The following is a 72,089-nucleotide window of genomic DNA, read 5'->3' as shown; positions in this document are numbered from 1 at the left end:
CTTTTAGTCACAGGTAAGGTTTATTAGAACACTGGTGGGGGTGGGCAAGATTTTAAGAATGCCTGCTATTGGCCAGATTTTAAGAATTTGAGCATTTGTGATTCATGTACTGATGAGAGGGCCAGATTAAATCTCCGTATTGGACAGATTCTTAAGGAATCTGACTATCTCAACAGAGGCAAGAATCTTATATACAGAAGAAGATCTTGAAGTGATCTAGGGGTGGCCAAGCAGTCTGGGATAAGTGGGAAATAATAGAAAAGGACCAGGAAGGGCCAGGTGCCCCAGGTCAGGGGTCCAAGGACACAAGGAATGTGTCTGGATGGAATTAAGGAGTGGTGGTCTAGGGTGGGGCACTGATGAAAGGCCAGTTGAAAGGATTACTGGGATGTGTGGATACCTCAGGAGAACTCAACTCAAGAGACTTGGCCATGTGGACTAAGTTCAAGGAAAGTTCAAAAGGGGGTTTCCAGGGCCTATACCGATCATCCCCAGATAGAATTATAAATTCTTTGAGGTTGGGGATGATGAGATGTCTTACAAGTAATATTATATGAACAAGGAAAAGGGAGAAATTCTTGTGCATCTGATTGTAATTACATGAAGCACACCTGAGAAAATGAAATCTCCAACATCTAGGACTGTGCCTGGTATACAACAAATGCTCAAAAAAACACATGCTGATTGATGGATTATTTGGTTTATATGCTTTGTTGTTGCTTTCAGCTGGTCTCCAACTCTTCTTGACCACATTTGAAGTTCTCTTGAAAAAGATCCTGGAATGGTTTACCATTTCATTCTCCAGCTCATTTTACAGATGAAGAAACTGAGGCAAAGAGGGTTAGGCGATTCACCTTGAATAACACAAATAGTAAGTGCCTGAGACTGGATTTGAATTAAGGAAGATAAATATTCCTGAGACCGGGCTTAGCAGTCTGTCCACTATGCCACTTTATGTCTTATTTATATAAGTGAATTAGTATTTACAAGTGAATTTTGTATTAGGATTGTATTGTAAGTCTACGTAAGTAATGTATGTAAGTCTATGTAAGCAATCTATATGTAAGTCTATTACTATGTTTTACATAGGGAAATAGATATTGAGTCATGTTGCTGAGTTTTCCTAGCAGTTAAGAAGTAGGAAAATACAGTCTATAATTACCTTTTCTTATCCTATCCCTATGGAATTTCTTAATATCAGTTGTTTTGCAATATTGCATGATTAATCAAATAAACATAACTGATGTTGTCACTTCAATTGACTGAAGCTTGATTTAAATGCATGTTAAAAATTATGAGTAGGGGCAGCCAGGTAGCACAACACCGGCTCCAGTGTCGGGATGACCTGGGGATCGAATCCCAGGCTCAGATACTCAGCACCACACCCAGAAATAACTGGCCTTGTAACCTTGAGCAAGTTACTTAACCCCAATTACTTAAAAAAAAATTATAAATTTTCTAAATTTGTATTTATTTTATCCTTTCACTTTGGATTATTATGTATATTCTTTTTTTATTTTTTTAAAGAAATTGGGGTTAAGTAACTTGCCCAAGGTTACAGGGCCAGTTTTGTGTTTGTGTGTGTGTGTGTGTGTGTGTGTGTGTGTGTGTGTTCATTAAGTTTCTGCAGCAGGCACCTATCCCAGGTTATCCCAACTCTGGCTATAGTCTTTCTTTTAAAGAATATATTTTAGGTAATGACAAAGATTAGCTTAATAGTGGTTGTATTTTTTAAGTGAGTTTTTTCTTAGCAAAGTGCTACATTTTTAAATTGAACTTCACTTTTTTATTTTAAATATCCTTTCAAAAATGAATTCATCCCCTTCCCACCTCATGGTAGTCTGACTAATGTATTATATTCCTAAACTCTCTATAACTAAATTTTAAAGAATTTTCTTTAACTCACCATCTTATATTTTATAGTACACTATAGCATCTTGATTTCATTTACATATCACAAGTCTTCACAATCATTGGATATATTCAAGTTTTCAGGTTTCATTATCAACATCTGTTTCTCATTAATCAATGCTATTTCATTTTCTCAGGTGTTCTTCATGTAATTACAATCAGGTGCACAAGAATTTCTCCCTTTTCCTTGTTCGTATAATATTACTAGTAAGACATCTCATTATTATCATTTTAAATTACTTGGCATTTTTCAAGGTCTTGTTGCTATATACAAAATGTTTGAAAGTCTCCTTCTTGAAAGATTGTGATATAAAATAATGTCATCAGAAAATGAAATGAGAAAATGCTTTTTGTTTTTTTTTCTGTGTACATTATCCTAATTTTTCTCTACAGTATATATGTATATATATATTTTTTTCATGAATACATAATTCTAAAATGTGGAGAAATCTTGCAATAAGTGATTTGTTGTAACATTTATGTCCTTGACTTTTGACTTTATTCTTCATGAGGATCTAGGTATGTTTTTCTTCCACGATGATTTAAATTTCTTGTATTTCTTTTGAATTCCTTTTTAAAGGAGCAATGTAAAGTTGAAATGTGACACATTTTTTTCAAATGAGATAACATATGTGTGTGGGATAAGATGACCCTTGCCCAAAATAAAATAAGCAGAGCTATCTCCAAGTAGAGACAGGGAGGATTTATTTAATTATTTCTTCTTGCAAGAAGGGCGGTCTCAATACTAAAGGCAGTCTAGTAGGAGAGGCAAAATACAAAATGCAAAGCTTGGTTATATACCCAAAAGACCACCCCTTCTCCCCCCCACTTTGTCCTTTCCTGTTCCAGTTAATCAGGAACTGAGGTGCACAATCTAACCACAAAAGAATCTGCTGGTGTTTGCAGATGAAATGTCAGTAATATCAAAAAGCAGAAGGTACATATATAATGGACGTAAAAACAGAAACATATAACATCAGTATCAAGTTAGATATGAAAGCAGACAGTATTTTATGAATCATGGAAATTTTAGGACATGGTAACCTGCCTGGATTTCCACAATAGGAGTTCTGATTTTATAGTTGTACAGGTCAGATGGTGGTCAGTGGAAACAAGTCTGGAACATTTGGGCTTGTGGCTAGATTTCCAGAGTCTGTGCTTTCCCCTCCTATGCTTAGTTAAGTTTAGCAAGAACTTCAACTTATGGCCATCGAGGCAATGCGAAGGTCCCAGCCCAAGTTACAAAATCTTTGGTACTTTATTACAATTCTATTCAGATTTCTGTAATTTTACCTGAGAAGTTTTCACTCTTATTCCATTCATATATAAGGCACTACATTATGATACAAAATGGAAAGAATAAATTGGGATATTAAATGTCATTGAGCCCAAATCCCTTATTTTACAGATGAAGAAACTGAATTTAGGGAGCTTAAATGACTTGCGCAATATCACACAACTAGTTATTATCTGAGGTAGAATTTTAATACTGATCCACCACTTTATCCATACTGACTTTAATGCTAAAGGCAGGAGAACTGAGTTAAAAATCTTACCAGTCATAATTAATAAACTTGGGCAAAGTATCATCTTTCCTGAGCCTCAGTTTCCTCATGAGTAATTGTGACTAAACCTAATTCTCCTTCATGACCACAAAACAGTAACAAATGAGCCAAACAAAATTTAAAAAAACAACAGAAAAGGGAAAAGGAAAGAAAAACTCATAAGAAAAAAAAAATTTTTGTATTTTTTTTTTGCTTTTTTGGAGGGGTGAAGGTAGGGCAAATGGGGTTTAAGTGACTTGCCCAAGGTCACATGGCTAGTTTTTTTTCCCCTTTTGTCTGAGGTCATATTTGAACTCAAATCCTCCTGACTCCAGGGCCAGTACTCTATTCACTGAGTCACCTGGATGCCCCATGGAGGGGGGGGTGGATTTTTGAAAGAAGATTAATAGGGAATTTTTTTTAAAAATAAGGAAAAAAGACATTTCAATATAAAGAATTATATGGTAAATTTGAGGAAATATCTGCAGAAGAAAAAAAAATATCACAATAAAACTACAAAATCTCTTCAAAACAAAATAGGCCTCCCTTAAGACTCTATGAAATAGGTTAGAAATTTAATAAATTATATAAAGGATGACATAATATGCTTAAAGACTGAATAAAATTGTTGTAAGAAGAATGTGGGTACAGATATGAATTTTGACAACTGAAAAAAGAGAATAATAATTTTAACAAAGTGAAAAACTTTTTGAAGAGTAGGATGGACAAAATGGAACTCAAACATGCAGGGATAGAGAACTGAAAGGAGAACAAAATATAAATAAATAATAGTAGTCCTGGAACATTCCATATTTTTATAAAAAAAAAAAGTAACATATCAAGAGGAAAGAACTCAGTAAGAAATTCATGAAGAAACAAAGTCTGAAAGCCATATTCCAGGAAATCACATGTGACAAGAGGTATTACCAGACCCATACCCACCCACATCTGAATTATTTCCTTGTTTTCTTCTATTCAGAGTAAAGGAAAGTGTTAATTAATGTTAATTTACATGGATATGTCAATGTATGTTTTATAAGTGTATGTATTATATCTACATATATAATACTATATACATAGTATTAGTGATTAATAATTATATTTCCAGTTCCCAAGGAGCTTGGTTATTTTTTATGGAAGAATAGAATAGGCATACAGAGAAGTAAAAATCAATTCTATGAATTCACAAAAGCCTATGATTCTAAAATTTCGCATGACTGGAAATAAAAATATACATTAGGAAAAAACCTATGATTCAATGGAAACTGAGGGATTACTATGAAAGAGAACATCTTTCCATGACATTAAAGGATACTAAAAGAAAATGCTGTTCATCTCAGCCACACAGTACTTATATTAATAAATCCCAGACTCAAAGTTATAGAATTTTAGATTTGGGAGGGACCTCAATGGCCAATGATCATCCATCCTTGGCTTGCAGACCTCCAATGAGGGAAAACTGAACCTCTCTAAGGACATATCATTCTACTTTTGCATAAATGTAATTGTTAAGGTGTTTTTTTTTTATCTTGACATAAAAGCTAAATTTGCCTCTTTACAACTTTCACCCATAATTCCTACTAGTCCACATTATGGCTCTTTGAGAACTGGAAGACAGATATCATATGTCCTTGTTTTGTCTTCTCTAGGCTGTGCATCCCAAGCTTCTACAACCACCCTTTAGTGTCCCTCTGAGTTTGATTTCTAGCTATCAATATCCTTTTTAAAATGTAGTGTTCAGACCTAAAAACAATACTCCTGACATGGCCCCACCAAATGACTATATACCATAACTATATGTTAGTTTCTGTATTTTTTTTTATTTTAAATATTTACTTATTTATTTATTTTTAGTTTTAAACATTCATTTCCACAAGATTTTGAGTTAAAAATTTCTCCCCATCTTTCCCCTACCCCCACCCCATAACAGTGAGTCTATTGAATATCCCTTCCCCAAGGTGTCTTATATCCTTATGTCTCTTATATTCTCCCCCATTAACCCTCTAACTTTCTAGTAGGGCAAAATGGATTTCTATACCCCAGTGCCTGTATATCTTATTTCCCAGTTGCAAGTAAAAAAATATATTTTTTAAACATTTGTTTTTAAAACTTTGATTTTCAGATTCTTTCACTTCTTCCCTCCTCAATCACCCCCACTGGGAGGATAAACAATCCAGTATAGGCTGTACACACGTAGTTACACAAAAACATTACTGTAGTAGATATATTGTGAAAGACTAACTATATTTCCCTCCATGCTATCCTGCCGCCCACTTATTCTGTTTCCTACTTTTACCCAGTCCCTTTTCAAAAGTGTGTACTTCTAACTACCCTCTCCCCCAATCTGCCCTCCCTTCTATCATCCCCACTCTTATCCCCTTACTCCCTACTTTCCTGTAGGGTAAGATACCCAATTGAGTGTGTAAATTATTCCCTCCTTAAGCCAAATTCAGTGAGAGTAAAGTTGATCCATCTAGGATCGATCTATCCTAATCTATCCTAATCCACTAATCTATACTAATATATACTATCTATACTAATCCACTAGGAATAGTATACTGAGAAACCAAGTGAAGTGTATATCTATGTGGATACAGTTCTTTTTTAATGGGAAAATGATAACACATAGAAGATTCTAGGAAATAGGTACTTTTCTTCCCTTCATCATCTATAACTGGTGTCCACAGAGGGATAATGTTCATTCATATTTTGGAAAAATCATGATCCCATTGATATAGGCATTGTCACAATTATAATTTGCAACCCATCCACAGTTTCTCATGCTGCACAAATCTTGCCTATAGTATCCCATATGGGACTCTTAGAAACCTTCTCTTCTGTCAAGTTTTAGTGAAGGTGTTACCTTCTCTAGGAAATCTTTTCTAATTTTCCCCTCAAATCACCCCATTGTTAGTATTTAAGTTGTCCTATATTTACTTATGTAAGTTGTGGATATCAGGTTCTATGTTTCATTTTTGTTAAATCATCCCCAGGATCTACTACAGTGCTCTGTACAAATTTGGTAGGTGCTTTAAAAATATTTATGTAATTGAATTGGGAATGTTCTCAATGTATTGGAGAAGGCCTTTCTCTGGGTCTTTTACTCTTCTATAGGCACTAGTGAAGCAATCAAGCTGTCCATCTGTTTTTCTTTACTTTTGCAACATGACATTCACACCTCATTTTCCAGTCATATAGATCCTTGATAATGTCTTTTACACCATGTCTCACATGTAAGTCATCATTAGGGACATGGTCCAGACTATTTACACCCTCCATGTGTCTTTCTATCGCTCTCTGGGTCACCAGCATATTGAACAATGTTTGAGACTAGTTTGATCATGCATGGAATACATGGAATTAATATACAGGAATTACTACAACTAATAAACAATTGTCCCTTCCAAAATCCAAAAGTCCCTTTTCACACTATTGTCTGGCAGGGGTTACACCATCTGATGGAAGTCCTCTGGTTGTTTTCCATCTTCAACATCACATTCCAGGCTCTTTCTCTTCTGCCTTCTTTCATTCACTTTCCTACAAAAGGAACCTTAGAACCAATTTAAATTACCCATCCTGAACCCTTGTCATTCTTACAAAATTAAAATTGGAGTCTTGGTCAATTGTCATGATTACACATTAAAACCAGTTTCTTACATTTTTGCATTAATCCATTATTAATTCCTCCACCAGGAGGATGAGATGTCACTAAGGGATTTACATTATACTAATAATTACAACAATTAAAATATTTCCCAAGTGGTCCAGAAACTATTCTCCTTTTAATATAACCTAATTATGAGAAAGCTGAGACAAATATGATACTAACTAAATAATAATAATATTCCCACAAATCTTTGACCTATTTGTCCTTACATTATTACAAAGAACTAAAGGACCCTGACATACAGGAATACCTACACTAAATCCTAAGCCTAATAGCTTTATCTTATAGTAACTTAAGGTGTTCCAGAATCAAGTATTTAATAGATTTGTTGTTGTGTTTTCAAAACTTTTGTTTATTGAAACTTGCCACCAAGAATGGGGACAAAAATGTAATCAGGGGGCCATCTTTCCTAACTTCAGAATGTCAAATCCAGGCAAAATGTATACGAAGCTTCCATCTGCATTGAGCCAAGCTCAGTCTGCCAGGTGTCACTGGGAGGGTCGAGTCAGGAGAATCCTATCCCAGCTCATGCAGAACAGTCGTTCTCCTGACCTTCCATGCCCATACTTCACAGGCCTTCCATACTTGTACCTCATAGGGTCTGGCATCATGGATCAGTGGCTCAGAGAGCTTGGATAGCCTTTCTTAATATCCATACCTGGAGTTAGACTCAGTGGAATAATCAGTTAACAGTCCCATCAAATCTTAAATAGCAAGCTCCAACAATCAGTCTAAAATATGATTGTAATCTCACATTGGTTAAGGAACATCTCTAAAAGTAAGCCTCAAATAATCTGTATTCATTTCTATATTTATTCTTGTTCATAAAAATCAAATCTCCCATCAAGATTATTAATTATTGCTCTAATAGATTTGCATTGACTTCTCAAGCTTCCCTATCTTCCTGGAACTATGCTTAAACTGAACTCACACTAAAATTTCATTTCTCTCAACTAAAAATGTCTCTGATTTAATTCTAACAATAAATTCAGTCAATTGCATTAATACCCAATTACACTTTGAAATACACTGGGACACCATTCCACACATATACACCGATATAACTTTTCTACAGTGACTTTATAATCCCAATCTCAGTCCATGGGATAATGATTCAATATTGCATCCTTTTCTTCTCAAATATGATTTGTATATGATTATAAAATCAAGTTACAAGTATTTTTGCCTTCCTAAATACTTCCTCACACTCTTCTCAATATACTTAAACCATCTGATACAAAGGTATCCAAACATTTTTATTTATTTAGTATTTTGAGACAGGAGAGGCTTAGAAATCCCCATTTGTCCCCAAACCTTCTTATCTGCCTACCATATTTATAATCAAACGTTTATTCATCCTTCCAAATCTTTAAAATCCATTATCCAGATCATTCAGCTTTCCTTTCACAATTTTTTGAACTCATCCTGGTAAAGCCAATTGTTAGAGATCCTTTTTACACTTTTGTACATATACTTTGCTGCTTCTCAGCAAGTCAAATTGATTGTTTAGGAGCTTCACAACTAAAACAAGCTTGCTTTCCCAGGCTTAATGACCTTGCCTAATAGAGATAATTTCTTTGGGGCTTTGGCAGTTTTACAACATCATACAGTAGCAGGAGGACTGTTCTAAATGAGCAGAACTAGTCAAAATTAAGTTTTCATCCAGTCTTCCCCTTTCCACATACAGTAATTAATGAACAATTTTAGTTTTTAGCATTAAAACAAATTCCCATAGTTTCATCAAATCATTCTGATTATAAGGAATTAAATACAGATATCTAATTCAGTAATGGGCAGATTTCTCTATCTGCTGTCCCTCTCTACCTGCTTCCTTTCCCAGGACTAATAAGATTGCTTCCCCATCCTGGATTATAAAATTTTCGTTGTCTCTCTCATCTTTCCCATAAAACTTCTGAAACTACTTCACTATTCTGGAACCCAAAAACACCGTTGTCCAAATCTCAGGGTCTGTTTCTCCTAGCCTTTCTACCAGAAGACACAAACTGCTTTCTTAATACCCTTTTGTTTGTTTACTTCCTTGCATATAAGATACTTCATAGATTTTTTTTAGCAACTATATCTATCTATCTATCTATCTATCTATCTATCTATCTATCTATCATCTATCTATCTATACACACATATATATTTCTTATTTTTTTAAAGCAATCGGCGTTAAGTAACTTGCTCAAGGTTAAAAGGCCAGTTATTTCTGGATGTGGTGCTAAGTGTCTGAGCCCAGGATTCAATCTCCAGGTCATCCCAACACTGGATCCAGTGCTCTTACTCGCTGTGCTACCTGGCCACCCTACACATGTATATTTCTTTAGAGCTAGGACATACATTACTCCTACTCCCTAATAAACTCCTTGACGTAAAAATAGACAAAATTTCCCTCATGATTTGTTAATTAACCATTTCTCTCCCATCAAGCAATAACCAATGGTCTTGATTAGTTTCAATCTTCCCAAACTTAATTAAATTTTCCTTTTCAGCTTCTATGAATACAAGTATGGCTTTTGTCTTAGGGACTTGGGGATTCAACACATACATCTTCATAGATTCTATGGACAGGGCAGTCTCCTTAACTTTCTTGTCTGCTAACCCATTCCCCATCATCTCGTAACAAATATTTCCCTTTTTCAAAAACAGTTTCTCCAGATATCATTAACTACTATACAATTCCTAAATATTCTGGTCATAAAATCTTTCCCAAATAATTAACAAAATTTTATACAAGGAGGTTTAACAGGTCTTTTCTTCACATAATTACCTTTAACAAGCATACTTTTGTAAATATTTGATTTATGCAATAACTCCAAATAGCTTGGTTAACAATCTTACAAGTTTTTAAACAATCTTAATTGAAACTTTCTTTTAATATAGCTGTTTACCTGTGACAATATCATAAATAAGTATCGTATACCTAAATTTAGACTTTGAAACCAAAATCAAGTAATTACCAATATGATGATCTTTATTTAGTCATTTCCAAATTGCTTTGCACAGAAAATCATTCATCCCATTACCATTGGCATAAAATTCATACTTAAGGAAAATCCCATATAAGATTAACAAACATGAAACAATTAATTTTTAGTTTACACTCTTGGCATTGTACCAAGCACCTTTACAATTATATCAGTCCCATAAAAATCCCTAGGATGTGGATTCCACCTCCATCCCCTTATTCAACAATAAACTAAGGTAAATAAAACTTTCAGGAAGGGGGGGGGAGGTGGACATACAGTGAATCACTTTCTTAATGCCATATAACAATATGTACCATTTGATCATGTAACTATATATTTCTAAATTCTGATACACTTGGTCCTCAGAAAGGAAATATATCCACAAATTTATTTCTTTCCTTAGTATTCCAATTACCCATTCACATTCCTATCTTCCAAAAAGTTTTTTATTATTATTATTATTACTATTATTATTACCTGGTTGTATCCCACAAATAACAGTTTTAAATTATCAGAATTTATAACATAAAAAAATCCAATTCACATGAAATAAACATTAAGGTTTAATAGAATTGATAAAGTAACATAGCTGGTTTTACACAACCTATTTTTTCTACCTTTTAGTTTCAACAGAATTCCGATTGAAAACTGCTTTATCTAACACCATTTCTGGCTTACAGTGCTCACTCAATTTTTATAGTATAAGAGGATTTTACAATCTAGAGATACCATAATGACACAATGACATTAATTGCATTAATTGCATTTCCAAATCATCACATACAAAAATTATTGATAGAAAATTAGCCTTACCAGGAGCAGAGGCTTTTCTCCTCTCCCCACAGTTGCAGAGTCTGGTTGTGGACCCAGCGGTTTGAAAGCAGAGGGGGAGGATCATCTGCATACCTAGAGGTGGGGGCTTTCGGGTACCTAGGAATCCAGGGCTGTTACCAGTAGGGCCCCTTTATATAGCTTTCAAATGGGGGAGGGTAACTCAAACTCCCTACTATTTGGCAGCATTCTCTTTCCTTAATCTGATCTGGTGTGAGAGGCTTTAACGAAATCTGCTCAAATGTTTTTAGCTGTTCTAACTTTTATTCTCATAAATTTCACTTATGGGTCCACTCCTTAGAACTTCTTTGAAAGTAAGAGCTTAGAATCTGATCTTTAACATTGAATCAGGAGTGACACTCTTCAAAAATAACCAGAATGTATTCAGATGCCTTTCAGTTGCATTTTGATACACAAAACTTTCCTCTTTTAGATGAGGCAGGAAATAGTTTAATGTTCATCTGCCTGCCTCTTTGATCTGAGGGAAGCAGATTCCCTCCCTTTCTTACCTCCTTTTCCTCTCTCCACTTGGCCAGAGTGGAATGAAGAGGAGGTTTTCAAACTTTTAAAAATCTTAAAACTTCTGTTCACACTTTCCAGCAGCAAATAACTTAAGATACCTCTCTTAACTTGTCACCTACACTCCTTCCTTTGCTACAGGCTTAACATTTCTTACTTTTCCTACTGTCTACTCATCCTTCTGTTGGACTTTGATTAAGACCCCTTTAAAACCACACATACCTTATTCTTTCTGACTCTGACCTGACACTTCTATACTCTTTGACTTGCCTTTACCATCATATAACCTAAACAAGACAATATATGACTCTCTTTCTCTCCCTCTCCAGCCTGCGTTCAGCAGCGGGAGAAAGGAGGAGGAAAAGAGATAAAAGCATTCCAAAGAAATGTCCAGCAGTCTTTCTGCAGTTTAAACCTTACAGGGTGTTAGATTACTCACTCAGAGTCATTCACACAGCAACACAAAAGCAGAACAGATAGAGAAACTGACAGGAAAGTTCCAAAAACTCACAGAGTACTGTGAGAAATCTTTGGAAAAAATCTCATATTTGCTTGGTCTCCAGATAGATGCTAATGGAGGCCATGTAATATGTGCCTTAAGATAACCTAGGCATAGATTCCCAGGTGTAGGGGGAAACTGCCCCTTCCTTTCTTCCTGCCCTTGAACACACAGAGGCTGTTAATTACACAGACAGAGACTTGACACAGAAACACAAAGAAGGAATATACAAGCCAGTTTCACTTGGACATTTTTTTCTTATCCTTCCCTTTATATTTTGGTAGCTCATCCCAATTCTGTAACCTATTTCCCAGTGGACTATAAGCCAGCACTTCCTGATATTGCTCTGATTTCTCTTGGGGTTTGGACTGCTCTTTTCCTATTCTCATGGGAAGGCCCTTCTGCTCCCTTCAGCAGGAGGTCGCCTGCCTGCCTGCACTCACCTGGCAGCACTCTCAATGAGTCCTTTCCCTTGGAGCCTGCAGTCCTTCTCTCTACACAAATTTGAAAGGCTCTTCCTCTCAGGTCTCCCTTGACCCAGCCAATGGGCACCCAGACTCTTGAGGTTGGCTTGGTAATCTTACCCCCTGGCCACACTAGTGTAGTTCTCCAACTGCTGAGTTCGATCAACTCACCATCCATGGAGCTTCGGATCTATCACTTTCACTTTTCTCCTTTCCCCTTCACTGAGGTTCTTGACTTTGCTCGGCAGAGAGGAGAAACACCACACTGCTTTGGAGACCACAGGAACAAAGTGTCCCATGAGCGTCTGCCTCCAAATAGGGGTGGTGGTCGTTCCCCACCGAGTCACGTAATCATGGAGGAGCCCCTACACTGTATGGGGTGCAAAGACTCTAGCACAAATTGACTACTCAGAGACCTCAAAGTGAAGGTAGAACGTTTCATTAGAATCTTGCGAGAAGTGGGTGGTTCAGTCATTGGAATTACGCCCAGGGAGAGGAGGCCAGGGTACAGAAGCATAAACAGGGTTAAATAAGCATAAGACCACTCACCCCTCTCATATGCTATTATCCACACAAAGTTTTACTTAGGATTGGCACTTATGGTTACTTTTCCTAATATAGTACATGGGGTGATGGTGGGCTGACTAGAGGTAAAGTAAAGATGAAAACAGATTATGCAGGAGGATACCTTAAGTTTCATTTCTCTTATATCGTGTGATTTCTAGGAAAACAAAACTTAGGCCTAAGGCTTCTAATACTCTAGTGAACAGTCTTAGAAACCACACACCAAATCCCATACACCTGTAACCTTGCAGGTAATTTTATAGGGCAGTGGAACATTTCATTAGCAGAGCTAGGGAACTCCTGAAAGTTCTCTCTATCTCCCCCATTTATTATTTTAAAAGGCTGTGGGTAGAATCATTCAATTGGATATTATATACCACTTGTTGAATGATTAAAAAAAAACAGGAAATAAGCATGGGTAAACAAGTACATAAAACAAGAAACACCAATCCTATTCTTAGAAAGGTTACTATTTGTTGTACTCATCCAGGTAATATGCCCTAAGCTCTCTTTATCCAATCAGCAATGTTTTTTGCCTCTGAATTTTGTAGTAGTGACTGCTGACTTTCTTAGTCCATGAGGCAAGCCAAATTCTTTAAATCATTTATGTCAAGGTATGATTTACAGTCACCCCATAGCCCATTAAGATGATTTGTAATTTGAGATATGTTACATTCTGATTCATTATATTGTTTGTTTACCATACAGAAATATAATATATCTATAATCACATATTAACTTTCTCCAACTTGCATTAATTCAATCTCCTCAGCTACAGCAATTAAATCATCTTTAAGCTGTTACTGCTTTATAAAAAGTCTTGTTCATTTCTTATTGTAACAAAAATTCTCATGAAACATTAACAGACAATCCATGTAAAAATTGAGCTTGCACTATCTGATTTTGTACAGTTTTAATGGATATAGACATAGTAACACTGCACACTATAGTAGTAATTAAAGAATTATCCCAGCAATAATACAGGAAATACACCTCTTTTTTTAAGTGAAACACAATTGTTGATTAATTTGAGCAACAGAATAACCAGCACGAGAGTAAAACCAATGCTCACTCTCTACAGGTATCATAACCATACTAGGTCTTCTTAGCAATTGTCCCAAAGAAGTATTATCATGATATTCAGAAACCTTACAATTAATACATGTGACATTTCCCCACATGAATGCATACCTCTGTCCTAAACAATCATGTACAAAGCTATGGTCAGTCTTGCTCAAGTATATCACATTAGGAGCAAAAATAGCAAAAAAAAAATTGTTACTGGGGCCCATGGCAAAGGAAATTTCCATATTTCTGGGTTTCCTTTCTGTGAGTGTTCAAACCAATTTTGTTTTTGATACCCATCATGTTTATGATTATTGTATATGTCATTGTGCCAGGAAATGTAGGTTTGATGTTCTACCTGATGGATAACAGGTATGTTAATACTACAATTTAAAAATGGGGGACCCACTTGACCCTAAAATGAGTCCCACACATCTTGGTCTGGACACAGCATCTGATGTTTACTCCACAATCCTGAACCATTTGAAAAAGTCCACAAAATTCCCTTATTATATGTTGTGATGTTCTCAAAGTGTACTAGGTGCCTGAAAATTCCTTTATTATAGGTGTTCTCATTCAGCTCTTCTTTAACTCTATGCTTTCACATAGATATATAAAACAGATTAACAGGAATGTCCAAAAGGGGATCAGCATATTTGAATCTGCCCTAAGGATGATACTCATAATGATATTGATAATTTGTACTAAACTGCATGAGGATGTATAAAAAAGTAGAAAAACACAAAGTTGGTTCATCCACTAACCCAGTAAAATGAAAATAAAGCACAGGATGGGTTATGTTTGCATTATGAATATAAAAATCTTTGCCAATAAGGACTGACCTGTTTCCTTCTAAAGTGATTTCTGGAAGAAACTCCCCCCATCCAAACATCTCCCCTCAAGGTGGATGACTTAGGACCTGCCAGTATCTTTTAGAAGCAACTACTGGAAGCTGAGCAAGGATAGTAGCCAACAGGATCACCATCTGCTTACCCTCATTTAGGCTCTGGCTCCTCCTCCACCGCCAACCTCATCTGGTTGTGGTTGGGGGGGAGGGGCGAATGCCCACTCTCTGCATTTGTTGACACAGTCCTTTTTCTCCTTCTTCTCATCTGTGGAGACACACAAAAAGCCTTGGCCACATACTATTACCCCATGTGGACGATATCATTGTCCCTTATCATTTTTCCACATCACCCATAGAGTAACTGCAGTTGCCTGGGGCTGTGATCTTTTAGAATTACTCATTGGTGGTCAGTAACACCCCATAATTTTTCTATAGGTGTTTTATTTTCTTGATCTAATGTCTAATATCTTATTACATATAGTGACAAGCCCAACATTTGTCTTGTGGTACCCATGTTGCAAATTACCCCTTTTTAGTTTTTGGAGTGCAGTTTTAACTGTACGGTTTCATCTTGCAACAATTGCCTGACCTGTGGGGTTGTAAGGAAGCCCTATAACATGGTAAATACCCCATTGAAGACACAATTCAGCAAAGCTTTTTGAGGTGTAAGTGGTGCCATTGTCAGTCTTTAATTGTTTTGGCATACATGCAGCAGGATTGTGTGTAATAAGATGTTCCTGAACATGAGAGGTTTTTTCCCCACACATAGCATTTGCCCATGTAATCCCTGAATGTGTTCATAGTTACATGTATATATTTCAGTCTCCCAAACACAGAATGAGTAAAATCAGACAGCCAAATTTCATTGGGTAACAGTCTATGGGGATTTACACCCTTGGGTATAGAGGGACTCTAAATAACACATGATGGACAGTTTGAAATATTTGCCTAGCTTGTTTTCTAGTGATAACAAAAGTCCTAGAAAACATTTTGGTGGATTGATGAAATCTATGATCAGATTCCTTTGCTAATTCTAATGATCCCACAAGGATTTGATCAGGTATGTGATAACCTTTAAAAAGTGGTGCAGGAAGACCAGTATGAGATGGGATACACATAATTTAAAAGAAATGTGGTCAATTTTGTACAACATCTTGTAAATCACAGAACAATGTGTACAACTGAGTTTTATTCCTACGTAAAATAACTGTTGGCTGCCCATCACTCAGGGCCCCTACTGAAAATTTGTTGTGCTAGTGACCTTAAGTTGTGGTAACATTTCTCTGCCCCATAATTCCATTGGCAAGGAAATCAAACAACATGGCTGGAATTTTCCTGACATGCCCTCAAATTCCTGAGTAAGTTTCCTCACCCTTTACAAAGGTTGGCTAACTTCTTCTATGCCCCTCATGTTTATGTCTGATTTTTGAACAGTCCACTTTGGGTCCCATTGTTCCTTATTGATAATAGTCAGGTCTACCCCAATACCTAAGAGACCCTGAATTCTCCTGCTCTCCACGTACATATGAATGGTGGGTCTTGAGGTCATAATGATTTGAGACCACATGACCTCTGGATTGTGTATTTGAAATATCCATTGTTTCTTTTTTTTTCATTTTTCAAATGCTTTACTAACTTCTGATTTACATCATTCATTTCTGCCAGATTTTGAGTTACACATTTTCTCCCCGTTTTTCCCCTACCCACCACCCCAATATAGCAGTCCCACAGAATATCCCCTCCTCCAATCTATTCTCTCCCATAATCTTCTCCCATACCCCCTTCGACGTTTCCAGTAGGGCAGGTGGATCTCTATGCCCCAGTGCCTGTATATCTTATTTCTCAATTACATGTAAAATAATATTAATAATAGCATATATATGTATATATTTAAACATTTGATTTTAAAACTTTGAATCCCAGATTCATTCCCTTCCTCCCTTGGCACCCACCATTACTGGGAAGATGAGCAATTCAGTATAGGTTGTACATGTGTAGCTAATGCAAAATATTACCATAGTAGATATATTGTAAAAGACTGACTATATTTCCCTCCCTCCTATCACACCTCCTACTTTTTCTATTGTCTATATTGGTCCTGTCCCTTTTCAAAGGTGGGTGCTTCCAACTTCCCTCCCCCCCAGCCTGCCCTCCCTTCCATCACCCCCCCCATCCCCTTCCCAACTACTCTCTTGTAGGGTGAGATACCCTATTTATTGAGTATGTCATTCCCTCCCCGAACCAAATTCAATGAGAATAAGGTTGACCCATTCCATTTTGCCTTCCTATTCTTCCCCTCCCCATTGTAACCACTTTCTATATGAGATAGTATACCCCATTCTGTCTCTCCCCATCTCCTCTCATTATATTCCTCCCTCACCTCTTGATTTCACCTTTTAAATATCATCCCTTCCTATTAAATTAGTCCTGTGACCTCTATCTATGTATACCTATAAACATACATACACACATTCACATATGCATTCATACACCTGTATGCCCTCTAACATAGACACACACACATATATTTCTATTCCCTTCACCTATTTTATACTGAGAAAAGTTTCATCAGTTACAATTATCATTTTTCCATGTAGGAATGTTAATAATTCAACTTTCATAACTTCCTTATGATATCTTTTCCCTGTTTACCTTCTCATGCTTCTCTTGCTTCTTGTATCTGAATGTGAAAATTTCTATTCAACTCTGGGTTTTTTAATCAAGAATGGTTCTATTTCACTGAATGACCATATTTTCCCCTGAAACATGATACTCAGTTTTGCTGGGTAGATGATTCTTGGTTTTAATCACAGCTCCTTTGATTTCAGGAATATCACATTCCAAGCCCTTCGATCCTTCATGGCAGAAGCTGCCATGTCCTGAGTTATCCTGATTGTGTTTCCACAATATTCAAATTGTTTCTCCATGGCTTCCTGTAATATTCTCTTCTTGATCTGGGAATTCCAGAATCTGGCTATAATATTGCTAGGAGTTTTCTTTTTGGGATATTTTTCAGGTGGATTCTTTCAGCCTCTCTTTTTCCTTCTGATTCTAAAACATGAGGGCATATTTCTTTGAAAATTTCTTTCTTTGGTCATGGCTTTCAGGTAGTCCAATAATTTTTAAATTATATCTCCTGGATCAATTTTCCTGGCCAGTCATTTTTCAAAAACGATATTTCCATTGACTTCTTTTCTTTCATTTGTTTGGATCTGTTTAACAGCATCTTGATTTCTCATAAAGTCATTAGCTTCCATTTGATCCAGTCTAATTGTGAAACAATGATTCTCCTCAGTGAGCATTTGAGATTCTTTTTGCATCTAGCAAATTAGGCTTTTTAAGGTATTTTTCTCCTCATTGGCTTTTTGAGCCTTTATTGTCATTTGAGTTAGTCTGTTTTTTAAGGTGTATTTTTCTCAGTCAGGCTGTTGATTCTCATTTCATAATTTTCTTGCATCATTCTCGTTTCTCTTCCCAATTTTTCCTCCACTTGTATTATCTGCTTCTTATGGTCCTATATGGCCTGTAAGCGGCTCATATTTTTCTTGGAAGTTTTTGGTGCAAGAGTTCTGACTTCACTGTCTTCCTCCTGTTTCATGATTTGATCCTTCTCATCCCCAAAATAGGAGTCTAATGTTGGATTGCTGTGCTTGGTTTGCTTCCTTTGCCTGGTCATGTCACCACTCAGTCACTTGACCCCAGGGCTTTTTGCCACAGTAGGACTATGCCACCAGCCAGGGGAATTTTGTTCCTAATGCTGGGGTTTTTTCAGCTGCCTGCAGTATTAGTTGGGTGCCCTCTCTGAGGCCTCCACATGCTTTGGCAATCTGATCACTCACCCCAGGACCTTCACTCTAGACTGCAATCCAGATTCAACAGGTTAAATCAAGAGAGATTACCTCTCAGACTGGTCACTTGGTCCCCCTACACTCTGCAGGCCAGGAGCTGAAGCTGCCAGGTGGCAGTGGCTTCACTGCAGCCCTTAGTGGCTTCTTGCCCCTGTGGTAAAAGCCCACACACTCCCAGTTACTGGGTCCCAAAGTCCACACTACACTGACCTTCTACTTTATCCTTAGCATCTATGTTTTGATAATTTTTGACCACCACACCTGCTGGTGATCTGGAGTCCCTCCTGCCAGTGGTTGGTCAGGCCTGCCCTGGGGCTAAAACCTCAGTGTGGGGCTTGCCTGGGCTTCCAGAGCTCTGCATTGATTGATTCCTCCTAGCCTGCTGGGTTATCCTTAGTGGGAGTTGATCTTCTCTGTGTCTTTTTGTGGGTCCTGTAGCTCCAAAGTTTTTCAGAGTCCCCATTTATATGAATTGGAGGTGGTGGGAGCCAGAGCCTCACCAGAGGTCCTGTTTCTACTCCCAATATCCATTGTTTCTGTTTTAATTGGATCACGGAACTTCTGGGATTCATAATTTTAGTTTTAACCTTATAATCTTTCCAGTTCTTTTGATCCACATAGTTTGGAGTGAATTGTATATCTATGTATTCCCCTTGTGAGGTTAATGAATTCCCCATTGCTGGAGAAGAGCTCCTATAAAGCACTTCTCTCTCCTGGACTGAGTAAATGTTTATGGATGCAACTTCAAGCTGTAAGATAACAGCAGTTACTTCAGAGGTGGAGGGATCCAAATTGGTTTGCCCTCCTGAACCTCTGGAGTGCCGAATTGAACATAAGTCCCTGCTGTTCTTTGTGGGACTGGAACTTAGTCCTTGAGACTGTTTTCCAAATTTCTAAATTGACATTCTGAAGCCCATTGAAAGCCCTTATGACATTTGAGGCATTTTGATTTTGGTCGTAATTCACTATTACTACCACCCACTTGACATTCCCTTTTGAAATGACACACTTTACCACATTTATAGCAATTCTTGTTTTGTCTATTTGTGGCAGCTTGTGTTTAAAAGACCATAGACTTTACCTCCATATATTTTTTTTATTAATTTGTTTGTTTACTTTTAGTTTACAAGATTCAATTCCACAATTCCTTGAGTTTCACATTCTGTCACCCTCCCTCTTCTCCCCCCTCCTCTCCGGTGGCATACAGTCAAGTACAGGATCTGTAAATACTTTCACATTAGACATTAGTTAGGCTATAAAGATGGATTGTATCAGATGGAATGAAAAATGGTAAAGAAGACATAAAACCAAACAAGAGAAGAAAAAGATCAGGTATTTTGCTTCCATCTGTATATAAACTCAGTTCTTTCTAATTCTTTCTCTGGATGGACATATTTCTCTCCATCATGAGTCTTTTGGGATTGACTTATATCATTGCATTGCTGAGAAGAATCCCGTCTATCAAAGTCGGTCATCAAACATAAGTTGTGTCTGTAATTGTGTACAAATTTCTCCTCGTTCTACTCTTCTTACTCAGCATCAGTTTGTATAAGCCTCTGCAGGTAAATATGAAGACCATCTGCTCCTCGTTTCTTATAGCACAATAGTATTCCATAACATGCATATACCACAATTTGTTCGCCCATTCCCCCATTGATGGACACCTCCTTAATTTCCAATTCTTTGCAGCCACAAAAAGATCTGTTATAAACATTTTTGTACATATGGGTCTTCCTCCCACTTCTATGATCTCTTTTAATATCCTAGGACCCTTGAATTCCATGGTTTTACTACTGGACTGGCTGAAGTACCAGGATTCTTGGATTCCCATCATTCATAGTGCAAATTCCTGTATCAAAGACTCCATTTATGCTACAGAGAATGAAAAACAGAAAAGGAAAGAGCCAAAAAGCCAAACTCATTTCTTGGGGGGAAGGGAGTCCTCAGGCTATCCTCCTTTATTTGGGTGTTATTAAGGAAGAAGTCCTTCATTCTTAGAAGAGAATGAAGGAAAATAAACCACTGTTTGTAGTTACTTCTTTTGAAAGACACCAATACTTCTGGTTATGCAATCAATGGAACCTACCTGACCATGTGCTAGGCCAACTCACTAATTTATCTTTACTGTGATTGCCAGTCAATTTCTTAAAACACAGTTCTGTGTTCCTCTCGTACTCAATAAATTCAATGATTTCCTATTAATTCTTGTATTATTTCATCTTGACCTTTTTTTTTAATTTCAATTTTTCATGACCTTTAGTTTCCATATCTGTCAAATAAGGATGGCAGTTGCACCATCTACCTTATAAAGACATTGTGAAGAAATTTATATACTTTATTTTTTAAACTTATTTATTCCTAGATTTCAAAATTCATTTCCACAAGGTTTTGAGTTACAATTTTTATTTCCCCGTCTTTCCCCTATCCCTATTCCAAAACAGCTGAATACCATAAGTGAATATCCCTTCCCCCAATCTATTCTCTCTTATATTCTCCCCCATAACTCCCCTAACTTGCTACTGTAGCAAACTTTCAGAAGTTTCTTGGCTTCGCTAATAAAATGTTCCCCTTCCCTATATTATTGTCTGAAAGGCTACAGGACAGACAAACAAGAGGATGTATTATGAAGGGAACATTTTGGGGTCCCTTGACCTCACTAGGTATATTCCCCTGTCCTATAAAATTATCTGCAAAGGTTAACAGGCAGATAGCAAGAGGGTGTGTAATCATTTTGTTTATGCCTCCAAATATGGTCCTAGAATAATACCCTTATATGTAACTAACCTTAAGCAAGGGTAAATAGTGAACAGGATTAAGGGAGGCTCCTTCTACATTATTTGCATTCCTTTGATATAGGATCTTTCTGCATTGTTTGCATTCTTTTGGGGTGTCTACATTCTCTTGAGGGACATAAAATCTCTGTGAGCTCATCTTTGGCTCTGTAGGAAATGGTCCTGTAATAAACAGACTATTGATTACATTCCTGTCTCATTATTCTCATTGCTCCCTAGCCCACCAACTGCACTGGCTGCAGTAAGTGGCACCACAATGTGGAGCATCAGAACTGCTGATCGAGTCTCTAGTGAGGGACCCCCAGGATTTGCCAGCAGGAAGCAGGACCATATGAAATCCCAGGGACAACTGATTTCTTTCAAGGTGAGGAGAAGGCTCTAGAAGGGCGTTCATCAGCTCCCTCAATTTTTCACAATCAGAGCTCACAGAGACAAAGTATGGAAGGAAGATTAGTGAAGGGTTTAAAAGATGAAGGAAAAGACCTGGGAATATTACAACTTACAGTGTGTAAGACAGGTATTTAAGTTAAGAAACAGATTCTGAAAAAAAAATTAAAAATATCAGGCAGCCCCATGATTCCCTAGTGGCTCTGAGATCAGAGGACATGATTGGGAAGCAGTAGGAGAGACTTTAGTTAACTATTTTAAGTAGAATGGACAGGAGGGTGATTCTGGTTCCACATTTGCAATTTATAGTGTCATTAAAGTATGCCTAGCAGACAAAACAGGTCTTAAGGAAATATTGGGTGTCATGGGTGAGAGGGAAGGCAGTGATCAGGAAGAGACTCCACCCCCTGAATTTTTTGGGAAAAAAAAGAACCCTAGAAAATACCAAACCTCTTAACCTCAGCCCAAGTCTGTCCTATAATCCCGCATAGGAAACGGAAGAGGCTGGGAAGCCTAATGGCAGTCCCACTGTAGTTTCAGAATTATATACACCTTTTCAAAAACTCATGAAAGAGAAAAGACAGTCATTAAGAGAAATGGGATTTAAAGGCTGCAATTTGTTGGCATACCCTGTTATAGTAGATGCCCAGATCAATAGAACATAGCAAAAATTGAATATAAAAGATCTTAAGGAAGTAAAAAAGGCTGTACAGGAGTACAGGACAACAGCTTTTTATCCAGTGTCATTATTGGAAAATTTAACAGCCACATCTTTGACACCATATGATTGGAGGCAAACAGCGAAAACATGCCTACCCCAGGGGACTACTTACAGTGGGAAGCCAATTATAAGGAAAAATGCCATAGCAAGCTATATGATCTTATGTTGGCAGAAGGACCTAATGCACCCAGTAATTCTGTGCTTTTGGGTGAGGGACTTATTACATTGCCCAACACACAAATGGACTATTCAGTTGTAGTATATAGTACTATTCAAGACTGTGCCATACAAGCATGGAAAGAGATAATCAGTTCTGGTCAAGCAGGAAAAAATTTCACAAATATCATGTAGGGAACTGAGGAATCATTTTCTGATTTTGTTGCAAAAATTCAACAAGCAGCTGAGAGTACCTTAAGAAGTACTGTGGGATTGGAAGAATTTGTAAGACAAATGGCTAGAGGGAATTGCAATTTAGATCATAAGAAATCTTTTTTGGCAGTTCCTGCTGATGCCTCCTTGGATCAATTAATTAGAAAATCTATGGAGTTAAGTCTGTGGTCTTTCAAGCACAAATTATAGCAGAAGCACAAGCAGCCATGAATAGGCAAAAGAAGAATTGTTATAAATATGGCAAAATGGGTAATTTCAAAAGGGAATGTCAGGTGGGCAACAGTAATAGTGAATTGGGACAAATATCAAAATGTCCCAAATGTCATAAGGGTTTTCATTGGGCTTCAGAATGTAGATTTAGAAATTCAGGAAACGCCCTCGAGGGCCAAGTCCTGGCCCACAAAAAACAGCAGGAACGTATGTTCAGTTCAGCACTCCAAAAGTTCAGGAGGGGAAGGCGATTTGGATCCCTCCACCTCTGAAGTAACTACTGTTATCTTATAACCTGAGGTTAAATTTTTAAACATGTACCCAGGCCAGGAGAGAGAAGTGCTTTTTAAGAGTTCTTCTCCTGCTCCTGCCCTGTGGGTACTTTCTTTAACCTCAGAAGGGGAATACATGGATATACAATTCACTCCAACCTATGTGGAACAAAAGGACTGGGAAGGTTATAACAAGATTAAAATTAAAATTATGAATCCCAACAATTCCATGATCCAATTAAAATAGGAAATGTGTATGTTTCAAATACAAAATCCAGAGGTCATGTGGTCTCAAATCATTACCATCTCAAGACCCACCATTCGTATATATGTGGAGGGCAGGGGTATTCAGGGTCTCTTAGAAACAGGAGCAGACTTGACCATTATCAAAAAGGAACAATGGGACCTGAAGTGGACTGTTCAAAAATCAGATATAAATATGAAAGGCATAGGAGAAGTTAGTCAACCTTTACAAAGTGTGAGCAAACTTACTTGGGAATTTGAGGGCATGTCAGGAAAATTCCAGCCATACTGTTTGACTTCCTTTCCAATGGTTTTGTGAGGCAGAGATATTTTATCATAACTTAAGATCACCATCACAACAAATTTTCAGGAGGGGTCCTGCTTGATGGGCAGCCAACAGCTGATCCTATTAAATGGCTTACCACAAAACCAGTATGGGTGGATCAGTGGCCCCTAAGTGCAGAAAAAATTGCTGCCCTATTAGACATTGTGCAAGAACAGCTGAAGTTAGGTTATATTGAAATTACAAATTACACATAGTTGCAATCAGAAGAAAAGAATTTAGGAAAATGGAGGATGCTTATGGATTTGCGAGAAGTAAATAAAACCATGAAGGATATGGGAGCATTACAGCCTGGTTCACCATCTCCTAATATGGTACTATCACAATGGCCTTTATGGGTAATAGACATAAAAGATTGTTTCTATAGCATACCTCTCCAAAGTCAGGACTAAGAAAACTTTGCATTTTTATACCTTCCATAAATCTAAAAGAACCCCTAAAAAGATACTCATGGAAGGTACTACCCCATGGGATGAAAAACGGTCCCACATTATGTCAAAAGTTTGTGGCAAAGGCCTTAGAATCAACTAGAAACAAATACCCCACAGCTTACTTAATTCATTACATGGATGATGTTCTATGTGCACAACAAGATGTGATTACCCTAGATAAAATATTAGAGGAGTTTACAAATAATTTCATTACTGTAGGACTTAAGATAGCCCCTGAAAAGATACAGAAGACAGGTCCATTTATGTATTTAGGTAATAAGGTAGAGAACACTACTGTAGGTCTGCAAAAATTAGAAATCAGAAAAGACAATATCAAAACATTAAATGACTTGCTAAAGTTTATAGGGGATATAAATTGGATCAGATCTAGGTGTGGAATTTCAAATGAATGTTTAACACCATTATACCAATTACTGGAAAGTGATACCAAACTTAATTCTCATAGAATTCTTACACCTGAAGCTAAGAATGCATTGGATTACATTCAGGAAGCTATCAGAACTGCAATTACATATAGGGTAGACCCCTCTGCAGGAATACAACTCACTGTGCTGAACACAAAATACATCCTTACAGGTGCCTTAATGCAAAATGATTTAGTGCTTGAATGGGGTTATATTTCATATCAGCCAAAATATTCTTTACAAACTTACCCTCATGGGGTGGCTCATCTCATAAAGAAAATGATCAGACGATATTTATGCCTAAGTGGTCAATTGCCTGAAATTGTAAAAGTTCCTTATACTTATGATCAAATCCAACAATTGATTTGGAATCAAGAATCTTGGCAATTGTTGAAAGAAAAAAACCTCACACTTTAAACTCACTCTAAAAATTAAAAGGGGGAATTCGGAGTACGGGTACCCCAAGACGAATGTTGGGATTGTCACTATATGTAATAAATTATTTGACATTAGATCATGAAAATAAAACACCAGCAGAAAAATTTTGGGGGTGTTACTGACCACACAATTAGTAATTATAAAAGACCACAGCCCCAGGCAGGTGCAATTATTAAATGGGTGATGTGAAAAAATGATAGGGGACAATGGTGTGGCCTGAACAGAGTAATAGTTCAAAGCTGAGGTTATTTGTGTGTCTCCACAGATGGAAACGAGGAAGTCTGAATACCAGAAAGGAAAACAAGGACTGTGTCAACAAATTCAGAGGCTTGACATTTGGCCCCTCCCCCCCACAACCAGAACCAGAGGAGGTCCCTGGCAGAGGAGGAGGCAGAGCCTAAAAGAGGGCAAGTGGATGGTGATTCTGAACGCTACTGTCTTTGCTCAGCTTCCAATAGCTGCCTCTACAAGATACTGGGCAGTCTTTGATCATCCACCTTGAGTGGAGATGGTTGGGTGGGGAGAGTTTCTTCCAGAAATCACTTTAGAAAAAACAGGTCTGTCCTTATTGCCAAAGATTTTGACATGCATAAGGCAAATGTAACCTGTCCTGTGCTTGATTTTCATTTTAATGGGTTAGTTGATGAACTGCCTTTGTCCTTTTCTACTTTTAATACATCCTCATGTAGCTTAGTACAAATTATCAAGTATCATTATGAGTATCATCCTTGGGGCAGACTCAAACAGGCCCTTGTGGACATTCCTGTTACTCTATCTTCTATATCTATGCAAAAGCTTAGAGTTATAGGTAAGCTGAGTGGGAACACCTATGCTAAAGGAATTTTCAGTGTTAAGGACCTAGTACACTTTGAGAACACCACAACATATACTATGGGGATTTGGGGGACTTTTTTCAAATTGTTCAGGATTGTGGGGTAAACATCAGACGCAGTGTCCAGACTGAGATGAGTGGGACTCATCTTCGGGTAAAGCAGATCCCTCTTTTTTAAACTGTAGGACTGATGTACTTATTTGCCATCAGGTGGAACAGCAAACCTACATTTCCTGGCACAATGACACTAATCAATCATAGGCATGGCAGGTATCCAAAACAAAATTGGTTTGGATACTCACATAGAGGAAACCCGGAAACGTGGAAAATCTCTTTGCCATGGGCCCCAATAACAATGCTTTTTTGCTATTTTTCCTCCTAATGGGACATACTTGAGCAAGACTGACCGTAGCTTTGTACGTGCTTGTTTAGGAGGGAGGTATGCATTCATGTGGGGAAATCATAGTAATGTAAATATCACTAAAACTGATAAGCATTACAATGTCACATGTATAAATTGTAAGGTTTCTGAATGTCATGATAATACTTCTTTAGGGCAATTACTATTTGTTATTAGAAGACCTAGTATGGTAATGATACCTGTAGAGAGTGAGCATTGGTTTCACTCTCCTCCTGATCATTCTATTGATCAAATCAATCAATTATTTGGTTCCAACCCAAAAAAGAGGTGTATATCCTATATTGTTGTTGGGATAATTGCTTTAATTATTCTATAGTGATCAGTGTTGCTATGTCTGTATCCATTAGCACTATACAAAATCAGATAGTGCAAGCTCAGTTTTTACATGAATTGTTTGTCAATGTTTCACTAGGATTTTTGTTACAATCAGAAATCAACAACAGCTTTTATAAAGCAATAAATCAGCTTAGAGATGATTTAATTGCCATAGCTGAGAAGAATGAATTAATGAAAGTTAGACAAAGGTTAATATGTGATTGTAGAGATATATCTTTCTTTATGGTAAACAAACCATATAATAAATCAGAATATAACATAACTCAAATTAGAAATCATCTTAATGGCCTATGGGGTGACCATAACACATCCCTTGACATAAATGATTTAGAGAATTTGGTTCACCTCATGGATCAAGAAAGTCAGCAATCTCTACTACCAAATTCAGAGGCAAAAATTATTGTTGATTGGAAAAGAGAGCTCAGGGAATATTACCTGGACAAATACAGCAAATAATAATCTTCCTAGGAATAGGGGTGGTGTTACTGGTCTTATGTATTTGTTTACCCATCCTTATTTCCTGTTTTTCTTGTATCATTCAACAAGTGGTATATAATGTCCAATTGCATGATTCTGCCTGCAGCCTTTTAAAACAATGTGATGGGGGAGATGTAGCAAACTTTCAGAAGTTTCTCAGCTTTAGCTAATGAAATGTTCCCCTTCCCTATATTATTATCTGAAAGGCTACAGGGCAGACAAGCAAGAGGATGTTTTATGAAGGGAACGTTTTGGGGTTCCTTGACCTCTCTAGATATTCCCCTGTCCTATGTAGTTATCTATCTGCAAAGGTTACCAGGCAGATAACAAGAGGGTGTGTAATCTTGTTTGTTTATGCTCCCAGATATGGCCCTAGAATAATACCCTGATAAGTAACTAACCTTAAGCAAAGGTAAATAGTGAACAGGATTAAGATACTTTATCTGCATTCCTTTGATGTAGGATCTTTCTACATTGTCTGCATTCTTTTGGTGTGTCTACATTCTCTTGGGGGGCATAAAATCTCTGTGAGATCTTGCATCTTTGGCTCTGTATGAAATGTTCCTGTAATAAACAGACTATTGATTACACCCCCATGTCATTATTCTAACCTCTTGCTAGCTCACCAACTGCACTGGCCCCAGTATTCCACTAGGGCAAGATGGATTGATACACTTCAGTGTCTGTATATCTTATTTTCCAGTTGCATGTAAAAAAAAAACAATAACAACAAAATTTTTAAATATTTGTTTTTAAAACTTTGAGTTCCAGATATTTCCCCTTTTTCCCTCCTCACTTGCCCTCATTGGGAAGATAAGCAATTCACTATAGGTTGTATATGTGCAGTTATCAAAATCATTTCCATAGCAGTTATATTATGAAGGACAAACTATATTTCCCTCCATTCTATTCTGTCCTACACTTATTCTATTTTCTCCTTTGACCCTATCCCTTTACAAAAATGCTTGCTTCTAACTACCCTCTCCCCCAATCTTCCCTTCCTTCTATAATCCCCCCTCATATCCCCTACCCACCTATTTTCCTGTAGGGTAAGATACACAATTAATTGTGAATTTTATTCCTTCCTTAAGCCAAATACAATTAGAATAAGGTTGTCCCATTCTGTTTCACCTTCCTGCTTTTCCCCTCCATTGTAACAGTTTTTTCTTGCCTCTTTTATATGAGATAATTTACCCTAACCTATCTCTCCCTTTCTCCTTCTCCCAATAAATTCCTCTCTCACCTCTTAATTTTATTTTTTAGATATCATCCCTTCATATTCATTTCATCCTGTGTCCTCTGTTTATGTATACATGAACACACATATGACCACACTCATATATATTTATATACACATATACGTTCCTATACATACATCTATATGTATGTATACACACACACAGATATTCCCTTCAACTATCCTCATACTGAGAAAAGTCTTATGAGTTAAAGTAATCATTTTTTTCCATGTAAGAGTGTCAATAATTCAGCTTTAATAAATTCCTCATGATTTCTTTTTACTATTTACCTTCTCATGCTTCTCTTGCTTCTTGTATTTGAAAGTCAAGTCTTCTGTTCACCTCTGGTTTTTTCATCAAGAAAGCTGAAGAATGACCATATTTTCCCCTGTAGCATTACACTTGGTTTTGTTGGGCAGGTGATTCTTGATTTTAATCCAAGCTCCTTTGACATCCAAAATATCATATTTCAAGCCCTTTGATCTCTTAATGTAGGAGCTGCTAGGTCTTGTGGTATCCTGATTGTGTTTACACAATACTTAAATTGTTTCTTCCTGACTGCTTGCAGTATTTTCTCCTGGACCTGGGAACTCTGGAATCTGGCTATGATATTCCTAGGAGTTTTCTTTTTGGGATCTTTTTTCAAGAAGTAATTACTGAATTCTTTCAATTTCTATTTTGCCCACTGGTTCTAGAATATCAGGAAAATTTTTCTTGATAATTTCTTGAAAGATGGTGTCTAGACTCTTTTTTTCATCATGGCTTTAGAAAAATATTATGTTATCTCTCCTGGATCTATTTTCTAGGTCAGTGGTTTTTCCAATGAGATATTTCACATTGCCTTCTATTTCTTTTTATTTGTTTGGACCTGTTTTATAGCATTTTGATTTCTAAAGTCATTAGCTTCCTGTTGCTTCAAACTGTTTTTTTTTTTTTTTTGAGACAACAAAACTTGTCTGCCCCAGTTCCTGAAGTTAGTCTGTTGTCTTCAACAATTAAAGCATAGACCACAGTAGAGTGGAGTGTATGAAAGAGTGGGACTTATCCTGGGTCTGGACCTGGGTCAGCAGGTCTGTAGAAGGTTAAATGGCATGTCCTAAACCAAGGTCCCCTGGTCAGGAGGTAGGGATGAGGAGGGAAGACACTTCTTGGGTCCTGGCCCTGGGTCTGAAGGTGGTAGACTAGGAGACCCTAGTCCTCGATCAGCTTATAGATGATGCTGGGCCTCGTGCTCATTGGTAGAGACTTTGAAGACAAAGGCAATGACCAGCAGTGTCTCCTGGGAGTCTTAACATGTCACTGCCTGCAAAATAGTGAACATCTCCAAGACGATGTTCATCATATATTAATCAGGTAGGTGTTTTAGCTTGTGGATAAAGTTGATTATGTATTGACTCTGGGGAGCAATGGATGTGGTACACAAAGTAGTCATTTTCCAGCGTTGCTTATTCTGTCTCCACTTTCTCTATCATCTGCTTGCTGAAGGAGCAGACCTTTATGGAGACCCCGAAGGTCATGCTCTCAGTGGAGCTGTACTGGGAGCTGACCCCGTAGAAAGCCCCAGGTCCATCCTAGATAGTACGTTTCAGGTCAGCCCAGAACTTGACAAGGAAGAAGGCATTAGATGGCCCCTACAGGTCCTTCAGTGCACCATTTTTCTTGGGAACCTTGCCGCTTCCAGGGAGGATCAGAGAAGGCAGGGTTTGTCTGACCAATGTGTATGGACAGATGCTTGATGTATGTGTCTGGATCTCGTTGCACTTCCATTAAAGCTGAATACTCTAAGAGCCAAAGTTGAGTGGAGGTGATGGTTTGTTCAGTCCTGCCACATGGGCATGGCAGAGGCAGCTGGTGGGAGTGGGGCCAAGGGTTTGTAAGTAGTGAGTGTGGGTGGCAAGGGTGGCTGGATGGGGTAGGCTGGCTTGCCAAGGGTTTGATATCCTTAGAGGGTCCCGGTTGCTGTTCTGGGAGAAGGGGTCGGCCTCAGAACCGTGAAGCAGCCACAGAGAAAACTGCCTGGGGGATTGGGGAAAGCAGGCTGAGTTTATTCTGCAAGAGCTGCCTGAGACAATCTGAGCTGAGGACATTGAAGCCATACTTCTGAGGGCCTTGTCCTTGGAGACCTGGTCCAAGTTCATGGCTTTCAGCTTGGACTGAATCTCCCTCAATTTCCACCTGGCTAGAACCTGCAAGTGGCTAGAGACCTGTTTCCTTGTCTGAGTCTTTCCAGTCCTTAGCTTAATATATTGGGCTATCAGCTCATTGCAATGATATATTTTGCCTTCATCTGAGAGGATGATCTTATGCCTACAACAGGGAAGATGGATGGTGAGGTCCTCCTGGAAGCTCTGCTCAATGTAGGGGCTCCACACTCCTTCTGCATCTTTGTCCAGCCCTTTGTCCAGCTCCTCAGGCCCATCATCCTGGCCCTCTCCAGGGCTGCTCCTGGTGTTCCAGCTGTTGGACACTATTGGGCTGGCTGCCCTGGGCTCTGGTTTTGAGCCCCCTGGGCACACAAGGACCTCCATTTTGGGTGCTGGAGTAAATACTCCTTCATCTTCTTTCTTTCCCACTTGCACCAGCACACCCTGCAGGCTTAGGGGCTCAAGGTGGGGGAATGATTTTTAGTTTTCCAATCTAATTTTGAAGGAGTTATTTTCTTCAGTAAGTTTTTGAAATTCCTTTTCCATCTGGCCAATTTGTCTTTTAAGGCATTCTTCTCCTCACTGGATTTTTGGTCCTCTTTTGCCATTTGAGTTATGTATTTTTTGCCCCTTTGTTTTGCTTTTTGGAGGGCAATTGGGGTTAAGAGACTTGATCTCTTAGAGCAGGAAAATATGTACATGGGAAGAGAGTCAAGTTTTCTTTTGGAAAAAAAATCCAATGAAATGAAAACTTTTCAATAATAAGGAATAAAATCCCTCTAATTCTAGCAAAATAAATTTTCTTCAACCTCAATATCTCAACCCCTGTCTTCAGGTTCTCCAATTATCTTTCTAAATTTCCCCAAGTGTCTGAAACAATATCTTGGATCAATCTGAGACTCTTTTTGCTGTGATTATGAAATTATTAAAAAAATATGTTTCTGGAATTAATGTGATCATTTCAACACTGCAAGAAACCTTGCATAAACAAATTGCTACAACAATCTGCTTCACATTTTGTCACTGTGATTGTCACACATCTGTGCTCTAGATGAGATAGTTATCTTTCCTTTGTTGCTTACATCGTAAGTCATTGGAGATTCCTTTGAATAGTGGCAGGCAAACCGATTTTGTGAAAAGTATCCTAGATTGGGAGTCAAAATATTTGGTTTGAGTCCCAAAGTTACTACTTATTGTCTCCTTAAACTTGATCTGAACTTAAGTTTTTTTTAAGCAATAAAATGGAAATAATAATATTATCTCTATCTCATAGAGCTTTTAGAATCAAATGTATTACCATACATAAAGTGTTTTATACCCATAAAGGGTGTTGGAGACATAAATTTTCAATGCCAGACAGCTTTTCAACTTGGGTAAACAGCTGTTCACTGATCTTTAAAAATATTGTTCTTGCAGTTCTACATTGTCTGCTTTTTCAGTCCAGCAATGCCCAAGCATTTAAATTCCTATTAAGTGTTGGGCACTGAGGTTACAAATAAAAACAAAACTAAGCAAAATTGTCCCTGCTCCCAAGAAATTCACATTCTAATGGGCGAAAATACGCAAACATCTATGTATAAATAAACTACAGGATAAATTGACAATAATCTCAGAAAGGAGGCAGCAAGATTGAAAAGGAGTGGGAATGGCTTCTTGAAAAGATAGACTTTGGTAGGGATTTTAAGAAAACCAAGAGGTGGAGAAGAGCAGAACATTTTAGGAGTGGGGACAGCCATTGAAAATATCTGGAGTCTGGAGATGGAGTTCCATGAGTAGCAAGGAGGCTATTTTCATTGGATATCCATTTAGATTTTGAACCTTCCTAAACCAAGCGTGAGTAGCTTTCTCAAGGATTGATGCTGAGAACAGCTTTCATGGTTCTGATTTCACAATACAGTGAACTCTCTATTTATTCAACAACAAATTAAGGCAAAACATTGACAGAAATCAATGTACAGCATTCACGATGTTATGGCATAACAACTTATCAAGAAAATGGCTACATGGTTTTCACCAAAGAGGTCACATAATTTTAAAGAAAACATATCATTCACTTAGTAGCTCAATCATTTAGTAAGTCACAAATTCAAACACAAAGTACAAAAGTCAAAAGTTATCTAGCCCTAGGTCACATTGTCTTAATCTCTTCAAACAAAATCTTCTTTCTTCTTAATTGGAGATTAGTTTCCAATCATCCTTAATTAGTAAGTCCTTAATTAGATCATCTGAAAGTAAAGGTCAAAGTTCTCCACCCCTAGGCCACTGTAAAATATGATCTTCTAGGTTCTCATTAAATACCAAAGGAAAGGTCTTTCCATCTTGACTAGAGGCAGTCTCTCAGGTTCCATGACTCTTCTTCCATGATCCTAGCTCCTGCCAGCTCCTTGTACAGCTCCTTGTCCAGTTCCTGTTCCATATTGAAGCTCCCAGTGTCTAGTCCTGCTCAAGTCCTTCACAGTTTCTGTTCCTGGCAGGACAAAGCTTAACAAAGCCACAATAACATTCAGCCATATTGCCAGCATCCTTGTCAATTCACTTTCTGCCTGTGAACTCAATATAGACCCAACAACAAGGTATAAGGAATCAGCACAAATAATCAGTATAGTATCAGGACCTCTGAAAATGTGAGCAAGACCCTCTTCTGGGATTTCTGTAAACATGCAATGAGAAAATCCTCTTTCAGTGCTTCTGAACCAGCAGTAAGGTCCCAGGGCTTCTGTAACAACAGCACCATCCTGTATCAGCAGACAAATATGACAAAGTAACATCAAAACCGACAGACAAAGTAACGGCACCTTAGTCATGCTTCCTACCAGTTCTCCTCTCTTCTCATTTCTCAATTCTTCTTAATTCTCAGTTCAGTTTTCAGTTCCTCTCTCTCCAGCAGTAGCAGTTCAGCCTCTAGATGCTTGCCCCCAGAAGTTCTGGACTCTCAGCTTGGACTTTTCCTTATGTGTGGTATTAGCTCCTCCATGTTCTGCCTCTTCCTGTTAAATCAACAAGTTCATCCCACTGTAGGATTAACAAGTTTTAGATCTTAATACTTGACACAATAATGAACTTGAAATAAGTGCCTGTTTTTTGCCATTACTTGGGGCATGGAAAATCTTCAGATTCCATTATTATTACAAACCTCCTGTCCCAGTACACAAATTTTACTTTTTAAAGATTTCCTTTCTTCAGTGAGATTTTTTTTTCCATTTTGGCCAATGTAATTTTAAAAGAATTGTTCAATTTATCTTCTACCTCTCTAATTTGGCTTTTAAATTTTTCTTGAGCTCCTCCAAGAATGCTTTTTGGGATTGAGACCAGTTCATATTTTCTTCTGTGGTCTCAGGTGTGGATATAAGGTCAATGGTGTTTCCTGAAAGTGATTCTTCTCATTGACAATAATAGGGTTCAATCTTCTTTGGTGTTCCCTTTCCAGGTTACTTCTGGCCCATTGTGATTGACTATTTCCTGGCTTTTAAGATGTATTTCTGCTATCAGAGTACAAAGGGCTCTGACCCATACTTCTCAATCTGGGAGCTAGGGGTCTTATTGTTGACCTTGTGTTCTGTAGCCTCTGGGTATCTAGACTGAGTCCAAGGCCAAGACTCTCAGTGTTTTCCCTGGGTTACTCTGAGGCTCACAGAGTAAGGTGTGCAGGAGGGGTTGTCTGGCCACTTCAGGTTTGTGGCTCTGTGCCACTGGGCTACAGCTCAGACAGGCTCAGCAGCTGGTGGCTAGCAGTGCTGGTGTCTGCAGATTCTATTGTTTGTGCCAAGACATTCCTGGACTTCTGGTGTTAGCTCTTTCTGGATCCACCTCCCTGGGCTTTGTAATCTCCTGCCGGCAAGCTGAGATGGGGTTTTTTGGGACACCTCCTGCTCTTCAATTCAGACTTGGCACAGCCTCAGTCACACCCTTCCTCTAGGACTTCTAAGCCTGCCATTAGTTTCACTATTTCAGGAGTTTACATTAGGATAACAATCTCTGGGTTTTCAGGGTCATGGAGTGGGAATAGAGGAGCTAGGGTTTACTCCACCATCTTGGCTCCAAGAAGTTCAAGTAGATGATTTTAAAAATCCAGGCTGTGGACTGATAGCCTCAGGAGAAGGTGTTGCTGCTGCCACAGGCCCGGATCTTTCTCTTACCCAGCTCCAACAGATCCCCCCTCTCATGGTGAGAGATCTGCAAATTGCTCCTGCTGTGTGTGAATCCACTGGCTGCATACTGGGGTTTGCCCTTGCTGTGCTGTTGTGTGGTCTCTGGTCTGTGCTCGTGGAGCCCCCATGTGCTCCGTGCTTCCCCTTCCCAGTTCTATGTGCACATTTTTCTGGACTGGGAATTTGCCATGCTCTTTCTCCCAATGGATTCTGTCACTCTAAAATCCATTCAGATTCACTTTTTAGAGGGCATTGATGAAATTCAAGTTCAGGTGAGTTCCTGCTTTAACTCTGCCATCTTGGCTTTGCCTCCTCTATGAAAAATCTTTAATACACTTTGCTTTTCTTTGGTTGAGAGAAGACTTGAGTTGAAATCATTCAATAGGGCCCAACATGTTGGTATTTTGAGGTCCCAAGTACCCCTACACCCCAAATGTCAACAGTTAGAGTCTATTTTCAAGGAACTGCTTTATTTATACTGAGAAATTCCAGGCTTTCTGTTCAACTGGTCCTTAAAAAACAGACAAACAAAAAACACTCCCATGAATTTTAATGCCAACCCAAATCCCTCTTCTGGAGAGAGTCCAGACCTGGGGATGAAGGCTATATCAGCCTCACTCACATGCACTTTCAGATCCCAGTCAAGAAAAATCCAAATATTAGCACATATTTGGGGGGGGGGGGAGGTGTCAACTGGATGGAACTGGCTTCTACCTTTGGTGACCAAAGCCGAATATAACAGGCTAGAGACAGGAGAGTTGGGAATCAAATAGAAATTTAATGTCAAGTAAGGGAAAGGGCTTGCAAGCAAGGACACATGCATTGGAATCCTGCCTCTGTTGCAGGTACCAGCTTTAGTGTAGGCAGATCTCAATACTTTTAAGTATGGCTAAGCAGTGAGTTGTAGCCCTGACAATAAGAGTAACAATGAAACTAGTTTGATTGATAACAAGACTTCATCATCAGAACCTGGCTGATTGTCTGAGCTTATCTAGTGCTTGTCTGAGGTGAGGTAACACCTTGTGCTGGTCAAAGCAATATGACAATTTTGTGTTTTTTCCAGAGGTTGTTGTTATGCCAAACTCAGGTCACAGTATGCCTGCTGGGCTTTAGCTATGGAAAACAGGGTGTCTCCTAATATCTTCACAAGGGGTTAGGAGTAGGGTGGCAGAGGTGCCCTGATACTGCCTGCTTTTGGATTTAGTGGTTGTCTGGTGGGTGATCCTGGCCTTAGGGGGATAGTTTTGGTGGAGAACTGTGTCCAGAAGCATCAGCAGAGTCTACACAGTGTCACCCGATGGACCTAAAAAGATTTCCCTCCTTGCCTTCTCACCATGGGAGGCGATTAGCTTCTGGGTATGATTGAGCCAAGAGAGAAGGAGAGACAGCAGGGTAATTCAAATAGTGTGACTACTGATGAGCCTGGGAAAATGGAGTAATGAATCCCTTATACTAGAAGGTCTGAGTTACAGTTATGGAGGGGTTCCCTCTAAGACTGTAATCAGGGGAAGTTCCTTTCTTAGGGAGGTTGGGGCTTTTTCAGGGAGCAGGGTGCTGTCCACCTTGCTTATAGCCTCATCATCCTCTTCATCCTCATCAACTAGGCCAGGCAGACTTATGTTCTATTCACTCCATTTGCTCATTTGGACCTTCATGACCAGCTGTCTTCTCCACTTAGCATCCTGGGGGTCTATTCCAGGGAGGCTAATTGTGATAGAAGAAAGAGCCCTTCACAGTCTTTCTGCAGACTTTTACCTCAGGAGGAGAATATGTACCAAATTCTGTGAAGAAGGTTGTAAATGCAAAGTGGTCCCACATATTCCTTCTTCCTTGCCTGTGATGCTGATAGAATCAGAAGTGTACCCATCCAGAGAGTGCCCTAAAGCCATAGGAAGCCAAGGCACTGTTTTCTGTTGTAGGAGTGAGTCACAACACCATCTGGGAGATAAACAGTAGCATGTGCACCACCTGCATCTCCACCCTGGGGCACCTTCAATATGATACATCTCCCAATGGTCTATTTGAGGAGTGCAAGGAGCCAGCCAAGGAGCCCAGTATCCTATGGATACACATAAAGAAAAGATATGTGAGGTTGAAAGAAGCTGTGTAGGTAAGGAGGTAAGTGAAGACCCCCAGCAGCCCCATAGACATATTCACCATAGCAAAGATGACCAGCAGCTCCAGGACTCCCCAGAGAAATTCCAACAGGTGGCCTGATGCCACCACCATGGCCAGACCAGGTCACGTCCCACAAGTGCAACTCCACAAACTCATGTGTGGTCAGGGTCTAGACCCAGAAATTGGGTGGGAAGAGGTAGTGACAGCAAGGTACAGACGTATATCCAACTTGAAGGGAAGCAGGAACAGGAACAGCATGTTGGTACTAGATACCCCAGTGAAGTGGCAGGTAATGCCTGAGGGCTAGCCCTACAGCTACTCCTTTTTAAAGAGGCTCTACAGGGCAGTGGGTTTGGAGTGAGAGCTAGAGATGGATTGCTCTATGCTAAGCACTTTACAAATATTGTCACACATGATACTCGCAACAACAGTAAGAGGTAGGTGCTATTATTATCCTCATTTTCCAGACAAGGAAATTTGTAACATTTCTCTTAAATCTTCCTAAGGCTTTCAGGACATTTACCATGATGTGATTGAGGTGTAAATTTTACTGTCCTTTGAACAGATGTGTATGCCTTCACTCCACATCGCCTCGCCCCCGCCCCTATAATCACTGTCAAAGAATCTTTCTAATACTGTGTAGACTTGATCTTACCATTCTCCAATTTAAAAACAAAACACAGCAAAACAAAATTTTATGTCAATTCTCATTACTTACTAAGTAAATCCAAACCTTTTATCCTGACATTAAGTGGTCAAACAATTTATCTACATTTGATTTTTCCAATCTTATTTCAAGTATTTCCAATATGAGACCATTGTTCTCTGATTTTGTACTCTGTTCTCCAACCATGGAAATTAGTATACTTTTATGAAATTCCATCTCTTCCCATTCTCCAAGTATCCCCTTGCCAACAACCCTAAATTCCAAGGGAGAAAAAGAAGAATCCCCAAAGTGAGAGATTTTAGCCTGAAGCTTTACTTTTAGATATCACTGAGAGGGTTAGTTACCAATCAATATTACCCTGTTTCATATCAAGAGACACATCCCTTAGCAAGGAGGAAACACACATCCAGCCTGACAAGTATCAAAGTTCAGGAGAACAGGAATTCCTCTGCTTATCCTATACATATAAAGGGGGAGAGCTTAAATTACATGGAAAATTAAACAATATAAAACAAGTGATTTCACAATTATGCTTAATAAAATGAATGCTATTACATACAAATATTTACCATGAAATAGTTCATTAATTAGGGTTTATTAGAGCCATGTTAAGTAAGTCATTGTGATGAATGAAACATTATCTCTTTCCTAATGCCAGAAAGCTGAGTCAACTAGGACAGAATACAATGGAAAGAAAATTGAGGCTAACTCAACAAAACAGGGACCTGATTTATTCAGTGTGATCTTGTATAAGTCTTTTCTTTAATTTGACCTCTAGTTTCCTTAGCTGAAAAATGAATGATTGAAGTAGGTGATTCTTAAAGTTTCTTCCAATTCTTATTATTCTGCATAAAGATAGCTCACTTTTAGTCCCAGTGGCCCTTAGAGTGAAATTGTAACTGTACTTGGTTCTTTTTACTTTCAGTATTCTAACTTAATCCACATTTGTCCTTCACAAAGTACAGTTAATTCCTATCCCACCAATCCTTTGCCTTCCATCAAGCATGTGATCAGTTGTCTTTTTTTGTATTTATCACAAAATTTTCCTTTAAAAACATTTTAAAATTTATTTTTAGTTTGCAATATTCACTTCAATAAGAATTTGAGTTCTAAATATTCTCCCCCTCCCTTTGCTCCCTCCTGCCCAAGGGATGTTTAATCTGATATACACTATACATGCACAATCATATTAAAAATATTTCCACATTAGTTGTGTGGTAAAGATGAATTAGAACAAAGGGGAAAAACCACAAGACAGAAGAATCAAAAAAAGAAAGAGTAAATAAAATGCACCCATCTGCAGTCCGACTCCATTATTCTTTCCCTGAATGTGGGTAGCATTTTCCATAATGAGTATTTTGGAGCTGTCTTAGATCCTTGCGTTGCTGAGAAGAGTCAAAACTATTAAAGTTACTCTTTGAACAATGTGGCTGTTACTGTGTACAATGTTTTCCTGGTTCTGCCTACTTCAGTGAGCATCAGTTCATCTAAGTCTTTCCAGATTTTTCTGAAGTCGGACTGCTCATTATTTTTTTATAGAACAATAGTGTCCCATTATATTAATATAGCACAATTTGTTCAGTCATTCCCCGCTTGATGGGCATCCACTAAATTTCCAGTTCTTGGTCACCACAAAAAGTGCTGCCATAAATATTTTTTGTAATTGTGAGTCCTTTTCCCATTTTTATGATCTCTTTGGGATATAGCACTAGAAATTATATTGCTGGATCAAAGGTTATGTGCAGTTTTATAGCCTTTTGGACATAGTTCCAAATTCCTCTCCAGAGAGGCTAGATCAGTTTACAATTTTGCCAACAATTCATTAGTGTTCTAATTTTTCCACATCTTCTCCAGCATTTATTTTTTCCCCATGTTAACCAATCTGATAGGTATGAGGTGGTAACTGAGAGCTGTTTTGATTCACATTTATATAATTAATAGTGATTTAGAGGACTTTTTCATATGACTATAGATATCTTTAATTTCTTCTGAAAACTGCCTGTTCCTATCATTTGACCACTTATCAATTGGGAATGACTTTAACTACTATAAATTTGACTCAGTTCTCTATATATTTTAAAAATCAGGCCTTTATCATACATTGAATATAAAAATTGTTTCCTAACTTTCTGCTTCTCTTCTAATTTTGGTTGTATTGGCTTTGTTTGTGCAAAAACTTTTCAATTTAATGTAATCAGAATGATCCACTTTGCATTTAATAATGTTCTCTATTTCTTATTGGTCATAAAGTCTTCCCTTCTCCAAAGATCTGGCAGATGAACTATTCCTTCCTCTCCCAGGTTGCTTTTAGTTATTTCTTTTTTTAAATTTTGTACCCATTTTGACTTTATCTTGGTATATGGTGTAAGATATTGGTCTATGCCTAGCTTCTATCATACTATTTTCCAGTTTTCCCAGCAGTTTTTGTTAAATAATGAGTTCTTATTCCAGAAATTGAAGTCTTTGGGTTTATCAAATACTGTATTTGATACAAATATTAAGATTACTGTAGAACTTGACTAATATGTCTTGTGTACCTAATGTATGCAACTGATCCACTGCTGTTTTTCTTAGCCAGTACTAAGTAGTTTTGATGATTGTTGCTTTATGATACAGTTAGACCTGGTATGGCTAGGCCACCTTCCCTTGCATTTCTTTTCATTAATTCCCTTCATATGCTGGACATTTTATTCTTCCAAATTAATTTTGTTAATATTTTTTCAAGTTCTGTAAAATATTTTTTCGATCACCAAAGATGGCAGAGTAGAAACAGGACTTCAGCAGGGCTCTGGCTTCCACCTCCCTCAATTCATGTAAAAGGTGACTCTGAACAAACTTTGGAGCTAATGAACCCACAAAATGACACAGAGAAGCTAACCTCCCGCTAAGAAAACCCTGACAGGTCAGCATTAAGCAGCCAGCACAGTGCTCTGGGAGCCGAACCCAGCCCTGCACAAGTCCGAGGTTTTAGCCCCAGGGTGGCCTGACCAACCTCTGGCTGATGAGACTGAGACTTCAAGTTCTCAAGTTCTCAAGAAGCTGTGGTGGTTTCCAGAATTATCAACTCGTAGATGCCAAGGACAAAGTGAGAGGTAAGTGCGGTGTGGACTTTGGGATCCAGTAGTTTGGCAGAACGGTTCAGCATTTATTCCCTGGAGGGAGAAGCTGCTGAGGCACTGGTCCTCTGCAACTGCAGCCACATGGAGGGGAAGAACAGTAAGGCAAAAAGGAATGGGTCAATGTTTTTCTCACTGAATTTGGCTTAGGGAGGGAATGACACACACAATAAATAGGGTATTTCCCCCTACAGGAGAGTAGGGGGGAAGGGGATGAGAGGGGGAATGATGGAAGAGAGGGTAGGTTGCGGGGGAGGGAAGTTGGAAGCACCCAATTTTGAAAAGGGAGAGGATCAAAGTAGAGAATAGAACAAGTGGGAGGTGGGATAGGAGGGAGGGAGATATAGTTAGTCTTCTACAAAATATCCAGTATGGAAATATTTTGCATAGCTACATACGTACAACCTATATTGAATTGCTTACCTTCCCAGTAAGGGTGTGTGACAAGGGAGGAAGGGAATGAGTCTGGAATTTAATGTTTTAAAACCAAATGTGTGTATATATTCTATTATTAATATTATTTTTCATGTAACTGGGAGGTACAATATACAGGCACTGGGGCATAGAGATGCACCATGCTCTACTGGAAAGTCAGAGGGGGTATGGGAAAAGATATGGGATAGAGAAGATTGGAAGAGGGGATATCTACTGGGATGACTATTTGGGGGTTATGGGGAGGAGATAACTGGGGAGAAAATTTATAGCTCAATATCTTGCAGAAATGAATGATGTAAACTAGAAATGAATAAAGCATTTGATAAAAATGAAATAATTAAAAAAATAAAAATATAAAATATTTTTGGTAGTTTGAATTGTATGACACTAAAAATTAATTAAATTATGTAGAAATATCATTATTATTATATCAGCTCAGTCTACCCACAGGCAATTAATTGTTTTTTTCTAATTATTTAGTTCTGACTTTATTTGTTTGAAAAGTATTTTGTAATTATGTTCATATAGTTCCTGGGTTTGTCTTGGCAAATAGACCATAAAATAATTTATGTTTTGTGCAGTTAGTTCAACTGGAATTTCTCTTTCTATCTCTTGGTATTGGGTTTTCTTAGTGATATATAGAAATGATGATGATTTATGTGTTTTTTTTTTAATATACTGTAACTTTGCCAAAGTTGTTTATTATTTCAAGTATTATTTTTACTGGATTCTCTTGGATTATTTAAGTAAGCCATCATATCATCTGCAAAGAGAGATAGCTCTCTTTCTTCATTGACTGTTTTAAATCCTTTAATATCTTTTTTCCCCTCTTCTAGCAAAAGCTAACATTTCCATTACAATACAGAATATCAGTGTGATAATGTGCATCCTTGCTTCACCACTGATCTTATTGGAAATACTTCTTGCTTATTCCCATTACAAATAATGATTGCTGACAGTTTTAGATAGATGCTAGTTTTCATTTTAAGGAATACTCCCTTTATTCCTATTCTCTTTAGTGCTTTTAATAGAAATGGATGACATATTTTCGTCAAAAACTTTTTTCTGCATCTACTGATATATGATTATCTTATTTTTCTCAATATCTCAATTATTTGTTAGTTTTGTTGTTGATATGGTTAATTATGTTGATGGTTTTTTTCTAATATTGAAACAGCCTTGTATTCCTGTTATAAAACATAACTGATCATAATATATTATCCTTATAATAAGTTGCTGTAATCTCTTTGCTAATGTTTTATTTCAAATTTTTGCATCTATGTTTATTAGGGAAATTGGTATCTAGTTTTCTTTCTCTATTTTGGCTCTTCCTGGTTTAGGTATCAGCACCATATTTGCATGATAGAAATAATTTGGTAGAACTCCTTCTTCACTAATTTTTCCAAGTACTATACATAGTATTTGGAAATATTTTTTCTCTCAAAGTTTGGATAAATTCACTTAATACATTCGTCGGGTCCTGGAGAATTTTTTCTTAGGGAGTTCATGATGATTTGTTCGATTTCTATTTCTAAAATGGAGTTATTTATGTTCTCTTCTGTTAATATGGGGAATTTATATTTTTGTATATATTCAGCTATCTCACTAAGATTGACAGATTTATTGACATACAGTTGGCCAAATAATTCCTAATTATTGTTTTAGTTTCCTTTTGATTGGTGGTTACTTAACCCTTTTCAGTTTTGATACTTGCAATTTGTTCCTTTTTTAAATCCAATTAAACAATGCTTTATCTATTTTATTGTTTTTCCCCCCACAAAACTAGCTCTTAGTTTTATTTATTAGTTCAACAGTTTTCTTAATTTCAATTGTGTTAATCTCTCCTTTGATTTTCAGAATTTCTAATTTGGTATTTAATTTGTGATTTTTAATTTGCTCATTTTCTAGCTTTTTTAGTGGCATGCCCAATTCATTGGTCTTCTCTTTCTCTACTTTCTTCAGGTAGGCATTGAGAGATATAAAATTTTCCATAGAAACTGCTTTGGATGAATCCCATATGTTTTGGTATATGGTGTCATTATCATCATTCTCTTGGATGGCATTATTGATTGTGTCTGTGATTTGTTGTTTTACCCACTCCTTATTTAGGCTTAGATTAGTTTCCAATTAATTTTAGTCTATCTATCTATGGCCCTTTATTACATGCCATTTTTTGCATAGTGATTTGAAATGGATGCATGTAATATTTCTCCATTTCTCTATTGAATTGTATGTTTTTCATGCCTTAGTACATGGTCAAGTTTTTTTGTAGGTACCTTGAATCACTGTGGAAAAAAAAAAAAGATTTATTCCATTCTAAGCCCATTCAATTTTCTCAGGTTCTACCATATATAACTTCTACCAAATTCTATTTTCCTCCTTACCCTCTTTTTTGGTTATTTTATTGTTGGTTTGACCTAGTTTTGAGAGGGGGAGTTTGAGGCCCTGCAGTAGTATAGTTTTGCTGTCTATTTATTCTTGTAATTCATGTGACTTCTCCACTAAGAATTCGTATGCTGTACCACTCTGTGTGCATATTTAGTAATGATATCACTTCATTGTCTATGGTACATTTTCACAGAAAGTATTTTTCTCCCTTATCTATTTTAATTAGATACATATTTTTGCTTTTTTGTTGTTGGAGATCAGGATTGTTCCCCTGGTTGTTTTGTTTGTTTGTTCTTTTACTTCAGCTGAAGCATAATATATTCTGCTCCAGCCTTTTTTTCCCCTTTCCTCTTTTTATATCTCTTTGCTTCAAATGTGTTTCTTGTAAACAAAATATAGTAGGATGATTTTTAATTCATTCTGTTATCCACTTCCATTTTATGGGACAGTGTATCCCATTCACATTCACAGTTATGATTGCTAAATGTGTCTTTCTCTGCATCCATTTTACCCCCCTGTTTATGCTTTTCTCTTTCCTTTTTCCTTTTCCCTCTTCTCAAGTGTTCTGCTTCTGACCACTGCTTCCCTCAATCTTCCCTCCCTTCTAATATGCCCCCTCATTTTTCTTTCCCCTTTCCCTTGCTACTTCTCCCCTCTCTTCTTCATTTGCTTCTATCCACTCCTTCACATTTTTTCCACTTTCACTTCCTACTTCCTTTAGGGGAATATTGCTTTCTATTCCCAAGTAAGTGTGTAGATTGTTCCCTCTTTGAGTCAAATCTGATGAGAGTAAAGATCAAATAATATTTGACTTCCTTCTTTCCCTCCACTGTGATAGGTCTTTGCACTTCTTTGTATGATATAATTTACCCTTTTCTGTCTCCTCTTTTCCTCTTCTCCCACTAAAATGCTTTTTTTACCCCATAATTATTTTTGTCATAACATTATTGACATACCACATTTTTGTCTCTGTAACTAAATGTCATAATAAAGATACAGCTTTTAAGGTATTACCTTCCCATGTAGGGATATAGACAGTTTGCCCTTTTTAAATCACATGCTTTTTTCTTTCCTGTTTACCATTTTATGACTCTCTTGAGTCTTGTATTTGAAGATCACATTTTTCTATTGAGTTCTTGTCTTTTAATCAGGAAATTTTGGAAGTTCCTTATTTCAGTGAATATCCTTCTCCTTCCCTGAAAGCTTATGCTCAATTTGGCTGGGTTGTTTATCCTTGGTTGTAATCCTAGCTCCTTTGCCTTATGGAATATCATATTCCAAAACCTCTGATTCTTTTAATGTAGAAACTGCTAGGTCCTGTGTAATCCTGACTGTGGTGCTATGATATTTAAACTATTTCTTTCTGGCTGCTTGCTGTATTTTTTCTTTGATCTGCTATTTTTGGAATTTGGTTACAATAGTTTATGACATTTTCATTTTGGGACCATTTCCAGGAGGTGATTGGTGGATTCTTTCAATGAATATTTCACTTTCTGGTCCCGGGACCTCAGTGCAGTTTTCCCTGATAATGTCTTGAATGATGCCATCAAGCTTTCTTTTTGACCATGGCTTTCAGGTAGACCTTCCTACAATTTTCAAAAACTTTATGAATCCTATATTGAAAGTCTAATCTAACTCTTTTATTGGATTCTCCCAATCATCAAATCAACTCTATCCCAAACAATCTAATCTGTTTTTCTATTTTCTAATTTTTATTAGAATGAAAGCCACTCATTCTCGTGGCTGTACTTCAGAAAATTATGTGGGAAAGGTAATGAAAATGCCATGATCTTTGAAAATGCAAGGCCCAAGGACAGAGAGTCTTGACTGTTTCTGTGTCATGGACCCTTTTGGCAGTCTGGTGAAACCTATGATCACTTCTTGGAGCAATGTTTTTAAATAATTGAAGAAAAAGTTACATTTCACTTAAAGATTAGGCAAAAATCAAGATATAACTGTTATTTTTCCCATTCAGGTACATATATTCAATGATATTTTTTCCTAGACCCAAGGTTAATAAACAGTATAATAGGGAAAGTATTTTCTATTACAAAATTTGCCATATTTACTCCACAAAATTCTATTCAAATACCTTATCATGAGGTGGTGGAGACTGAGTTCTCAAAACCTCTGCCAGTTGAATTCAAGTTCTTATACAGTTTATTGTGGAGGAAAAAATGTTAAGTAAGGAAATGGCAATTGATTATGTTTGCTATTCAAGAAGCAGTGTCAGTAATATCAATAAGAAGAGCCATACCCTGACCATTTGGTAATGATTCCTTTGACCACAATAACCCATGAAATAAAAATAGAAATAAACAAACAACAAAATATAGGCTCCTGACTTCTACAATCATCATGGCAGAGTGGTGAAGAAAGGTGGTCACTAAGTACTAAGAATCACAGCTTCTAGACTATCTTTGCACATTAATTTAGCTACAGAAATTCTAAATGTGAGAACCTTGTCCACTGACCAACAAATGTATATATTAATGGAGGGAATTAATGGCTGGCCTTCTCAATATAAATGAAACTATGAGACAAGGAGAAAAAAAATTGCCACTTAATGAAAGGATGGCACACACTGCAGATAGAAGTATTAGATCCACAATTAAAAGGTAACAAGTCAGTGGGTTGAATTATATTTGAATAATTGCATGGGGGTGCTTGTAATGACATCCCAAACCTCTCCCTGATACAAAGGTCCATCATTTTTTTTAAGCATCAGTATTCTGGTGATGTTTTATAACCATGAGCTATGGAGAAAAGGAGTTGTAATAAATTCTTTATTGTTCTTAATGATAAATTTATCCTTCATAAAGTGGAGAAGTGAAGAGGGAAATACTATTCTGGGGATAATTCTCACTAATATTAAGATTATAACTGGGGTTTGAAATGATGGGACCATGGAGGAGAAATCATTACTCCCTATTAAAGTTTATATCAAGGAAAGAGCTGAAAGACAGATATAATGTAACAATGGACCAAAGATTCTGGGATGACTGATTTGAAAGGCTTTAGAAGAATAAGGAAGATTCGTGGACCAAAAATTTATAGAAAAATTCAGCCCAGGAAGAAATTAGAAAATCCAAAGAATGAAATTCTAAAGATACAAAGGGAAATAGTCCTAAAGAGGAAAAATATAGCAACTGCTGGAAAAAATTGATGTGAATTTGTAGAGAATTCACAAACCAGTTCAATTAAAAAATAAACATCTACAGATGATGAGAACAAGGACATGTAACCTTCTAAACTCTTGTGACTTCCATTTTTACTCCATCTCAGTCATACACAGGGATGGCTATTTCCTTAATCATATCGTCACCCACAACTCCTTTACCTCTTTTATCCAGAACAGTGAAATACTTCACTTTTACTCAAATTTCCCATCATTCTATTTTTCCCTCTCCTTTATTTCTTTTGGGTCTATTCTTCATTTTCCATCTAATTTCCATTTTCTCAATGCCTTTGTACTTCCCTGCTTTGGACTCCATTCCACTCTAAAGAATCTTGGAATTATACTTGACCAACTAACACATATATTATCAACTACCCTTCTATCCTTGTTTCCTTGTTTTAGCATGATTTATACCCTGTCAAATCTCAAAACTCCATGAATTCCACCATCCTGTTGCTTTTCTCTCTCAAACCATAGAGAGTCATAGAGACCCATCATGTCTCCCAAGAGGTTTTCCTACTCTTGAAGGGACCAGAGAGCATTATGTGAAAGTTTTATACAGTCTACACACAGTACCCAAACAGTTATTATATTTATAATTTTGTTAACCATAATCTTCAAAACCTAAAAACAGTCACATGCAAATATGATGATGGGCCACAACTACCTCCAGCCATCATTACCTCAGTCACTGCTCTGTGCCTTCAGAGTACACTGAAGGACATGAATTGCTCCTCAGAACAATGTTTTTCCTCAACATTTATCTAAAAGGTTATGCTTCTTCTTAAGTTGGTTTTGTGGTTTTCCTTACATGAATATTTTCTTCTGCCCATTTCAGCAACAAAACTTTTCACAAATGGATATTACTTTGTACATTTATTTATTAATTTCACTCATATTTCATAAACTGTATGCTCAATACCTCTGCTTAGATGGCCTATATTCATTCCAAACTCAATATGTCCCAAATGGAAAACATTATTTGTCCACATTTCTGCTCCCCCTTCAAATTTCATTATTTCTCTACAGGGAACGGCAATACTTCCAGAGACTCAGGTTCAGAACTCTTGGAATTGCCCTTGACTCTTTCTTGTCTCTCATCCCACATATCCAATCCATTACTCTGACTTTATGATTCTACCTTTGTAACATTGCCTTCATCTGTACCTTTTTTCTATTCATATAGCTCTGAATGTTATCCATGATTTTATTACTTCTTGTCTATATTTATACAAAAGACTCATAATTGCTTTTCCTGGTTCCAGTCTGTCCCTCTTCAAAACATTTTCCATCTGGCTACAAATCTGATAAGAACAAAAAAATCCAAATCTGAGATGGTACTTCCCTACTCAAAAAATGTTCAATGACTCTTTAATGCAAGTAAGATAAATCCAAAATAGTCAATTTAGGTTTTTAAGAATGTCTTGTATCTTTTCTATCTTATGTCATATCACCCACTCTCCTTTTTATCTACTTTCTATTTGTGGCATAAGACGTCCCATTTCTAGCCCCAGTGCCTTTATGAAGATTGCTACATGCCTTAAGTTTTAGAAAACACTACCTTCTCAAGTCTGCCTCATAAAATTCTCACACTAAGCAAAAATGCAGCTGAGGTACCTAGTGAATGTCTTTCCTAATTGCAAGTATTATTGTTCTCTTGTTCTTGAAATTATATTACCTTGTATATACTTATATTTGCTTAGCTGCTCATATGCCATATTGCCCTAGTACTAGGGTGGGAAATCCTTTCACGTTGGAGGTCTTTATTAATATATAGCTGTAATGAAATAAGGCCATAATCAAGAAACGTCAATTAAATATACCTAACAGTACATTATTTTGTAAAAATTTACTTAATAATTTAAAAAATGAAAACTATTTGTTAATTTTAAAGTTAATCTAACCTTTTAATGACTTGTTGTGTCTGCTTTTTGTTGGAAATCATTTGAATATTTGATTGTAGTAAGGAGGTCCACAGTTTCAGTTGATTCTCTAGATGGGTATCAATCATTTATGACTTTAAAGGAATCTTGATCTGAGTTAGGTAAGAGAATGTAGATTTACAGCAATAAGTGATAGAAAAGCAAGAAAGGAGAGTCAAGATAGAGGAGTAGAAGCAGGACCTCTGAGCAGCTCCAGCTTCCACTTTCCCCAATCAATGTAAAAAGGGGATCTGAACAAGCTTTGGAGCTGCAGAACCCACAAAATGGCACAGAGAAGCTAGCCTCCCACTGAGGACAGCCCAGCAGGCTGGCAGGAATCGGCCAGCACAGCACTCAGGAAGCCAAGCCCAGGCCCCGTGAGGTGGAGGTTTTAGCCCCAGGGTGGGTCTAACCAGACTCCAGCAGGGAGGACTCCAGATCAGCAGCAGCTGTGGCCATTTCCACACATATCAACACAGATGCAAAAGACAAAGTGAGAGGTCAGTGCAGTCTTGACTTTGGGACCCAATAAGTGGGAGTGCGTTGGCTTTTGCCTCCAGGGCAAGAAGCCTCTGAGACACCCAGCACAGCCAGCCAGCACCATATGGCAGCTTCAGCTCCTGGCCTGCAGAGTGTAGGGGGACCAAGTGACCAGTCTGAGGGGTAATCGCTCTTGCTTTAACCTGCTTGAATCTAGATTGAAATTTAGGGTGGGTGTCCTGGGGTATCTGTCCAGCTTGCTAGGGTGTGTGGAGGCCTAAGAGAGGGCACCCATCTAATACCTCCTGCAGCTGAGAAAGACCCAGTGTTTAGGATGAAAGATCCCCTGTCTGGTGACAGAGACTTACCGTGGCAAAAAGCCTAGGGGTCAAGTGACTGAGGGGTGACATGACCAGGCAAAGGAAATAACGTAAACAGAAGATTCCAACATCACACTCCTATTTTGGGGACAAAAAGGAGCAAAGCATGGAACAAGAGCAAGACAGTGAAGTCAGAACTCCTGCACCAAAAGCTTCAAAGGAAAATACAAGCTGGTTACAGTCCATAGAGGACCTTAAGAAGCAGATAAGAGAAGTGGAGGAAAAATTGGGAAGAGAAATGAGAACAATGCAAGAAAATTATGAAATGGGAGTCAATAGCCTGACTGAGGAAAATAACACCTTAAAAAACAGACTGACTCAAATGGCAAAAGTGGCTCAAAAAAGCAATGAGGAGAAGAATGCCTTAAAAAGCCAAATTTGCCAGATGGAAGAAGAATCTCAAAAACTAAATGAGCAGAATCATTGCTTCAGAATTAGATTGGAGTAAATGGAAGCTGATGACTTTATGAGAAATCAAGATGCTGTTAAACAGATCCAAACAAATGAAAGAATAGAAAGCAATGTGAAATATCTCATGGGGAAAAAAAACGACTGATCTGGAAAATAGATCCAGGAGAGATAATTTAAAAATTATTGGACTACCTGAAAGCCATGATCAAAGTAAGAACCTAGAAATCATCCTTCCGGAATTTCTCAAAGAAAACTGCCCTGATGTTTTAGAATCAGAGGGCAAAATAGAGGTTAAAAGAATCCACCAATCACCTCCTGAAAATGATCCCAAAAAGAAACATCCTAGGAATATTACAGCCAGATTCCATAATTCCCAGATTAAAGAGAGAATGTTACAAGCAGCCAGGAAGAAACAATCTGAATATTGTGAAAACACAATCAGGATAACCCAGGATCTGGCAGCTTCTACACTGAGGAATCAAAGGGCTTGGAAAATATGATATTCCAGAGGTCAAAGAGCTGGGATTAAAAACAAGAATCACCTATCCAGAAAAAGTGAGTATCATCTTTCAGGGGAAAATATGGTCATTCAGTGGAATAGAGGACTTTCAAGCATTCTTGATAAAAAAACCAGAGTTGAATAGAAAATTTAACATTCAGATACAAGAAGGAAGAGAAGGATGAGAAGGTCAACAGTGAAAAGAAATCATAAGGAACTTATCAAAGTTGAACTATTAATATTCCTACATGGAAAAACAATAATTGTAATTGATGAAACTCTTTCTCAGTGTGAAAATAGTTGAAGGGAATAGAATTATACAAAGTTATATATACACGTGTGTGTATATGTGTATATATATATATATATACACATACATGAGAGTATAGGGCATATGAATACATATGTGAATGTGTGTATATATGTTTACAGGTATGCATAGATAGAGGGCACAGGACCAATTTAATAGGAAGGGATGATATTTAAAGGTGAAATTAAGAGGTGAGAGAGGAATACAATGAGAGTAGATAGGGAGAGACAGAATGGGGCAAACTATCTCATATAGAAGTGCTAAGGGAAAATGGTTACAATGGAGGGGAAGAATAGGAAGGCAAAAGGGAATGGGTCAACTTTATTCTCATTGAATTTGGCTTGGAGAGGGAATTAAATACACACTAAATTGGGTATCTCACCCTATATGAGAGTAGAGGGTAAGTGGATGAAAGGGGGATGATGGAAAGGAGGGCAGGCTGGGGGGAGGGACGTTGGAAGGGCCCGCTGTTGAAAAGGTATAGGATCAATTAGAGAACAGAACAAGTGGTAAGTGGGATAGGATGGAGGGAAATATAGTCAGTCTTTTACAATATACCTACTATGTTATTGCTTTGCATTAGCTACACATGTAAACCTATACTGAGCTGCTTATCTTCCCAGTAAGGGTGGGTGTCAATGGAGGAAGGGAATGATTCTGGAATTCCAAGTTTTAAAATAAAATGCTCATATTATTATTAGTAATATTATTTGTGTGATTGGGAAATTAGATATACAGGCACTGGGTCATAGAGATCCACCATGCCCTACTGGAAAAGTCAAAAGTTCTATGGGAGAAAATATGGGAGAGAGCAGATTAGAGGAGGGGATATCATGTGGGACTGCTATTTTGGGGTGGTGAGAAGAGGAAAACCATGGAGAAAATTTGTAACTCAAAATCTGGAGGAAATGAATTATGAAAATCGAAGGTTAATTAAGCATTTGAATAATGGAAAAAAAAGCAAAAAAGGAGGCACCAAGATGGTGGCATAGAAGCAGGAAAACTCTGTTAGCTCCCCCCATAACTACCTGAAATATCTACAAAATATGATTCTAAAAAAACCTTAGAGCTGCAGAACCCAGAAAGGGATAGACAGAAATAAATCTCCTGCTGAAGGTAGCCCAGCAGGTGTACAGGAAGGGTCCATTGCAGCATGTTGGGAGCCGAGGTCAGCCCCATGTGAGCTCACAGTTTTAGGCTCAGGTCATCCCGAACCAGCAGCCACTGGAGTGGACTTTAGGAGAGTGCATCAACAGAAGCTGTGGTGGTTTCTAGAAATATCAACCCATAAATGTCAAAGACAAAGTAAAAGATCAGTGTGGAACTCTGTTGGAACTGAGGGGGAAAGAGGGCTCCAGCTTTTGCCCCCAGGGGTGAGAAGTGGCAGAGGCCTGTGGTTGCTTCAGAGCTCCTGACCTGAAGATTGTAGGGCGAATAAGAGACCATTCAGAGGGCAATCATTCTTGCTCTAACCTGTTTGAATCTGGATCACTGTCTTGTGTCTTGAGGTGTGTGACCAGAGAGCCAGAGATAGTGGGGGCAGCAGAGTGGGCACCCAGCTAATAGGTCCAGCAGCTGCAAAAACCCTAGTGATTTGGGACAAAGTTTGCCTGTCTAGAAGGTGCTAGGTAGGGGAAACATGGAGAGAAAATTTGTAACTCAAAATCTTATGGAAATGAATATTGTAAACTAAAAATTAACATAAAATTTAAATAAAAAAAGAAAAGCAAGAAAGCATTTTTCAGGTATGTTGCTGAAGATGTGCATATTCTACTGCATTTTTCCATATTTCAGTTAGATCTTTCTTAATGTCAAATAATTACTTTAAAATGTCATCTACTGAGAGCTCAATCAGTTCCATCTGTAGTTCTTTAGCTGTCTTTTTGATATCAACTGGGTGAGGCTGAAATGCAAAGTTGAATGTGATGCCATGATTCTCAAATTCAGCGAATATTTCATTGTATTCTCCAATTAATAGATGTATAACGTCTATGCATATTTTAAATTATTTCCACATATCATCACACATCATGAATGACATTTGCTAACTGGGGAGAATGTTTATACAAATTATCCTTTTGAATAAATGTTTTTTAAAATAGTGCTTTTTAAAAATACCTGTAATATATATATATATTTTTTTTCCATATAGCATATATATATATACATATATATACTTAGTTTTTACCTTGCAAAAAATATTCAAATTTTTTTATTTGAGAAACACAACATTGCTATAGAAATCTTCTTTCTTTTTAAAAATTTTTCACCTTTATTAATTTGTTTGTTTACTTTTAGTTTAGAGGATTCAATTCCACAATTCCTTGAGTTTCAAATTTTTTACCCCTTCCTTCCCTTCTTCCCCCCGCTGCATGGTAGCATACAATCTAATATAGGATCTGCAAATAGTTTCACATTAGACATTAGTCAGGTTATAAAGAAGGATTGTATTGGATGGAATGAACAATGCGAAAGAGGAAACAAAATCAAACAAGAAAAAAGACAGAGAGCAGGTAGTTTCCTTCAATCTGCATTCATAATCTGTTCTTTCTAGTTCTTAGAAAACTTCCTTCCATAATCCATATGCTGATTCTATTTTTTCATAAAATTTAAATATCTTTTCTTGCAGAGATAAAATTTTGGCTAACGCCTGTCCCTGCAATAAGCAATGCACTTTAGAATGATATCACAAATCTACACTGAATACTTCATTGTTCAACTTCAGCATGTTACCAAACTGATGATGTTGTGTTTCATTTGCACGAATATAATTAAGAATATTTATAACTTGTTGCAAAGTGTCACTTCAAATAATAGCTTTAGCAAAGAGATTTTCCTGATGCACTATATAATAAAAAGAAATGAGAGCATCAGGATGTTTTAATACATTTTTTATCTGTGCAATAATCCCTTTATGTTTTCCTGTTATGGAAGGTGCACCATATACACATACACTCACTAAATTTACCGAATTCAGTCAAACTTTACAATGTTTTTCTTTAAAGTTGTTGAAGATATCTATTCCCCATATTCTCTTCACAAGAGTGCGTGATGTGAATTACTCGTTTTAGCAAAGAAAATTTTCTGTTATGACTTGAATGACCCTTCACATTGGGCTAATGTCCTGTGAAGGATTTATTTGAGGATATGGAAGGAGTCACACAGGCTAGCCAATGCATGGATGACATATGCTCAGCACTGCTGGAGGGAATAGCTATCTAAAATGTTCATTGAAATATTGAAGTGACCATGTGGATCTCCAAACCCCAAAAAACCTTGCAACCAGCGGTATCTATGGATGATCAGGTGCATCACCTTACAAAAGAAGTGAGTAAACAGCCATCTATAAAGCTTTGTTCATAGCAAAGACCCACTTGCACCTCTTAAACTATTTCAAATAAGGAAGATATATATTCATTCAAACCAGGGAGTGTTGCTTTCTGCAAGATCCACTGTGAGGTTGCTTATAGATAGGTCAGCAAGCAATTCTTTTTCCCAAGTCTTACTTAAAATAACTAGAGGGGAAACAAACAATCTGTCACTTTTTCCTGTTTGTTCTTGCCAACCAGCTTTATTTACAAAAAGCAGTGGACTAATTTCTTAATCTGGAGGATACAAATTGAGTCATTTGGTGTGCTAATGCTTCTTGTTCATGAAGTTCATTAAAAGGCTTAGAGTAAGGGTGGTTTTGCAATTTTCCTCTTTTTTTCTCACCCATGCTATGCCATCACTTACTATGAATCTTTCTAGAAATCTTTACATGTATTCTTCTCTGAATACACTAACAGTAATGCTGGTGAAAGCAGCAGACATAATCAAGTGCAGACTGAGGATCAGTCAAAAAGCTACTCATGACTCCAACAGATGTTTCTGCTTTGGGGGTCAAAGGAAATTTTATGGGATTTTTCCTCCTTTCCAGGGAAAATTGCCAGAACATTCAAGAAATGGGAAATATATAGGTCTGTTCATATTTCCAAGCCTGGAGGGAAATTATGAAATGGTCTTGGTAAAAGGAATTTTGAAGAAGAGGAAATCCTGAAGGCACTATCTCTCCATAGCTATGTAAAATGTTTACCAAGAAAGAAGAAACTGAGAAAACTTCCTTGGCTTCTACTGTACATCAAAAACTCATCCATCATTTGAGGAGAATATTTGAATCTTGGAGGTAAACACTGGCCCCATTTATGAGAAGAAAAAACAATTTACCTGTGACTCATCCTGGCTCTAACCACAAATTTTACAGATGCTCAAGTCCCACAGCTGAGAGCATCTTCTCGTTCATCCTGCCTCTTTGTCTCATGCGGACTAATTAAAAGTATGGGCCCACTAGAGAAAGTCTGACTGTCTCTATGTTGTGCATCATCTAGTATGTTTGGAAGTGTTTCTAAAATATTATAATATTGCTTTCTTTGATGTAGCCATATGATTCTCAGCTATGGTATATTGCTTTTTCTTAATGTTTGCAATTATTTTGGAATCCCCAAAGAAATCTGGATGGCAAAAGAATGTAAATTCACATGAGAAAAAATAGCCATATGAACCTCCTACAAAGTGAAACCATGAGGTTATTGGTAGCTCTAATTCTGGGCATTAAAATCACACAGAATGAACCCTGAAGTCTAAGTTAAAGACCTAGTAGCCCACTGAAAAATTGAGTTTATATTATTGTAGATAAAGAAGAATCACCTAAAACATAGTTGGGGTGATTCTCAGTACTGTGATGTTCATTTCAACAAGTAGAAATGCTTTAGTAATGAAACACCATTAATAATAACCTCAAAGAAGCAAGAGAAGCATGAGAAGGCAAACAGGTAAAAGAAGTCATAAGGAAATTATCAAGGTTGAACTATTTACATGCCTACATGGAAAAACAATAATTGTAACTTATGAAACTTTTCTCAGTACCAGGATAGGTGAAGGGAATATAAATGTGTGTGTATATATATGTGTGTATATATATATATGTATATATATATGAGGGTATATGGGCATATGAATACATATGTGTACAGGTATATATAGACAGAGGGCACAGGATCAATTGAATAGGAAGGTACTTAAAAGATGAAATTGAGAGGTAAGAGGAATATAATGAGAGGACATGGGGAGAGACAGAATGGGGTAAATTATCTCACATAGAAGAGGGAAGGGAAAACTGTTACAATGGAGGGGAAGAAGAGGAAGGCAAAAGGGAATGGGTCAACCTTACTCTCATTGAATTTGGCTTAGGGAGGCAATGACATACACACTAAATAGGGTATCTTGCCCTAAAGGAGAGTAGGGCAGAAAGGGATGAGAGGGCGGATGATGGAGGGGAGGGCAGTTTTGAGGGAAATGGTAGTTACAAGCACAGACTTTGAAAAGAGACAGGGTCAATATAGAGAATAGAACAAGTGGGGAGCAGTGTAGGAAGGAGGGAAATATAGTCAGTCATTCACAATATATAAACTATGAAAATGTTTTGTGGAGCTACACTTAACAAATTCTACTGAGTTGCTTATCTTCCCACTAAGGGAGGGCAACAAGGGAAGAAGGTAAAGAATCTGGAATTCAAATTTTTAAAATCAAATGTTTAAGAAATGTATTATTATTTTTATTATTTGTTACATGCAACAGGGAAATAAGATATACAGGCATTGGTGTAGGTAGATCCATCTTGCCCTACCAGAAAGTCATATAGGGGATGGGGGAGGATATAGGAGAGAGCAGATTGTGGGAAGGGGCATACACTAATGTATGTATATATTAGTATTATTATAAATGTATTGCAAATATAAAATATTAGTATTATATAAACAGGATCACTGTTTGGGGTGGTCGGTAGGGGAAAGATGGGGAGAAAATTTGTGACTCAAAATCTTGTGAAAATGAATGTTGTAAACTAAAAATAAACATAAAATTTAATTAAAATGTTCTTCTTCCTGTATCTAAATCCAAAAAAAAAAAAGAATAACCCTAGGTAAAAGAGCTCATTTTCATCTCTAGTTCTTTTTCCCTGTAAAGTCCTCCCATATTAGACTATAATTTCCTTGAGAGCAAGGGCTTTCTTGTATGTTCCTTTTTTGTATCCTCAGTATTTGGCTCAGTGGCTCACACATAATAAGCATTTCAAAAATTCTTTTTCATTCATCCGTTCATTCAAGTGTTTCTATTTTATGGTTGGATTATATTCATATTGTTATATGTATTGTTTATAGTTCTTTATTTATCCATTTTGGTCAAGATGCATTTAAACACATACATTTTAAACAAAAGAATTTTTTTAAAAAATTAGCATTTGAATTACATTTTCTTTTCTCTTCATAGTGAAAGTGATGTAAAGTGTAAGGAATATTTAACTGAAAAGTAGGGTAGATTCATTGGAACTCTGATAACTGAACACGTTTTATCATTTAAAAAATTAATCTGTTGTGGATTCCAAGGAAAAGGATAGAATTGAAATATTTATAAGTTAATACACTTAACAAAATGTAAAGAAAAGTTACTAAATAAGAAACTATCTTCTAAGTGACAAAAAATTTAGGTCATATTGAATTTGTGTGGGTCAGAATAAACCACTTACCCAAGGAAAGAAATTCAGAAGCTGGCTTGCAATAAACAGGGAAGTTTAATTGTTCTGCTCACCCTGGGGTGTCCTTCACCAAGGAAATCTAAATGAAGGAAGCACATGGTATGGTGGGGAAGGGCTTTTTAAATCCTGATCCAGTAGGATTGGGTTTCTCTCTGTCCTTCCCCTTCTGTTCCCATTCTGGATGAGGGAAGGGCTGACAATCTCAAGACTGGAATAGTGTAAAGGACAGAGGATGAAGGGCTTGGACATTCCTGCTTATATTGGTGAGGGGGCAGGATCCTCTGACTGGTGGGGTCATTTCTCATCCTTATTGGTGAGGAGGTGTGGCCATCAGTTTGGTGCCCAGGTCAAGGAGGGCAAACACATGTTTTCTCCATCCATTATCCTCTTCTCTCATTGGCTGAGACCGTTCTCTCATTTGGGACCGTTCTTCTCTCCCATTGGTTGGGAAGGAATAGTTAGCTGACCCTTTTCTTGTTGCCTATGAGTCTCATTGCCTAGGAGTCTCTAGCATCTTGAGACAACTGGTGGTAAGAGCAAAAAGCTAGGAAGTTTTTTCCCCACAAGAGAATGCATTTTAAAGAGAATCATTTTAAGGTAGAAATTGCCAGAGGGGGGAAAAAGGACAAAAAGGAAGCAGAGATGGAGTCCCAGGTTTTGTGCTTCTTTTAGAGAAGCCAGAACACAACTTCTGGGAAGGCTTCACCAGACATGTTTCACTCAAATTGAAAGGTTTACCTGGTTTAACTGTGAAAGGAGAGATGAAAATACTTTGGAATATAATTTTGACTTTTGTAGGTGTAATGGGATCATTCAAATGACCCACACTAGACTAGTACTTTTGACTGTTTGCTGTAGCAGCTTTGAAGAGGTACAAGAGTGCTAACCAATCTTTTCTTTGAAGAAGAGTAATCACTGATGAAAAGTTACCCATTATAGTTGTTTTAATAAATAAAATGGGGGGGGGGGCAGAGCCAAGATGGCAGAGTATAAACAGAACCTCCCCGCTGCTCCTGCTTCCACCTTCCCCAATCCATGTATAAAGGGGACTCTAAACAAACTTTGGAGCTGCAGAACCCACAAAGTGAAGCAGAGAATCTAACCTCTTGCTGAGGACAGCCTGGCAGGCTGACAGGAATCTGCCAGCGCAGTGCTCTGAACCGAGCCCAGCCCCAAGCTGAGGCTTTGGCCCCAGAGCAGGCCTAACCAGCCTCTGGCCAGAGGGACTCCAGATCAGCAGCAGCTGTGGCCCTTTCCAAATTTATCAACACACAGATGCGAAGGACAAAATGAGAGGTCAGTGCAGTCTGGACTTTGGGACCAGTAAGTGGGAGTGCGGGGCTTTTGCCCTCGGGGTGAGAAGCCACTGAGGCGCTGGCATGGCCAACCAGCACAACTTGCCAGCTTCAGCTCCTGGCCTGCAAAGTGTAAGGGGACCAAGCACCAGTCTGAGGGGTAATCGCTCTTGCTTTAACCAGCTTGGATCTGGATTGCAGTCTAGGGTGGAGGTCCTGGGGTATATGTTCAGCTTGCCAGAGTGTGTGGAGACCTCAGAGAGGGTACCCAACTAATACCTCTGGCAACTGAGAAAACCCCAGCGTTTGGGACGAAAGCTCCTCTGTCTGGTGGCAGAGGCATACTGAGGCAAAAAGCCCAGGGGTCAAGTGACTGAGGGGAAATATGAGCAGGCAAAGGAAACAAAGCAGACAGAAGATTCCAACATCACACTCCTATTTTAGGGACAAAAAGGAGCAAAGCATGGAACAGGAGGAAGACAGTGAAGTCAGAACTCCTGCTCCAAAACTTCAAAGGAAAATACAAGCTGCTTACAGGCCACAGAGGACCTCAAGAAGCAGATAAGAGAAGTGGATGAAAAACTGGGAAGAGAAATGAGAACAATGCAAGAAAATTATGAAATGAGAGTCAACAGCCTGACTGAGAAAAATGACACTTTAAAAAACAGAATGACTCGGGGCAGCCAGGTAGCACAGCTAGTAAGAGCACCGGCTCCAGTGTTGGGATGATATGTGGATCGAATCCGGGCTCAGACACTTATTACCCATCCAGAAACACCTGGCCGTGTAACCTTGAGCAAGTTACTTAACCCCAATTGCTTAGGGGCAGACGGCTCAGCGAGTAAGAGCAACAGCTCCAGTGTTGGGATGACCTGGGGATCAAATCCAGGCTTAGATACTCAGCACCACACCCAGAAATAACTGGCCGTGTAACCTTGAGCAAGTTACTTAATAACCCTGATTGCTAAAAAAAAAAAAAAAAGACTGACTCAAATGGCAAAAGAAGCTCAAAAAGGCAATGAGGAGAAGAATACCTTAAAAAGTTGGATTTGCCAGATGGAAAAATAATCTCAAAAGTTCAATGAGGAAAATCATGGCTTCAGAATTAGACTGGAGCAAATGGAAGCTAATGACTTCATGAGAAATCAAGATGCTGTTAAACAGATTCAAACAAATGAAAGAATAGAAGGCAATGTGAAATGTCTCATGGGAAAAACCACTGACCTGGAAAATAGATCCAGGAGAGATAATTTAAAAATTATTGGACTGAAAGTCATGATCAAAGTAAGAACCTAGAAATCATCTTCCAGGAAGTTCTTAAAGAAAACTGCCCTGATGTTTTAGAATCAGTGGGCAAAATAGAGGTTGAAAGAATCCATTGATCACCTCCTGAAAAAGATCCCAAAAAGAAAACTCCTAGGAATATTGTAGCCAGTTTCTAGAATTCCCAGATTAAGGAGAGAATATTACAAGCAGCCAGGAAGAAACATTTTGAATGTTGTGGAAACACAATCAGGATAACCCAGGATCTGGCAGCTTCTACCCTGAGGTATCGAAGGGTTTGGAATATGATATTCCGGAGAACAAAGGAGCTGATATTAAAACCACGAGTCACCTACCCAGCAAAACTGAGTATCATGTTTCAGGGGAAAATATGGTCATTCAGTGGAATAGAGGACGTTCAAGTATTCTTGATGAAAAACAAAACAGAGTTGAACATAAAATATGACATTCAGATACAAGAAGGAAGAGAAGCATGAGAAAGTAAACAGGTAAAAGAAATCATAAGGAACTTATCAAAGTTGAACTATTAACATTCCTACATGGAAAAACAATAATTGTAACTTATGAAACTTTTCTCAGTAGATGAAGGGAATATATATATATGTATATATATATATATATGTCTATATATGAGGGTATATGGGCATATCAATACATATGTGAATGTGTGTTTACAGGTATACATAGATAGAGGGCACAGGATCAATTTAACTGGAAGGGATGATTCTTAAAAGGTGAAATTAAGTGTTGAGAGAGGAATATAATGAGAGGAGATGGGGAGAGACAGAATGGGGTAAACTATCTCATACAGAAGAGGCAAGGGGAAATGGTTATAATGGAGGGGAAGAATAGGAAGGCAAAAGGGAATGGGTCAACCTTATTCCCATTGAATTTGGCTTGAGGAGGGAATTAAATGCACACTAAATAGGGTATCTCACCCTACAGGTGAGTAGGAGGGGAAGGGGATGAGAGGGGGTATGATGGAAGGGAGGGCAGACTAGGGGGGAGTGAAGTTGGAAGCACCCACTTTTGAAAAAGGACAGGATCAAAGTACAGAATAGAACAAGTGGGAGGTGGGATAGGAGGGATGGAAATATAGTCAGTCTTTTACAATATATCTACTATGTTATTGTTTTGCATTAGCCACACATGTACATCCTAAACTGAACTGCTTATTTTACCAGTAAGGGTGGGTGACAAGGGAGGAAGGGAATGAATGTGGAATTCAAAGTTTTAAAATCAAATATTCAAATATATATGTATGTGTGTGTGTGTATATATATATGTGTGTGTGTGTGTGTGTGTGTGTGTATGTGTGCGTGTGTTTATACTATTATCAATACTATTTTACATGTAATTGGGAAATAAGATATACAGGCACTGGGGCAAAGAGATCCACCATGCCCTACTGGAAAAGTTGAAAGTGGTATGGGAGAAAATATGGGAGAGAGCAGATTGGAGGAGGGGATATCCTGTGGGACTGCTATTTGGGGGGGGGTGTTTAGGGGGAAAATGGGGAGAAAATTTGTAACTCAAAATCTGGCTGAAATGAATGATGTCAATCAGAAGTTAATAGAGCATTTTGGAAAAAAAAATAAATAAAATTTGGGTTGTTTTCCTTGGGAAAAAAGTTGAAGTATTTGAGAGATAATTTTAAGTATGACTCCTATACAAAGACAGTGAAAGACATTACTGATACTATGTAAGGCCAGGAAAGAGGGGAACTCTTTGGGGCAATGAAGACAATAGATGAGGACTCTTAGTCGAACTATCATAGCCTAAAGTTTTTTTTTTCTTTTTTTGGTTTGTTTGCTAGTTTTTGTTTAATATTAAGTATAAAATATGAAGCAGAATTGCATGGAACAGAGTTATAATCTTTATGGGGTAGGGAAGGGTTATCATTCTACTTAGGACATAATGAATTATATTCACAGCATCAGGGTAAACCAGAAACCTTACCAAACAAGCTGGAAATAAATAAGAATGAACTGGGAACAAGTTCCTGAAACAAATGCTGGCAAAGCAGCAGCCTATGCCTTTGAAGAGCTTCCTTAATACAAAGCAATTAGGCCTAGTGAATAAAGAACTAGCTTCTAAACTTAGAAGATCTAGGTTCAAGTATCACTTTTTTTTTTTTTTTTTTTGGCAATCAGGGTTAAGTAACTTGCTCAAGGTTACACAGCCAGTTATTTCTGGGTGTGGTGCTGAGTATCTAAGCCTGGATTTGATCCCCAGGTCATCCCAACACTGGAGCTGTTGCTCTTACTCACTGAGCCGTCTGCCCCTAAGCAATTGGGTTAAATAACTTGCTCAAGGTTACATGGCCAGGTGTTTCTGGATGGGTGCTGAGTGTCTGAGCCCGGGATTCGATCTCCAGGTCTTCTCAACACTGGAGCCGGTGATCTTACTCACTCTGCTACCTGGCTGCCCCTCAAGTATCACTTTTTGCATGTAATGGCTGTTGAACTGGGCAAGTCACTTAAACATTCAGTGCACTAGCCAACTTTTTGTTACAACAAGTTGAAGAAACAATGCTAACCTGCTTTGGGAGTAGACCAGGGATTTCCCTATATTATTGAAATCACAAGTCTAGTCTTTATTCCATTTCTCCTTAATATAAAGCTATTAAAAATCTTAGCTTTCTCAGTGCTCTTTGCTGTATTAGGATCCACTGAATTTTCACCTTCTCAGAATGGTAAAATGTCCGTTCAGCATGGAATCATGGTCTGCTTAGGTTAAGCCTTCTCATTTAAAGATAAGGAAACCAAGGCTCAAAGACTAAATATGGCTTTTCAAAATGGGTGATACCATGCTCTGGATGGTACTGGAGTGATCCACAGAGGCAATAGTATCTTCAGTTGCAATTGGGGGGAATTGAATAAAAATAAGGAATAAAAGCTTAAGGTAAGAAAAGAAAAGAAATTTGAAAAATCATTTGTATATGTTTCATTTGTTGTGTAATAGAGTTAAAGTCATCATGATTACATTATTTCCCAAATAAACACACAAAATGCAAGCTATAACCCATCAGTGGTCTAGTCTGACAATAGGTCTTAACAAACAAGTGTTAGCAGGTGTTATAGTAATGGAACTTAAAGATCCCCCTGTATTGGCTTGGTTTTCAGGTTGAGTGTTGAAACCCAGAACTTGTGAATCCCATTTGGGGGATGGACTTTTTGATGTAAAAAGAGAGGGAGGGTAGAACTGGGAAGAGATGGTCTCATGGATTTTTACAAGGCCCAAGCAGAGATTAGGCAGAAGAACTTTTGGGAGCACCATTGTGGAGGATTGCTGAGGGCCAGTTGGAGCTGCCCAGGACTTTTTAGAGCTGCCACCCAGAGCTGCCAAGGACTGAGGAGACATGGCTGTGATGCTGGTATTTTGTCTGTCTGTTTTGATATTGTTTTGCCAGATTTGTCCACTGGTGAAGGACAGTGCTCCTGTTGCAGAGGCCCTGGAACATTGCTGTTCATTCAGAAGCCCTGAAGAAGGATTTTCTTTTGTATGTTTAAAAAAATCCTGGAAGAGTGTCTTGCTGATATTTTCAGGGGTACTGAGACTGTTCTGCAGGCAGAGAGTGAATTGATGAGGACACTGGCAATATATATGGTGGCTTTGTTAAGCTTTTTCTACCCAGGAACAGAGATTTCTGAGAACTTGCCTTGGGTCAAAGATGAAGAGAAGACCTCTCTTTGGGTATTAAATACTATGATATCTTAACCTTGCTCAGGGGTAGATGGCCTTTGAGATCTCCACTGCCCCTTTTAAGAAGGTGCTTGGCATTAACTGATAACTGTAATTCAGTTGTGATCCAGAGGTGGAAAACTTGGCTTTTTTGTGCTCTGTGATTGACCAAATGAATATATTTTGTTTATGATTGGAAACTAATCTTAATCTCCATTTGAGAAGAGAGAATTTTTTATTGACTAAATGAATGTACTGGCCAGGGGGTGGAGTATGAGTTGGAAATTATTGAATCACACTTGGTAAATGCTATATTTTGACTTTCTCTGTTCTGTGAATGTTTTGCCTTAACTTTTTACTGAATAAAATGGAGATTTACTATGCTGGTATTCTGAATCTTAGAAGTTGCCTTTTCTTGGTATTAAAGCAGGCAAGTGTGTTGTTTGTTGTTGAGAAATTCAACATGCATAGGCAGTAATGTGTGTGCACAATGACTTGTTTAAAGTACAGTTACAGATGCAATATAATTTCATCAAAATTTCAATGCAGGAAAAGTCCCAAAATTTACAACAATTCATTAAATTTAAGGTGTGTTATTTAGAAATACTTTATATATATTTTGAAATAACTTAAAGAATATCACAGGGTTAAAGAAAGTAGATTTCCAGGTATATTCCTGTTAAAATTCTTGTTTTTTTTTCAAGGTGGTTACCAAATAAGCCAAAATGAGCCAAATAAGCTTGGTAACCTCTGACTTATTACTTTGCTAGTTGCAGAATGAATATTAGAATGAGGGCATAATGAAAGCTCAAATCTCTTAACTCCAAAATTATCTGTTTTCTATCTACCACACTAATTTTTAGCTGAGCTTTGATACTACATCTACAATGATGGTCTCTTCATAGATTTTAAGATTAGGACAGCACATAACTACAGAAGGGAGAAAATGCCAAAGAAAGGTGATGTAATCTAGTTAAAATGATAGATAGATAGATAGATAGATAGATAGATAGATAGATAGATAGATAGATAGATGGATAGATAGATGATAGATAGATAGATGATAGATAGATAGATTGATAGATAAATAGATAGATGGATACATATAGAAATGTCCATATCTATCAGCCAAATTCTGTTTATCATCCATGAAAGTAGGTGCAGGTGATCATATGGTGATCTGAGAAAGCAGTGGGAATTCATATGGCCACAGGGATCCAATTCACAAAGGAAATTAATTCCAATGAAAAATTTAGTCATACTATTCTTTTTCTATCAAAATAATTATAGCCTTAGAAATTAGGAGCTATATCTGACCAAAGAACTCTTTTTAAACTTCAGGAAAGTCATTCATTAGAAAAACTAACTCAACAACCCTTTCTGTCCCACCCCAAAAAATGAAAAAAAAAAACCAGACATACACAGGTGAAAATTTTCCAGGAGAATATTATTTTTGTCATATAAAGGAGCTGCTTCCATCACCTGTTGCTCTGCAAATGTGCTGCAAAGGAGATAGGTTATGATCCCTAAACCTAACAGCTGTCTAAAGGGAGAACGGAACAGCTAAAGTGCTGAAAACTGGCACATTTCAGCAACACAAAAATTGTGTTTTACAATAGAACAGTATTAATACCTAGGGACTACCCCATCCAACTGAAACATCTGGCCTTTAATGTGTGTCTGGATTACTTTACATTTCATTTCTTATTCTAAACCTGCCTCTCTTCTCCCTCTCTTCCCTTACTTCAATCCCAGATTCCTGCCTTTTCAATCTTGGTTTCTGGCAAAGGTGAAGGAAGTCATGACAATGAAGTCTCTGGACTGCACTTATTGGCTGGTGTTGAGCCAGCAGAACATTTTGCCAGGTGCCCCCTTTTGACTCCAGTGTGACTACAATCTTGATCAAAAAAAAGAGTTTTCTCTCCTGGGAGAGGAGATAATGTAGTCTTATTTCTGACACAAAGCATCTTCTTCCTTTACGCTGCCAATTCAGCTGTGGTCTCTTTGTAAAATGCTCCAGAGATGAGCAGAAACCACCAAACATTTTTCTCTTTAAGTTTCTCATGAGCTGCAAATACTGGCAAAAGAATAGAACTTAAGTAGATGTTCCCAGGAATTTACAGCTCTTACAAATACTAGAAGAAACATTCATGGAGACTTTTTCACCCAGAAGGGTCTTTAGTTGAGCCTCTTAGAGAATTTTCCATTGCTTCTGATTGCACAACATAATTTTGTAACTAAATGAATACTTTTACATCTCAAACCTTTTGGGACCACTAAATTCATTTTGAGATGAAAAATTTCCTTTGTGTTAAACAGCAATATATACCATTTATTGTAAAACCCTAAAATTTTCTCCCAAATTAATATGGGATTTAAAAAGAAGCATATTTCATTACATTTGTGGTACCAGTGAGTCAAACTAAGAAGAAATACATTTTAATCATAAATCTTTCTTAGAGGTGGAACTATAGAAACAATTTTTAAAGAAAATCTGTTTTTTTTGTGATACAAATATGGTATTGAAAGCTAAACTGGGAATAGCCAAAATAAAGAAAATTATAGACCAATTCCCCTAATGATTATGAATGCAAAAATTTTAAGTAAAATGTAACCAAAAAGATTATAGTAATTAATCATGAAAATAATACACTATGACCAAGTAGGATTTTTACCAGGAATGCAGGACTAATTCAATATTAGGAAAATTGCCAGCATGATTGACCATTTCAACAACAAAACTAACAGAAAACATGATTATCTCAATAGATGCAGAAAAAGCTTTTGACAAAATACAGCACCCACTCCTATTAAAAAACACTAAAGATCATAGGAGTAAATGGAGACATCTTTAAAATGAAAAGCAGCATATACCTAAATCCATAAGCAAGCATTATATGTAATGGGGATAAACTAGAAACATTTCCAATAAGATCAGGTGTGAAATGAAGATATTATCACCACTGTTAACAATATGGTACTGGAAATGTTACCTTTAGCAATGAAAAGAAAAAGAAATTGAAGGAATTAGAATAGGCAAAGAAGAAACAAAGCTATCACTTTTGCCTATGCATTTCTTTATCTGAGATGGGATTATTTAAGTAATTTACTTCCTGTGATGTTAATCTGGGCAATTTATATTTTTGTAGATATTTATTTATTTCACTAATATTGTCAGATTCATCGACGTACAACTGGGCAAAATAATTCTTTATTATAGTTTTAATTTCCTCTTGATTGGTGGTGAATTCACCCTTTTCATTTTTGATACACATAATTTGGTTTTCTTTTTTTTAATAAAATTTTTTGATTAAATATCAATTTTGTTGTTTTTTTCATAAAACCAGCTTTTACTTTTATTTATTACTTCAATAGTTTTCTTAATTTCAATTTTTAAAATATCTTTTTTGGTTTTCAGTATTTCTAATTTGGTATTTAACTGAAGATTTAAAATTTGTTCTTTTTCTAGCATTTTCAGTTGTGTGCCCAATTCATTGATCTCCTCCTCTATTTTATTCACGTAAGCATTCAGAGATATAAAACATTGTCTAAGAACCACTTTTGCTGTATCCCATAAGTTTTGGTAAGTTACCCCATTATCATCATTCTCTTTAAAAAAAAACAATTATTTACTTTTGGTTTACAACATTCTGTTCCACAGTCCTTTGAGTTTCAATTTTTCTCTCCCTCCCTCTGTGGCTCCCTCCCCCTTATGGTGGCATGCAATCAAATATAAGATCTACAAATACCTTCACATTAAACCTTAGTCAGGTTGTAAAGAAGAATTATAACCAGTGCAGTGAACAATGAGAAAGAAGAAACAAAACAAAATAAAACAGAAAAATAAATAGCAAGTAGTTTGCTACAATCTGCATTCAGACTCTGTAGTTCTTTCTCTGGATGAGGATATCACTTTCCATCATGAATCTTTTGGAGTTATAACCTTGCATTGCTGAGAGGAGCCCAGTCCATCCAAGTTAGTCGTCACGCGTACGATGTGTCTGTAATTGTGTGCAAAGTTCTCCTGGTTCTGCTCCCCTCAATCAGCATCAGTTTATATAAGTCTCTCCAGGTTATATAAAGTCCGTCTGCTCCTCAATTCTTATAGCACAATAGTATTCCATTACATGCATATACCACAACTTGCTCAGCCATTCCTCAATTGATGGACATCCCCTTGATTTCCAATTCTTTGCCACCACAAAAAGACCTGCAATAAATATTTTTATACTAAACGGACCTTTTCCCACTTCCATGATCTCTTTGAGATACAGCCGTAGAAGCAGTATTGCTGGTCCCCTTTGGGCATAGTTCCAGATTGCTTTCCAGAATGGTTGGATCACAGCTCCACCAACTGTGCATTAGTGTTCCAATTTTTCCACATCATTCTCCATCTTGCTGTTTTGTCATATTAGCCAATCTGACTTGTGAGATGTGATAACTCAGATTTTGAATTGCATTTGTTTTGATTGACATTTCTCTAATCAATAATGATTTAGAGAAATTTTTTTGTATGCTTGTAGATATCTTTAATTTCTTTCTCTTAAAGTTGCCTGTTTATATCCTTTGACCATTTATCAACTGGGGAGTGAATTGTATTAATATAAATTTTACCCAATTCTCTGTATATTTTAGAAATGAGTTCTTTATCAGAAACACTGGTTGTAAAAATTCTTTCCCAATTTTCTACTTCCCCCCCAATCTTGGTTATATTAACTTTATTTGTTCAAAAATGTTTTAGTTTAACGTAATCAAAATTATCCATTTTTCATTTTGTAATGCTCTGTATCTGTTGTTTGGTCATAAATTCCTCCCTTCTCCGTAGCTCTGACAGATAAACTATTCCTTGCTCTCCCAGATTGCTTACAATCTCAATCTTTATATCTAGATCTCACACCCATTTAGATTTTATTTTGGTATATGCTGTAACATATTGGTCTGTGCCTAGTTTCTGCCATACTATTTTCCAGTTTTCCCAGAAGTTTTTCTCAAAAAGGGACTTCTTATCTATTGTCATTCTCTTTAATGAAGTTACTGGTTGTTTCTTTGATTTGTTGTTTGACCTCTTCAACCTTTAGGATTATATGATTTCACTTTCAATTAATTTTATTCTATCTTTCTATAGCCCTTTATTACATATAATGTTTATTGCATCATGATCTGAAAAGGATGCATTTAATATTTTTGCTATTCTGCACTGGATTGTGAGGCTTTTATGCCCTAGTACATGGTCAGTTTTTGTGTAGGTATCATGTACCATTCCAAAAACAGTATATTCATTTCTATCCCTATTCATTTTTTTCCAAAGTTTTACCATATCTAACTTTTCTAAAATTCTATTCACCTCCTTAACATCGTTCTTATTTTGAGTTTAGATTTATCAGGTTCAGAGAGTGGAAAGTTGAAGTCCCCCAGTAGTATAATTGTACTGCCTATTGCTTCCTGTGCGTCCCTCTACATTTCCTCCAAGAATTTGTATGCTATACCACTTGGTTCATATATGTTTAGTAATTATATTACTTCTATGTCTATGGTGCCTTTTAGCAGAATATAGTTTCTGTCCTTATCTCTTTTGCTTTTACTTTGCCTCCAATTAGGATTGCTACATTTTTTTCCCTCTTAAGTTGAGGAATAATATATTCTACTCCATCTTTTCACCATTACCCTATCTGTGGGTGTCCCCCTGTTTCAAATTTGTTTCTTGTAAACAGCATATTGTAGGATTATGGCTTTTAATCCATTCTGCCCTCCACATGCTTTTTATGGGAGAGTTCATCCCATTCACATACTCAGTTATGTTTATTATCCATTTCTCTCCCCATCCTATTTCCCTCCACACACACATCATATTTATTCTATTATTTCTCCCTTCTCCACCTCAAATGCATTTTTCTTTTGATCACCTCCTCCCTCAATCTTCCTTCCCTTCTATCAGTCCCCATCCCTTTTTCTCTTCCTCTTCCTTTACTACTTCTTCCTTCATTTCTAACCACCCTCTCCCTTTTCTTTCATCTTTCCCCTCCTACTGCCTGTAGGGCAATTTAAATTTCTATTCTTCAGTGAGTATGTTTTGCCTCCTTGAATCAAATCCTATGAAAGTAAAACTCAATTCTCATCCTCCTCCCTTCTTTCCCTCTAATGTAATATATTTTGTAACACTTCATGTGATGTAATTTACCCTTTTCTGCCTCCTCCTTTCCTCTTCTCCCTTTACAATCCCTTTGCACCCCTTAATCAGCTTTTAAACACCACGTTGGTTAATTTATACCCACTCCCTCTATCTATGTATACCCCCTTTAAATGATGTAATAGAGATACAATTCTCAATATTTACAAGTATCATCATTGATGTAAACAGTTTGCTCTTATTGAACAGAATGCTGTTTTTTTTCCTATTTACCTTTTTATGTCTCTCTTGGGCCTTGTATTTGAAAATCAGGTTTTCCACTGAGCTCTGGGGTTTTCATCAGGAAGGTCTGGAAATTTCTTATTTCATTGAATGCCCCATCTCCTTTCCTGAAAGAATATGATCAATTTTGCTGGGTAGTGAATGGTTGTAGTTGAGGCTCCTTTGCCTTACAGAATATTGTATTCTAACTCCTTCCCCATATTTTAATGTTGAAGCTACAAAGTCCTGTATGTGATCCTGACTATAGTTACATGATATTCCAATTGCTTCTTCCTGGCTGCTTGCAGTATTTTCTCCTTGGCCTGATAATTCTGGAATTTGGATGCAATATTCATCGTCATTTTCAATTTGGGATCTCTTTCAGGAGGTGGAAGGTGATTTATTTCAATGATTATTTTACTCTCTGGTTCAGGGATTTTGGGGCAGTTTTCCTTAATGATTTCTTAGAAGATACTGTCCGGACTCTGTTTATCATCATGACTTTCCAGTAGTCCAGTAATTCTTAGATCATCTCTCTTGGGTCATTTTTCCAGGTCAGTTGTTTTTCCAATTAGATATTTATGTTTTTGTTTTAATTCTTTAGCTTTTGTTTGACTGATTCTTGATGTCTCATAGAATCATTAGATTCTACTTGCCCAATTCTAATTTTTTAAATTTTGTTGATCTTTATTAATTTGTTTGCTTTTCATTTATAAGATTCAATTCTACAATTCTTTGAGTTTCAAATTTTCTTCCCCTACCTTCTCTTCCCCCCCCCCCATGGAGGTATACAATCAAGTATAGGATCTGCAAATACTTTCACATTAGATATTAGTCAGGTTATAAAGAAGGATTGTATCAGATGGAATGAACAATGGGAAAGAGGAGACAAAAGCAAACAAAAAAAAAAAGACAGAGAGCAGGTAGTTTGGTTCAATCTGCATTCAAACTCTGTTCTTTCTAGTTCTATCTCTGCATGTAGATATCTCTCTCCATCATGAGGCTTTTGGAGTTGACTTATAACACTACATTGCTGAGATGAGTCCAGACTATCAAAGTTAGTCATCACACATACATTGTGCATGTAATTGCATACAAATTTCTCTTGGTCCTGCTCTTCTCACTCAGCATCACTTCATATAATCCTCTCCAGGTATATCTGAAGTCCATCTGCTCCTCATTTCTTATAGCACAATAGTATTCCATAACATGCATACACCACAATTTGTTCAGCCATTCCCCAATTGATGGGCATCCCCTTAACTTCCAATTCTTTACCACCACAAAAGGAGATGATATAAATATTTTATACATATGGGTCTTCCTCCCACTTCTATGATCTTTTTGGGATACAACCCAGAAGTGGTATTTCCTGGTCAAAGAGTATGAAATTATTTATAACTGTTTGGGCATAATTCCAGATTGCCATACAGAACTGTTGAATCGGTTCACAACTTGACCAGCAATGCATCAGTGTTCCAATATTTCAACATCCTCTCCAGCATTTGTCATTTTCCTATTTTATCATCTTAACCAATCTGACTGGAGAGATGTGCTACCTAAGAGTTGTTTTGGTTTGCATTTCTTTAATCAATAGTGATTTAGAGCATTTTTTTTCATGTGCTTATAGATATCTTTGATTTCTTCCTCTGAAAACTGCTTGTTCATATCTTTTGACCATTTATCAATAAGTAAAAAACTCTTTGAGACAATAAATAAATTTGGCAAAGTGCAAGATATAAAATAAACCCACATAAATTTGCAGCATTCCTGTATATTTATAATGAAATTCAACAGCAAGAGACAGAAAGTGAAATCCCATTTAAAGTTACTTTATAAAATAATATATTTATAAAATTTTATATAAATGATATATTTATAAAGTTATATTATAAAATATTTGGGAATTTACCTGCCAAAACAAACCCAGGACCTGTGTGGTCACAACTATAAAACACTTTTCACACAAGTAGAATCAGATCTA

General features: G+C 37.3%; 2 pseudogenes; both read right to left on the bottom strand.

Annotated features, from left to right (window-relative positions):
- Nucleotides 1–29,878: 29,878 nt before the first annotated feature.
- LOC138165536 (transcriptional enhancer factor TEF-5 pseudogene) lies at nucleotides 29,879–31,247 on the bottom strand (annotated as a pseudogene).
- Nucleotides 31,248–36,451: 5,204 nt separating this feature from the next.
- LOC138165577 (transmembrane protein 115-like) lies at nucleotides 36,452–37,685 on the bottom strand (annotated as a pseudogene).
- Between the last annotated feature and the right edge of the window lie 34,404 nt (nucleotides 37,686–72,089).

This window comes from Petaurus breviceps, unplaced genomic scaffold (assembly GCF_028583685.1).
Source record: "Petaurus breviceps papuanus isolate PSGF00001 unplaced genomic scaffold, PetGlider_PUasm1.0 213, whole genome shotgun sequence".
Classification (NCBI taxonomy): domain Eukaryota; kingdom Metazoa; phylum Chordata; class Mammalia; order Diprotodontia; family Petauridae; genus Petaurus; species Petaurus breviceps.
The sequence above is the reverse complement of the archived record's forward strand: the minus strand, read 5'-3'. Positions and strand labels throughout refer to the sequence as shown.